Here is a 72089-nt window from a genome sequence, read left to right on the forward strand (position 1 = left end):
TCGGAGCTCTTTAAAATAAACTTTTACAGCGGCGCGCTGGAGTTTTGAGCTCAATTGTCTGCTCTGTAATGTCGGCGCGCCTTTGTCCCGTCACCATAAAAACGACTGGCTGATGGTCTTCCAGGACAGGATTGGGAACCACTGGTCTGGTTGACTTTGGCTCCTCTGACTTCCAAATCTCTTTCCTTTTGGTTGATAGCAGCCATCAGCCATGAGCTACGTAAGTACAATATCACTTTATAACCTCTCTCGGAAAGAAGACCAGTATTACCGTACTTTCAGTAGTGTAGCCAGGCAGATGATTTATGGTGGGCCTAAGACCAAAGTGGATGAGCCAAAAATTTAACCTCCACTCCCCCAAAGCAAACCCAAATTTAATTTCTGCTTCTCTCCTCCCCCCTCCAGTAAATGGCATTCCTGTGCTGACGGGGATCCCCAAACTATACCACCCAAAGACCTCCTCCCTGCTGAAAGAGTGTATGTGTTGAGCAGCTTCCGGCACTGTCCTGGAGCCATCACCACTGTTGCCACAGGCCATCTTCCCTCCCTCCCTCAGGTACATGCTTAGTTTTCTCGCTTGTGCAAAACTTAGCATATGCGCAGGTCGGCTGGCGGCTCTAGGACAATGCCTGCAGCCATGCAACATGTAAACTCTTATGTCAGGGAGGAGGTCTTTGGCTGGCGGAGCTTGGGGTTCCTTAACAAGCACAGCAAAGGAGATGAATTTTGGGTGAGCTTGATCCCAAACTGGGTGTTGCCCTAGTCTACCTGTGGCTACATCACTGCAACCTCTTAGAACAAATAGAGAACATGGGGAACCCTCTATTGCAAATCTGGAAGACTTGTACCGCCTGTCCATCCAGACACTTCTGCAGCTTCTGTAAAGCCAAACGAATGGCCTGAACCTTCACTCTGTTGATGGACTTTCTCTGGGAGGCCGACCACTGCCCTTAGACTAGATGGAGTCTCCAATTCTTACTAAGGCAGGATTCTGGAGACCACGGGAAAATCCTTTGAAGGGAACCCATTTGTGGTGACCACCAAGACGGCAGTGCATTCTGGAGAGAATGCATGTGAGCCTTCGCCCAAGGGACCACATCTATAGTGGCTACCATGGAGATGTCATTTGGAGACAGTGCCATGCAGACGGAGCTGGCTTGGCCATTATGTCCATAATCTGAGTGCAAAGCCTCTGGAAGATAGACCCAGCCATTTGCCATTTTGAAGAGAACATAACATAACCTAAATCTTTATTTATATAAGAACATAAGAACCACCATCTCCGGATCAGATCTTCGGTCCATCAAGTCCTGCGATCCGCACAAATGGAGGCCCAGCCAGGTGTACACCTGACTTAATTTTAGTCACCCATATCCCTCTATGCCTCTCGTAAGGAGATGTGCATCTAGTTTCTTTTGAATCCTAGGATGGTGGATTCCGCAATAACCTCCTCTGGGAGAGCATTCCAGGTGTCCACCACTCGCTACGTGAAGCAGAATTCCTGATATTTGTCCTGAACTTGTCCCTCCCCAGCTTCAGTCCATGTCCTCTTGTCTGTGTCACACTGGACATTGTAAATAACTTATTTTCCTGCTCTATTTTGTTGATTCCTTTCAGTATTTTGAAAGTCTCGATCATATCCCCTCGTAGTCTCCTCTTCCCAAGGGAGAACAATCCCAGTCCCCTAAGTCGTTCCTCGTATTCCAAGTTCTCCATACCTTTAACCAGCTTTGTTGCTCATCTCTGCACCTTCTCCAGCAGTTTTATATCCTTCTTTAGGTGGGGAGACCAAAGTTGGACACAGTATTCCAAGTGTGGTCTGACCATTGCTTTATAAAGCGGCATTATAACTTTCTCCGATCTACTCGTGATTCCTTTCTTTATCATGCCTAACATTCTATTTGCTTTCTTTGCCGCTGTCGCGCATTGTGCCGACGGTTTCAGGGTTCTATCTATCAGTACGCTCTTACCCAGAGTTGCTCCTGATGTTCTATACTCGTGTTCCTTGTTCTTTCTGCCTAAATGCATTACTTTGCACTTTTCCACATTAAACTTCATCTGCCATTTCTCTACCAATTTCACTAACTGACACAAGTCACTCTGGAGTTCCTTGCTATCCTTCTGCGATCTGATTGCCCGGCATAGCTTTGTGTCATCTGCAAACTTGATGATCTCACTGGATGTTCCTTCTTCCAGATCATTGATGAAAATATTAAATAAGATGGGCCCAAGTACCGAGCCCTGAGGCACACCGCTAGTCACCTTCTTTCGGTCAGAGAACTTCCCATTTATGCCCACTCTCTGCTTTCTGTTCTTCAGCCATTTGCCTACCCATCTTAGTATATCTCCCTCTATTCCATGGCTTTGTAGTTTCCTGAGAAGTCTTTTATGTGGAACCTTGTTGAACGCTTTCTGGAAGTCCAAGTATATTATGTCCACCGGTTATCCACTATCAATCTGTTTGTTCACTGTCTGAGAAAATTGAAGTAACTTCGTCAAACATGATTTCCCTTTCCTGAAGCCATGTTGACTGGCTCTCATCAGGTCGTGTGTATCCAAGTGCCGAACTATGCTATCTTTAATCAGTGCTTCAACCATCTTTCCAGGGACAGACGTAAGGCTCACAGGTCTGTAGTTGCCCGGTTCTCCTCTTGATCCATTTTTGAAAATTGGCGTGACATTCGCTATTTTCCAGTCGTGCGGTATCTGTCCAGTTCTAATTGACAAGTTGGCAAATTTTTGCAATAGCTCTCCGATTTCGACTTCAGTTCTTTTAAGACTCTCAGGTGAATTCCATCAGGTTCAGGGGATTTGTCGCTTTTAAGATTGTCGATCTGGTAGTATATCTGGTAGAAGGGTCAGAACTACGGAAGAGTGTGAGGACCTACAAAGGGACCTAAGCAAACTGGAGGAGTGGGCGAATAAATGGCAGATGAAATTCAATGTAGGGAAATGCAAGGTCATGCATATAGGGAGAAAGAACCCGATGTTCAGCTACCAAATGGGGGGATTAGTATTAGAGGGAAGTAATCTTGAAAGAGATTTGGGTGTACTGGTGGATACAACAATGAAGTCAACGGCGCAATGCGCAGCAGCCGCGAAGAAGGCAAACAGAATGTTGGGTATTATTAAAAATGGTATTACGACCAGAACAAAAGAAGTCATCCTGCCGTTGTATCGGGCAATGGTGCGCCCACACCTGGAGTACTGTGTTCAGTATTGGTCACCGCACCTTAAGAAGGATATGGCAATACTTGAGAGGGTCCAGAGGAGAGCGACACGAATGATTAAGGGCATGGAAAACCTTTCATACACAGAAAGACTGGAGAAGCTGGAGCTCTTCTCCCTGGAAAAGCGGAGACTCAGAGGAGACATGATAGAGACCTACAAGATCATGAAGGGCATAGAGAGAGTGGAGAGAGACAGATTCTTCAAACTTTCAAAACATAAAAGAACAAGAGGGCATTCGGAAAAATTGGAAGGGGATAGATTCAAAACAAATGCTAGGAAGTTTTTCTTTACTCAGCGGGTGGTGGACACTTGGAATGCGCTTCCAGAGGATGTAATAGGGCAGAGTACGGTACTGGGGTTTAAGAAAGGATTGGACAATTTCCTGTTGGAAAAGGGGATAGAGGGGTATAGATAGAAGATTATTATGCAGGTCCTGGACCTGTTGGGCCGCCGCGTGAGCGGACTGCTGGGCACGATGGACCTCAGGTCTGACCCGGCAGAGGCATTGCTTATGTATCTTATGTATCTTATGTAAGTCCACTTCCACTGTGGTGAGGCTGTCCTCTTTTACTCCTTTGAACACTTTCACTGCTTCTGGTATTGTTGCGGTGTAAAGACAGACGCAAAGAAGGAGTTTAGTCTGACTGCAATTTTTTTGTCTTCCTTGATGTACCCTTTTCTCCCCTGGTCGTCCAGCGGTCCCACTGCCTCTTTTACGTATCTAAAGAAGGGCTTGAAATTTTTGGCCTCTTGCACTATTTTCTCCTCATAGTCGTTTTTGGCATCCCTCACCACCTTGTGACATATCTTCTGATCATCTTTGTGTTTGTTCCAAGCTTCAGTTATTTTCGTGCGTTTCCATTTTTTAAAAGAGTCCTTCTTTTCTTTTATGGCTTCCTTCACCTCTCTAGTAAGCCATGCCAGTTCTCCTTTGCCTTTAGTTTTCCTTTCTTTGGAAATCCGCGGAATGTAGAGATTTTGTGCTTCCGTGATAGTATTTTTCAGTAGGGACCATGACTGATCTACCGTTTTAACTTTGCCCATCTTTTTCTTGATCCGTTGTTTCACCATGGCTCTCATACTATCGTATCTTCCCTTCTTAAAGTTTAAGGTCGTGGTTAAGGTTTTGGTACGTTTCCCTTTCCCGATGTCAAACTTAAAGTTGATCATGTTGTGATCGCTCATCCCCAGTGGGACTGTGACTTCTACTTCTTTCATCAGTCCCGTATTGGCGTTTCCTCTCGTCAATTCTCCCACCATTTGTTCCAGGAAGCAGTCCCCTAGCGCTTCCAGGAACATGGCCTCCTTGCCGCAGTTCGAGGTTCCCAGGTTCCAGTCTATCCTCGGGAAATTGAAGTCTACCATGATTACTACATTACCTGTCTTACATTCTTGTTTAATTTCCTCAATCATTTCTGAGTCTATCTCCTCCGTCTGTCCTGGGGGTCGATAGTAAAGGCCAATTTTTGTGTCTGCACCATTGTGACTAGGAATCTTGATCCAGAGGGACTCCAGCTTCTCCTTCCTTTCCGCAGTAGCCTCTTCAACAGATTCTACTCCTTCCCGAACATATAAGGCAATACCTCCACCTTTCTGCCCTACTCTATCTCTTCTGTATAGTTTGTATCCCTGTAGTATTGTGTCCCATTTGTTTTCATTATTCCACCATGTTTCTGTTATGCCAATGATTTCCAGTTCATCATGTCTTGCTATTGTCTCTAATTCTCCCAATTTGTTTCTCAGACTTCTAGCATTGGCATACATACATTTGAGTTCTCTTTATGTTACCCCCTTGGACTTTCTAAGCTTAGCAGTCTCTACTGTTTTTTTCTGCTCCTTCGTTGTCTCCCTTATTTGCTTTGTGGTCGTCCCCTCCTGTATCTGAGCAGTTGTCCGTAGTTCGTTCTTCGGGGCATCCTGTCGCCCGGGCCATCGACTGGTGTTCGACTGTCGGCTTTCCTCTGTCCTTTAGTTTAAAGTTTGCAAGTTTGCAAGTTGATGCAAGTTTATTAGGATTTTATATACCGCCTATCAAGGTTATCTAAGCGGTTTTACAATCAGGTACTCAAGCATTTTCCCTCTCTGTCCTGGTGGGCTCACAATCTAGCTAACGTACCTGGGGCTATGAAGGACTGAGTGACTTGCCCAGGGTCACAAGGAGCAGTGCGGGGTTTGAACCCACAACCCCAGGGTGCTGAGGCTGTAGATCAAACCACTGCGCCACACACTCCTCCACTGCGCCTTCTTGATGGCCCTCTTCATGTTGCCTGCTAATATTCTTGCTCCTTCCTTGTTTAGGTGTAGTCCATCCTTTCTGTAGTACTTGCTTTTTCCCCAGAATGCCGTCCAGTTGTGCACGAAGTCAAAGCCTTCCTCTTCGCACCATCGTCTTATCCAGGTGTTGATCGCTTGCAATTCCCCTTGTCTCTCTCCATCCGCTCTGGGTACCAGGAGGATCTCAGAGAAGGCCACCTTCAGCTCCGTGATCTTCAGTTTTCTTCCGAGTGAGAGGAGCTGGCCCTTCATCTCTTCCCTGTCATACTTCCATCCGCTCACATCATTGGTTCCCACGTGGATAATCACAGCAGTATCCTCTCCCCCTGCGCTGTCTATGATCCTGGAGATCCTGTTGGCCGCATCCTTCACTCTTGCTCCAGGCAGGCAGATGACGATTCTATCCTCTCTACCTCCTGCAGTGTGGCTGTCCACATGAGGTATAATAGAGTCTCCTACGATGATTCCCATCTTCTTTATTTGGGGGTTCTTTGGGGGTCGTAAATCAACGTCCATGGTGTAGGACCAATCTTCTTCCTCATGCAATATGCTAGGAGTTGTTTTCGGCTCTTTGTGTGGGGGGACGTGTTAATGCGTTCTCTCTCTTTCTCCTGGTGTGCGGTCGTCCCCTATCTCAGCTTCACTCTCTTCTGAATTTGTAGGAAGTGTCTTCTCTCCTCTCGTTTAGGCCCTCTTGCTGGGTCGCTCGGATATGGTTCTCCAGCCCTGTGATCTCTACATGTTGCTGGTGAGTTTCTTCGATGAATCTTTCTAGCTCCTTGACCTCTTCGTTTGCACTGAACTCCACTAGAAACTTCTTCTGTTCGTGGATTCTATCGTCAAAGGTGAGGAGTTCTTTTAGTTCCATCACTGTCTCCTCTAGTAGCCGAACTTGCCGTTTCAAGCTATCCAGCTCCATGCACCGACTGCAAATGTATGCCCGAATCCCCGAGGGGAGGTAGTCATACATATCGCAGCCGGTACAGAAGACTGGAAAGCTCATCTTCTGACTTCCTTGGGCTTCCATATCTTGCTTCCCTTCTGAGTTGTCTGAGTGATTTGTTGTGAACCTTCTGTCTCTGTCGACTGGATGTTTTCAGACTTCCTGTCTGCTGTCTTCCTGAATGTTGTGAGTCTGCTGGTGCTACTGAGTTGGTACCTGTGAGTGCTTGTTTCCCCTCTAGGTGTGTGGTATGTGAAAATGTGTGCCCTATTGTGTAGCTAGCTAAAACTAGGACTAGTAGTTTTTGTTCTAAGTTGCTCTGCTGGGCGACCAAGTTTCCTGGCTCCTTCTTAAGGCTTCTTCGCAAAGGCGAACTTGCTAAGGCGAGCGCCTTTGCCGCATGGCTGCGCGTCATTGGCTCCTCCCCTTTTAAGGGGGAGCTCGGGTGATGACTCCTCCGACACGGTGGGGGTGGGCGGAGCTTACTCTCACCGCTGCCCCTCGATCTCTCCCTGCTCTTACTCTCTTTTTCCCCTCTGCTTCTCTCTCTTTGCTCCTTCCTCCTTCCCTGCTTGTTTCTTCCTTCTGCTGCTCCTGCTCGTGCTTCCGAGCTTTAGGTCGGCCGTTGGCTCCTCCCCTTTTAAGGGGGAGCTCGAGTGATGACTCCTCCGACACGGTGGGGGTAGGCGGAGCTTACTCTCGCCGCTGCCCCTCGATCTCTCCCTGCTCTTACTCTCTTTTTCCCCTCTGTTTCTCTCTCTCTGCTCCTTCCTCCTTCCCTGCTTGTTTTTTACTACTGCTGCTCCTGCTCGTGCTTCCAAGCCTTAGGTCGGCCGTTGGCTCCTCCCATTTTAAGGGGGAGCTCGGGTGATGACTCCTCCGATGCGGTGGGAGTGGGCGGAGCTTACTCTCGCCGCTGCCCCTCGATCTCTCCCTGCTCTTACTCTCTTTCTCCCCTCTGTTTCTCTCTCTCTGCTCCTTCCTCCTTCCCTGCTTGTTTCTTCCTGCTGCTGGCTCCTGCTCGTGCTTCTGAGCTGCGAAAGCCTTTTGGGCCGAGGTGGCTTACAGGAAAAATGGCTGAGGAGAATCAGCGAGCTACAGCAATGGAGAGAGGACTGAAAATTGTATAGATTGCATAGAGGGAAATTAAGCAGGGTTTTATAAGGAGGAGATAAATAAGTAGGTAGGAATGTTCATAGTCTTAGACTACTTTCCACTGTATTGTGCCTAAGGAATGGAATAATCTCTCTGGGTATATTCGTCAACAACAAAATATACAAAATTTTAAGAGATTGCTTAAACGGCACCTCTTTTGCCTGATGAAATACAGGGTATGTGATTCAATTAAGAATAGAGATCACATACAGTTAGGTGCTGGTCACCTATGTTTTATTGTCTGGTATTTTCTTTGTTTGGCATTTTAGATGTAACTTTGTAGTTTGTTACCCGCCCTGGATAAGGGCGGGATATAAATAAATAAACCAAACCAAACAATGTGGAATAGAGAGTCGGTGGGTCGGGAGTCTAGAACTCACAGGAATTCCTGGGATTAGGACAGAACCAGTTGGCGCTATCAAACATTCACGATCCAGCCCAGGCTTTGCGAGACCTGGACCACTTGAGCCACTTCCTGTTCCTCTTCGGAAAAGGACAGAGCTCTCTGATCAGCCACTCATCCAGACATGGATGCACTTGCAATCCTGCCCTGCGGAGATGCGCTGCTACCACCGCCATCGCCTTGGTAAAAGCCGCAGGGTGTTGCTACTAACCCAAACGGGAGCGGTGAGAACTGATAATGTTGTGACCTGCCTACGGTACTTAGTTTGCAAAGAAGCAACTTATATTCTTACAGAAACACGTTCAAAGATGTGTGGCGCAGTGGTTAGAGCTACAGTCTCAGCACCCTGAGGTTGTGGGTTGAAACCCTCGCTGCTCCTTGTGACCCTGGGCCCCAGGTACATTAGATAGATTGTGAGCCCACCAGGACAGATAGGATCTGAATGCAAACCACTTAGGCTATAAGCTGTTTATAAATACTGTACTTTACTCAGCGGTTAGTTACTATCACTGAATGCTGCTTCTAAACTGGTTCCGTTGACCTACTACGCTGCGCATGCGCTATAAACCCTCTATTCACCTCTGCGTGCTGGAGATACTGCATTCTAATAAATAGATTCTAACGTCACTTCTCAACTTTGTACATATACACTGCGACTTGGCATTTAAATTCTCGCCCGAGACTGAATTACACTCCATGAACACGAACTGTCAAGAAAAAAGCTACAAACCTTCTGCCCTACGAAGCTAACGAAGCTAAAAGAACAGCTTCCAATCCAGAGTCGCATTCAATCCCTGTGGGTTTAACCCTTTAATTGGCAGATGGTAAAACGGCCGCTTTACGTTACTTGAAGTTGAACGAGAGCAACGGTGCCAAGTAACAGCCCTCTGGAGACGCAGTTCTCCCATAAGAGCCAGGGAAGACACATGTTGCTTCTCAGCAACAATGCCAAATAAAGGGTTAAAGATCACAGTCTGTTTATCCAGAGAGTGGTGGAGGTCTGGGACGCTCTTCCAGAGGCTGTTATAGGGGAAAGCACCCTGCAGGGATTCAAGACAAGGTTGGATAAATTCCTACTGGAACAGAACATACACAAGTAAGGCTAGAATCAAATAAGGTACTGGTCTTTGACGTAAGGGCCACCGCGTGAGAGGACTGCTGGGCACAATTGACCACTGGTCTGACCTAGCAGCGGCAAATCTTATGTTCTTATGTTCATCTAATACATTTGAGTAGTAGAAGATCCCATTGTTCATCAGATATTTCCACATTTAACTCATGGGCCCATATATCTTTTAGTCCATTATTCTTTGCTGGTGTTGTTCCTTAAGGACTATAACTTTATACCAATTATGTCCTAGGCCCGTAATTCTTTTGCATTGTGACAGAATATTTGGCTCAGATGGTGTCAATGAGATCTTGATGGAATCAATTGCATGTCGACGTTGTAACCATTTAAAAATATGTGTGAATTTAATTTGCCACATCGTAGAGAAGGCTTCTGGTTCAGGGGAGGACGCACGTAGGAGCCGCTGCCCGTGGCTTTGTGCACTGCGGCACTGAGGAAGTGGGAGCCGGCCCGAAGATAATGCCGCATCGATCACATCGCAGACTGGCGGCTGAAGAACACTATCTCGGGCCCTGCGGACCGGCAGTAAATTTCTGCGGATTGGCGGTTGAAGAACACTGGTCTAGACAAGAGGTGATAAAGATGTGGATAAGCTTTTTGGCACTGTGCTCAGAAAGGAGGGATTTTGGAGATATTATAGAGGAAGAAACAGGTTTTGGCGGTCTCTTGGATCGGTGCAGAGAAAGAGAGAAAGTCTAAAATGACACCAAAGTTGCGAGCTGAGAAGACAAGGAGGATGAGGGTGTTATCCACTGAGATAGAGAGTGGGGGGAGAGGAGAGGAGGGTTTAGGCAGAAGGATAAGTAGCTCCATCTTAGCCCATGTTCAGTTTTAAGGGGGGGGGGGAATTGGGACTTGTATAACGCCTTTTTTTTGTTTTATAACCACACTCAAAGTGGTTTACTTACAGGTACTTCAAGCATTTTCCCCATCTGACCTGGTGGAATCACAATCAATCTAATGTACCTGGGGCAATGGGGGGATGAAGTGACTTGTCCAGGGTCACAAGAAGCAGCATGGGTTTGAACCCACAACCTCGGGGTGCTGAGACTGTAGCTCTAACCATTTCACCACTCTAGAAATCAAAATGCAGCAAAAGTGAGCCAAGTATAGGACAATCAAGCCATTGTGACATCACTGATGAGGTTGGTTCTTATTGGTGGAATGAGGCATTATGACGTCACAATACCAGCTCTGCTTATCAGAGGCTAAAATTTTTCACACTATTTATTCAGTTTTCTATATTGTTCTCCCAGGGGAGCTCAGAACGGTTCACATCAATTTATTGAAGTACTCAAGCATTTTACTCTGTCTCAGCAGGGTCACAATCTATCTCACGGTGCCGGTCCACAAAAAAATCTTGCAGGTCCGTGAAGGATTTGGTCCCCGCCGCAACGAAAGGTCGGCGTCAGCTGACTTGCAACTTTCTGTTGCAGTCGTGGTGCCAGAACTCCTGCCTTCGCCGGGACTCCTGCCTTCCACCGCGTTTGCCTCCTGCCTTGTCTCCGCACCTTCAGACCACCAGCGGCAGCTCTGTGTATTTTTAACTTCGGCACAGAGCTGCCCCTAATCAATAGTTTAGCGCAGTTTCATAAGGCAGCTTTGGGGCCTTTGCTAGGCCGGCCCACATCGCATCATTGAAGTGGGCCGGCCTAGCAAAGGCCCCGAGGCTGCCTCATGAAACCGCGCTAAACTATTGATTAGGGGCAGCTCTGTGCCGAAGTTAAAAATACACAGAGTTGCCGCTGTTGGTCTGGACTCTTGGGCCGCTGAAGGAAGGCAAAGAGCAGCTTCCTGGAGGTCACCCTTCCTCTCGCCTTTGCAGGTTCCTTTTTTTTTTTTTTCTTCTTGAAACGGCAACGGGCCCCAGCATTGACATCAATCAAGTAAGTTCCACTGTTCCTTTCAAGCGGTTCTGCTCGGCCAAAGCTTCCCCTCTGATATGAGCCACCTCAGGGGAAAGAAAGTGACCCGCAAAGGTGAGGGGAAGGGGGGCAGATAATGGAAGTTGGAGGGGGGGGAGAGAAGGGGCAGATGATGGAATGGAGGAAATGAGAGAGAGAAGGGGACAGATGATGGAAGTGAGAAGAAGGGAGAGAGAGCAGAAGGCAGATGGATGTCAGTTGAGAGGGGAGAGCAGATGCTGAATGGAAGTGGGGAAAGAACACATACTGGATGGAAGGAGATAAATAAAGGGGGAAGAAAATAGTAAGATAATGGAGGGGTGAGGGAAAGGAGTGACAAGCTGTGGTAGACACAGTGAAAAGAGGGACTAAATAGTAAGAAAGAATTTAATTTAGATGGAGGCAGAAAATAGAGAAGGAAGACCAGAGAATAAAAGGGAAGAGAGAGCAGAGAACGATATCAGATCTGAGTGGAGGAAATGAGAAGAGAGAGATGCTAAAAACCACAGGGGGGAGGGAAGGACAGAGATGCCAGACCATGAGGGGAACAGAAGGAAGATGATGGATGCCAGACCAAATTGGGGGGGGGGGGGCAGGAGGAGAGATGGAAGGGGTAGATGCTGGACTGAAGAGACAGAGAAGGTTATCATGCCACTGTACCGGGCCATGGTACCCCCTCATCTGGAGTACTGTGTCCAGCACTGGTCACCGAACATGAAGAAGGACACGGTACTACTCGAAAGGGTCCAGAGAAGAGCGACTAAGATGGTTAAGGGGTTGGAGGAGCTGCCGTACAGCGAAAGATTAGAGAAACTGGGCCTCTTCTCCCTCGAACAGAGGAGATTAAGAGGGGACATGATCGAAACATTCAAGATACTGAAGGGAATAGACTTAGTAGAGAAAAACACTATTCACCCTCTCCAAGGTAGGGAGAACGAGAGGGCACTTTCTAAAGTTGAAAGGGGGTAGATTCCGTACAAACGTAAGGAAGTTCTTCTTCACCCAGAGAGTGGTAGAAAGCTGGAACGCTCTTCCAGAGGCTGTTATAGAGAAAAACACCATCCAAGGATTCAAGACAAAGTTAGATAAGTTCCTGCTGAACAAGAATGTGCGCTGGTAGGGCTAGTCTCAGTTAGGGTGCTGGCCTTAGACCAGAAGGCCACCGCGTGAACAGACTGCTGGGCATGATGGACCACTGGTCTGACCCAGCAGTGGCAATTCTTATGTTCTTAGGGCAGACGCTGGATGGAAGAGAGTGAAAAGGCAATGAAAGCAGAAACCAGAGACGACAAAAGGTAGAAAAAAATAATTTTATTTCTATCTTGTGATTCAAATATATCAGATTTGAAGTATGTATCTTGCTAGACATAACTGGGGAGTGCAAAGCCCAGGCACTACTTCTTTAGCTTCCAGCTGGCTTAGGGCTCTCTCTGACCAGGGGGCAGTTGCCCTAGTTCTACTCCCCTAACACCATTCCTGTCATGTGTGACTGTGGTATTCTATTACATGATATTTGTGTAGCATTCTGTAATAATTTAGGTTATTCAGTTTTCTTGATAGTAGAGGGGATATATGTGAAGGGGAGGGGAGACAGGGTTTTTGTTGATCTTTGCCCTGTATTATTTGTATTTATAAAATGACAATTGTATAGAATATTGTTTCTTTTTATACTTTAATAAAATATGTTCAATATAAAATCATAACTATTTGAGGCTTGTGCGGATGGGATCAGATGGTTTGTGGGACCGAGCTCGCAGGGATGGGGCGGCGATGGTTTTTAAAAAAAATTTCAGTCTTAGTAGTTTGCCGGTCCACGAAATAATTATTTTATTTCCGCCGGTCCACAGGTGTAAAAAGGATGAAGAACACTGATCTATCTAATGTACCTGGGGCAATGAGGGGATTAAGTGACTTGACCAGTGGGGTTTGAACCTGTGATCTTAGGTATGTCACTTAACCTTTCTATTTCCTCAGATGCATACATAGATTATGCTCACTCCAGTGACAAAAAAAAACACCTACTGTGCCTGAATGTATATCTTTTGGCTATTTTCCAGCTGGCATATAATAAATTATGCAAATATTAAACATATAGAAAAGAGCTGCTTAAAGATCCAGCCTGCAAAGTAGACGCAGATTTTTTTCAAAGCCACAGGGGCTGTTTGTATTCTCCCCTCAAGCACTCCTCCAAAACGCAAGGTACCACGTGCCATTTGTGAATGCCATAACAGGAAAAATTACATTGTTAAGAAGAAAAACTTTCAGGAGATTTTCTTGTACCAAAGCAAAAGAATCTTAATGCATGGTAATGTAATCCTATTACCATGCAGAAAAGTAATGATTCATGTGGGTTGTAGCCACGGCACCACAAGAAATATGGTTTCATTTTGAAGTAATGTTTATGCCACTTAGAAATTTGTAGAAATGCAGTTTCATCCTTGCAAAAAATATTGCCTCTATAAGCATGCCAAGATCAATCGGAGCTGCCTTTCCACTGCATAAATCTATAAGAAAAATTAAACATTTTTCTTCATTGCTTTTTAAACAGTATTCAGAGTTCTGTGGAAGTAGAGCTGCATAATTTGGTCTTTTTTTCCCCACTTATTTTTCATCAATTTCTTCAATGCGTTTCTAATTAAAAATGAGCAAATATTTAATCCTTAATGCAGGGGTAGGGAACTCCGGTCCTCGAGAGCCATATTCCAGTCAGGTTTTCAGGATTTCCCCAATGAATATGCCTGAGATCTATTTGCATGCACTGCTTTCAATGCATAGTCATTGGGGAAATCCTGAAAACCCGACTGGAATACGGCTCTCGAGGACCGGAGTTCCCTACCCCTGCCTTAATGGAACTGATAGGCATAGCACAGCACAATGTCAGTTGGTGCCATTTTGCCGTTTAGCGGAGGGAATTCTGCGTTTCCCTTTCTTGATCTTCTTGGAAAAGACATTGGGAGGGTAGAAAGATGGGGCAGTTCTGTGGAGGGTGGGTTGACACAAATGCGGGAGGCAGTGGTTCCCAAACCTGTCCTGGGGGACCCCTCAACCAGTCAGGTTTTCAAGATATCCCTAATGAATATGCATGAGAGAGATTTGCATATAATGGAAGTGACAGGTATGCAAATCTCTCTCATGCATATTCATTAGGGATAGCTTGAAAACCTGACTGGCTAGGGGTCCCCCAGAACAGGTTTGGGAACCTCTGGCGGGAGGCAAGCTGAGTAAATGTGCGTGCATGACAGGGGTAGGCAATTCCGGTCCTCGAGAGCCGGAGACAGATCAGGTTTTCAGGATCTCCACAATGAATATGTATGAGGTGGATTTGCATGCACTGCCTCCTTGAGATGCAAATCTTTCTCATGCATATTTATTGTGGATATCCTGAAAACCTGACCTGGCTCCGGCTCTCGAGGACCGGAATTGCCTACCCCTGGTGTATGCAAAAGGTTATCTCATCAGAGCACGTTCCACACAGATGGAGCATTAGCTGAGATAGGGTTCAGTGCAGGGGGTTACCTGAGTTGGGGAGAAGATTCTGTTGAGGGAATATGTGCGTGTGGGGGTGGGATGAAGACCACACAGAAGGTTTGTCAAGAAGGACCAGGTACGGTTACCAGATTTTTCCAAACGGAAAATCCAAACCCCTAGACCTGCCCCCAGGCCCCCCCCCCCTCCCCAGTCCTGCCCTAGCCCCACCTCCGCTGCCTGCTCTCAGCAGGGGCGGGGCATGGGCGGATGTCCTCCTGCCAGACGGCGATTTGTTGGAAGCTTTTCAAAACCTGAACAAAGTGCCGGGTTTTGAAAAGCCGTCCGGACATCGGACATGTCCTTTAAAGAAGGGCATGCCTGGGGAAATCCGGACATCTCGTAACCTTAGGACAAGGGCCCACTGGCCCATTATTTGATGCATTGGGACAGTAGTAAAATATTTTGAGGAATCATCAGAGCTTGCTTCAGCTCCATTAGATTAATGAGAACATCTGTACACCTCAAAGTAGTATCGTTAACTTTTTCAATTGGTTATGTTACATTACATTACATTAGTGATTTCTATTCTGCCTGTGCCTTGCGGTTCTAAGTGGATTACATTAGAAGATATCTGGACATATCCAGGAGAATTACATGACAAAGAGGAAAGAATATTTAAGGTTACAATAGAGAATTACATAACGTTGAAGGAAGCAGGTTTCTGGTTACAAATGGAGGTTACATGTTGTGATTTCTGAAGATTTTGAGATGTTGAGGATATCTATCAGCAGGTTACAATATTTTAAAAGGAAGGTTACAGTACTTTAAAATGGAGCTGGGATCTGGTTTTATATTGGGTGTTTGGTTTGGAGAATTGACTAGAAGTTGCCGTGGTGTATTCGCGAGGAATATGCAGATGGGATAGGAAGGATGTGTTTTTTGAATAGAAGTGTTTTGATTTCTTTTCGGAACACTTTAATGTCTGTTGTTTTGGTCAGCAGCTTGGAGATGGCGGGGTCAAGTTTTGCTGCCTGTGTCGCTAGAAGGTTGTCGTATAATTTCTTGCGTCGAGTGCCATTGAGTGGAGGGTAGGTGAATAGAATCTGAGTTCTTCTTATTCTGGGAGAAAGGTTACGGTATAGGCGGTTATTTAGGTAGATGGGTGCAGTTCCGTGGGTTACTTTAAATAGTCGACAGTATAATTTGAATTGGGTTCCTGCTTGTATCGGTAGCCAGTGAGAGTCTAGGTAGGCATTGGTGATGTAGTCAAATTTACTAAGAGAATAGATGAGTCTGAGAGCTGTGTTCTGAACGGTCTGCAGTTGTTTTATTATGTTGGTTGGACATGGTAGGTAGAGACTGTTGCAGTAGTCTACAATTCCTAGCACAAGGGATTGGACTATGATCCTGTATTGATCTTTGTTAAATAATTTTCTTATTTTTCGTAGGTTGCGCATGGTGAAGAATGCTTTTTGGATAGTTTTGTGGATTTGTGTCTGCATTGTGCAGCATCCGTCTATCAGTACTCCCAGAATTTTGAGTGTGCTCTGTATTGGGTATTTGGTTGCATTTACTTCCAGTTCAGTTAAGGATGGTTTTTTGTCCTTTTCTAGCAGAAAGAATTTAGTTTTATCCGAATTCAGTTTCAACTTATGGTTAGTCATCTAATTTTCCACAGTTTCCAGTGTTGTTTCCAGGCGTCCTATTGAGACGGGATCTTGGGTGTCGAAGAGGAGGAGGATGGTTATGTCGTCCGCGTAGCTGAATGATACTATATTTAGGGCGTGTAGAGTTGTACCTAGGGAAGCTATGAAGAGGTTGAATAGTATGGGTGATAGTGGTGACCCTTGTGGCACTCTGCAGGAGTTTGACCATGGGTCGGATATAAGATCTTTTGACTTAACTCTGTATGTTCTTGTTTTAAGGAATCCTCGGAACCAGTTGTAAACCCTACCTGAGATCCCTATGGCGTCTAGTATCTGGAGTAGTATGGGATGGTCTACTAGATCGAATGCTGCTGAAAGATCGAGTTGGATGATTAGCATCCTGTTTCCTTTGCTGAGGTGCTGTCGGGCTATATCCAGTAGAGTTACGAGTAGTGTTTCTGTGCTGTGGTTAGTTCTGAATCCAGATTGAGATGGATGCAGAATGTTGTGGTCTTCTAGGTAATTGGAGAGATATTGTGCTACAAGACCTTCTATTAGTTTGACGTATAAAGGGATCGAAGTGATGGGTCTGTAATTTGCAGGGTTGTCTATTGGACCTTTGAGGTCTTTCAGTATAGGCGTAATTATAATTTCGCCTAGTTCTGATGGAAAATGACCTTCCCTGAGAGTGGTTTGCAACCATTGCATGAGGCTAGCTTTGAATTTAGTGGATGTTGTAGTTAGTAGGTACGGAGGACAGTTATTCAAATCACATGAGGATTTGCTGTATTTTTTGTTTAGCCGGTCCAGGTCTGACCATTGTACCGTTGGGAAATTGGTCCAGGTTCTATCTGCTGCACTAGCTTCATCTAATGTGGGTTTTATTAGTATCTCATCTAGGTTGTTTAGTGAGTTGTTGAAGGTGGTTCTGATTGTGGTGATTTTGCATTTGAAGTGGTCTGCTAATTGGGGAGCTGTTGGAGATTGGTTTCCTTGAGTGGCTAGGAAAGGTTTGGTATCAGTGAGATTTCTTACAAGGTTGAAAAGTTTTTTTGTGTCTGGTTTTTCGGTGCCGATAAGATTGGAGTAGTGGTCTTTTCGTTTTTCCTTCAGTTTGATTTTGTATTGTTTGATTTGGATTCTCCATGCTGTTTTGGTGTGGTCTTGTTTCTGTTTTTTCCATATCCTTTCTAGATGTCTACATTGCCTTTTAAGAAGGAGGAGTTCGGAGTCAAACCATTTGTCTGATGGTCTAGGGTTATATGTAGGGTTGCCACATTTCCTCTATGAAAATAAGAGGACACCTGGTCCCGCCCCATTCCGTTTCCAGCTCCACCCTGTTCCGTCCCCACCCTGCCCCCCAATGAACCCTCCCCCAGATGCCCTCCAGACGTGGCCCTGAGGTCAGGGACTTTCAAAACCCAGACAAATTTCCAGGTTTTAGAAATCCCTCCGGGCACTCAGACAGTCCTCTATAAAGAGGACATGTCCAGCTTTTCCTGGATGTCTGATAACCCTAGCTATATGTAATACAGGGGGTGATTCCATAACTTGGCTCCTTAGATGCCACAATGGTGTCCCATTTAGCATCAATTCCACAATGGGGTGGTTTGGAAGCTGCAAGCTATAGGAAAGTCAGGTCAAGTTAGGTTTTACTCCTTAGCTAGTTCAAACCAGGCCTAAAATGCAATATTATGAGACCTCAACTGTCAGCACTATTGATCCAAATTGGTGAATCAAAGAATATGTTGACATTGAAGTTTTCAATATTTATTTACCCTGGAGTTGAGTGACATGTTTCTATGTTTCTAAAGGTTACCTGAGTACATCAAATATGCCTATCCAATTGGGTGATCAGAAAATAGGTCTGTTGAGTCTCTTCTTTAATGAGTGATGGTTGTGCATGCTTAAGCTAACTAGGCCTTTGCATCTTAGGACCAAACCCCCATGACATCATTCCTCATAATATGGACCAATCATGAAGTGCCAAGTCGGTCTTATACCATATTTTAGCCTGTCTACACTCAATAACGAAAAAAGCATTACAATGCTGGCCTACATTTCAAGCAGATATGGCCACTGAGATTATCATGGCAAGGGATTTTCCTGCCACAATAAGTTTAGCGGCTGCGGCAACCTGTCCCACTCTCACAGAGAGTACCGGCAGGAGGGATGCCCAGTCCTCCTGCCAGAACCCTCCCCCCACAAATATCACCAGTGGAGGGATTCCTAGTCCCTCCTGCTGGAAACCCCCCCCTGAAAAGTAGCCCACTCTGACCCCTCCAAGCACATCCAGACCCCCCCTACCTTATTGAGATGGCCGGCTAGAGGCATCCTTCCTGCCTCCAGCCGGCTGGACTGCCTTCACTAGAATGGCAGGCCTGCCCCTTCCCGGTACATCATGGGATGCATCAGGGAGGGGCCTAAGGCCCTGATTGGCCCAGGGCTTAAGGCCCCTCCAGTAGAGACGGCTGAGGGGAGATATGATTGAAGTCCACAAAATCCTGAGTGGACTAGAATCTGAGCTCTAGAATGTTGCTACTTAGGATTTTAAGGTATTTGAGGCTTGTGCAGATGAGGCCGGAGCTTAGGCATTGGTGGATTGAGGCATTATGACATCACAATCTGAGCTCTAGAATGTTGCTACTTATGATTTTAAAGTGTTTGAGGTTTGTGCAGATGAGGGTGGAGCTTAGGCATTGGTGGAATGAGGCATTATGACGTCACACACAATCTGAGCTCTAGAATGTTTCCACTTATGATTTTAAGGTGTTTGAGGCTTGTGCAGATGAGTACGGAGCTTGCAGGGATGGGGCAGGGACAGGAAAAGAACTCACCGGGACGGGAAAACAAGTTCACACAGGGATGGGGAGAAATTTGTCCCCGTGTCATTCTCTACTCACTGGTGCTCTCTTGCATTGGGAGCCATCACTGTGACGTAGTTTGCTTTCTAGGATTCAGGTGATTTACAATAAAACAAATTTAAAAGCACCTTAAAAAGAGCGGAACGACGTAATATCAAATAGAGAAGGCCTAAACTATCCGCTCAGTGGTACAAATTAATATCTGAATTTTTGAATAAGGAAACCAAAAACTGGTCTTTGTGACATTTGGAGCATTGAGATAAAGCAGCAGATTTCTGCATCTCAATGGCCACAAATTTGGACTTGGAGGATGAGATATGCGGCGTCTGCATCTATAAGACAAACTTGGTTTTTCTTGTTACATAGAGCATTTTGGACCCCAGTTCGGTTATAGAAATTGGCGTGAAAGACAAAGGCGCGTCCGGACAATTGAGCGCAGCGCGGAGGTGCGCGCCGCTCAAAATTACTGTTTTTAGGGGCTCCGACGGGGGTTTTTGTTGGGGAACCACCCCACTTTACTTAATAGACATCGCGCCGGCGTTATGGGGGGTTTGGGGAGTTGTAACCCTCCACATTTTACTGTAAACTGAACTTTTTCCCTAAAAACAAGGAAAAAGTGATGTGGGGGGTTACAATCCCCCAAACCCCCCACAACGCCCCCACAACGCGGCGCGATGTCCTTTAAGTAAAGTGGGGGGAGTTCCCCCCCACGCCCCCCCCACGCCCCCCCATCGGAGCCCTAAAAACAGTCATTTTGAGCGGTGCGCGCCTCCGCGCTGCGTTCAATTGTCTGGGCGCGCCTTTGTCCCGGCGCGCTTTTGACCTGACACCATAGAAATTAGATAGTTCCAAGTCGAATAGATGCTGGCACTGTCATCTTGACGTGGGGACATTGGATCATCTATTGTACTATTGTCCCTTGATACTTAAGTATTGGAGATCCATTTGGGATCAAGTGAATAAAATATTGGAAAATCCAGTGGCATTAACGTACGATAGCGTGCTACTGGTCGCCGTTCCTACAGAAGGATATGGCGATACTCAAGAGGGTCCAGAGAAGAGCAACAAGGATGATAAAGGGCATGGAAAACCTTCCATATGCTGAGAGGCTAGAGAAGCTGGGGTCTTTTCCCTGGAAAAGCGGAGACTTAGAGGGGACATGATAGAAACTTATAAAATCTTAAAAGGGATAGAGAAGGTAGAGAGGGACAGAGTCTTCAGATTATTGGGGGCAACAAAAATAAGAGGGCATTCTGAAAAACTGAAAGGTGACAGATTCAGAACAAATGCTAGGAAGTTCTTCTTCACTCAAAGGGTGGTGGATACCTGGAATGTGTTTCCAGAGGAGGTGGTAGGGCAGAGTACATTTTTGGGTTTCAAAAAGGGACTGGATGATTTCCTAAAGGAAAAGGGGATTGAAGGGTATAGTTAGATGGTTATTATACATTACATTACATTAGTGATTTCTATTCTGCCAATACCTTGCGGTTCAAGGCGGATTACATAAAAGTTTACAGGAATAGCATAAGAGATGTCATAAGAGTTACATAAGAATTGCCAAAGAGTTGTCGAGATCTTAAGGTGGTAAGTGTTGGGTAAATGGAGGCATTTTAGCATTAGTTGGGTAGTTAGAAGCATATTAGAGTGTATTAAGGTGTAGAGTGGGTAGGTGGGGTTTAGGTAGGAACTGGTCGTATTAGATAGGTTTTATGTATTTTTTGAAGAGTAGGGTTTTAGTATCTTTCTTGAAGGTTGGGTAATAAGAATTACCAAAGAGTTGTCGAGATTTTTAGTGTTGGATAAATGGAGGCATTTTAGCATTAGTTGGGTAGTTAGAAGCATATTAGAGTATATTAAGGGTGTAGAGTGGGTAGGTGGTCGTATTAGATAGGTTTTATGTATTTTTTGAAGAGTAGGGTTTTAGTATCTTTCTTGAAGGTTTTGTAGTCTGTGGTCGATGACAACAGTATGGTGATTTGTCTGTCCAGTTTAGCTGCTTTGGTGGCTATTAGGTTGTCATATAGTTTTTTTCATTTGACATTTTTGGATGGTGGGTGTGTGAAAAGTGAGTGGGTTCTCCTGTGCTTGGATGAGGAGGTTGAGTTAGTTGGTTATTCCAGTAGGTTGGGCTTTCTCCGTTAATAGTTTTGTATAGTAGGCAGTAGAATTTGAAGTGTACTCTTGCTTGTATTGGGAGCCAGTGAGAGTCATAGTATGCTTCTGTGATGTGGTCATATTTTGTCAATGAGTAGATGAGCTATCAAGACTCAAGGTGAACAAAGCTATGGGACCGGACAAACTACACCCCAGGATGCTGAGGGAGTTGAGTGACGTCCTAGCGGAACCGTTATCCGAGCTCTTCTATCTTTCCCTAAGTACAGGAAAAGTCCCATTAGATTGGAAGATGGCTAACGGCATTCCACTTCCCAAAAATGGATGCAGTACGGAGGCTGCAAATTATAGACCGGTGAGTCTCACATCAATAGTGAGTAAACTTATGGAAACATTAATCAAACGCCAATTGGATTTGATCCTGAAGGAGGAGAATCTACGAGATCCCCATCAACATGGTTTTACGAAGGGAAGGTCCTGCCAATCAAATCTGATCAGCTTCTTTGACTGGGTAACAAGAAAGCTGGATATGGGGGAGTCCCTGGACGTCGTGTACTTGGATTTCAGCAAAGCGTTTGATAGCGTCCCACACCGCAGGTTATTGAGCAAGATGGGTTTGATGGGACTGGGTGAAACATTAACCGCATGGGTTAGGGACTGGCTTAGAGGTAGACTTCAGAGGGTAGTGGTAAACGGTATCCTCTCCGATATGACGGAGGTGATCAGCGGAGTGCCGCAGGGCTCGGTCTTGGGCCCGATCCTATTTAACATCTTTGTAAGAAACTTGGTTGAGGGGCTTCGAGGTAAAATTACATTATTCGCCGATGACGCCAAACTATGCAACATAGTAGGCAAAAGCACATCAGATGAAAGCACAGTGCCTGACAAAAGCTCAATGCCCGACAGTATGCCGCAGGACCTACTCCTGCCAGAGCACAGGTCAAAGACTTGGCAACTAAGTTTCAATGCCAAAAAGTGCAAGGTCATGAACCTTGGCGGCAAAAATCCATGCAGGACTTACACCCTGAATGGTGAGATCCTAGCAAGGACTGTAGCAGAACGTGACTTGGGAGTGATCATTAGCGAAGACATGAAGACTGCCAATCAAATGGAGAAAGCTTCATCCAGGGCTAGACAAATCATGGGCTGTATCCATAGAAGTTTCGTCAGCCGTAAGCCCGAGGTCATTATGCCGTTGTACAGATCCATGGAGAGACCCCATCTGGAATACTGTGTACAATTCTGGAGGCCGCATTATCAAAAAGATGTGCGGAGAGTTGTCGGTTCAGCGAATGGCCACCAGGATGGTCTCAGGACTCAAGGATCTCTGTATGAGGAACGGTTGGGTAAGTTGCAGCTATACTCACTCGAGGAACGCAGAGAGAGGGGAGACATGATCGAGACGTTCAAATATGTCACGGGCCGTATCGAGGTGGAAGAAGATCTCTTTTGTCTTAAAGGACCCACGTCAACAAGAGGGCATCTGTTGAAAATCAGGGGTGGGAAATTTCATGGCGACACCAGAAAATATTTATTCACCGAAAGGGTGGTTGATCGCTGGAATAATCTTCCACAACAGGTAATTGAGGCCAGCAGCATTCCAGATTTTAAGAAAAGATGGGATTGGCATGTGGGATCTCTTCATGGAGGTAGTTAGGGGGTGGGCCATTAGGGTGGGCAGACTAGATGGGCCGTGGCCCTTTTCTGCCGTCATGTTCTATGTTTCTATGTTTTTCTATGTTTCTATCTTGATATACGAGTGCTTTGGATTACAAGCGTGCTTCTGGAACGAATTATGCTCGCAAACCAAGGTTTTACTGTATTTGTTTTTCTTGATTATTTATTAGGTGGGTGGGAGGGTTAAAATGTTTGCTCGTATAAGATCAATGTGCTTTTCTTGTACTATTATATGTATATATATTTGTTTTGCACAGTTGTTGTTTGAAAATCAATAAATAATTTTTTTTTTTAAAGTTCTAATAATAGTGGACTCCTCAGTGTGCTAATAAAGTTTCCATTCCGTAAAGGACTGATTATTAAACGCCTGTTCCAAGAATTAAGTCTTTCAACAATTTTGATTTTTTTTTTTTAACATCATTTCGGCAGCAGCCATGGTAGAGGTTTCTACCGTGGCCCGGAATGCTAAATGTTCTGACACTGCCCCAACGCGCATAGACATGGCGCCGGGCTACAAGACAACTACACTTCCTCTGTATGTACCGAACCCCCTCTCAAAACGGCCCCTAATCGTGCCCTTCAACTGCAAACCGTCACTTATCCAGTTAGCAGACTAAAAATCACTATTAACTGGGTAAGTCTTTGATCCACCTTGACTTCGCCCCCCCAGACCACCCTGGTGCTAACTGGACAGGGTCGTGGCTGTCACAACTGATTTTCAGTGGCACTATCTGATTAATTTTCCTCCTATAGCATAGGGCATAGGGCTATCAATTAGCACTCACTGAATGCAGTGAAGCCCAAGGCAGTTGAATGGGCTTCGTCATACTCAGCATTCCGCTAATTGGTAGCGCCACTTTCTTAAAGGATCTCTTTTTAGCTCTGGGTCAGACATATCTATCCTTCCCCCCCATGCAGCATCTCTCTCTTCCTCCCCCTCCATCATCATGTGCAACTTTTATCCCTCTCTTCCCATGGACAATCTCTCCCTCTCCTCCAGCCCTACATCCAATATGTCTTCTTCTTCCCTCTCCCCACCCTCCACACCATTTGCAGGAATTATCCCTTTCTCACCCCCCTCCACCTCTTTGCTGCATTTCTCCCTTCCCCTCCTCCATCCCATGTCCAACAATTAGAAACATGATGGCAGATAAAGGCCAAATGGCCCCTCTAGTCTGCCCATCTCTCCAAGAGGTCCCACGTGCCTATTCTTCTTCACACCCCCATCCCCTACCATCCATCATGTGCAGCATTTATCTTTCCTTCTTCCCCTCCCCTCCCTTCCCCTCTCCCAATCACAACTCTCCATAACGCCGCATCGATCGCACTGCGGACCGGCAGATGAAGAACACTGACTCAGGTCCGATGCACGCGCCGGCCCTGAGGACCGGCAGGAAATTTCTGCAGTCGTGGCTTCAACAGTTCCTGGCGGTGGCAGCGATTCCCATACGCTGCCTGCCACTAACCTGAAAGCCTCTCCTCCGCCATGTCCCGCAACCCTTGGCCAGAGGAGGGTGGGACACAGCAGAGGAGAGACTTCCAGGCTAGCAGCCAGAACCCATTGAGACCCCACTTTAGAGGGCATTCGGAAAAGTTGAAAGGGGACAGATTCAAAACAAATGCTAGGAAGTTCTTCTTTACCCAACGTGTGGTGGACACCTGGAATGCGCTTCCAGAGGACGTTATAAGGCAGAGTACGGTACTGGGGTTCAAGAAAGGATTGGACAAATTCCTACTGGAAATGGGAATAGAGGGGTACAGATAGAAGATTACTGCACAGGTCCTGGACCTGTTGGGCTGCCGCGTGAGCGGACTGCTGGGCACGATGGACCTCGGGTCTGACCCAGCAGAGGCATTTCTTATGTTCTTATGACCGAGATGCAGGACTGCGGGAGCCCCGCCTGCTCCCCTCATGCTGGCGCTGTGTAGGTGCATCGCTGCTGGATAGGTCCAGGCCCACCCATGGCTACGCCCACAACCCATAATGCATACTCCTGCTGCCTGAGACCCCTTTTTTCTCTCAGCCGCATGTAGCATGTTACTGGCTCATGCTTATGGCGTCGGCCCAAGCAGGCGAGATTCTGCGCAGAGCCAGGTAAATTCTGCAGCAATTCTGCATGGTGCGGTTTTGCGGAATTTCGCTCGGTGTCCTTCTAATAACCTCCTTGGATTCCGTGTTGATATAGCCAGGATATAAATACAAGAAGAGTGAAAGGAAGATTTCCCATGCCGCCGACCTCGCCGCATTAATTTTTCAGCCAGCTGTAGTGATTTTAGGGGTCTGTGGCAGGATCAACGCATAGAAGTTGAATTCGGGCGAAGCTTAATCAGGTTTTTCCTCCAGCTTCTCATCTAACTCTGGCTTGCAAAATCTGAGTAGAACTCTCCCCCTTCTTTCATCCCACCTTCTAGCTTTAGAGGGGGGTCAAAACCACGTCTGAATCAGTTGTGTACAACCGCACCGTCGTCTAAATACGAAAGCAGCTGACTTGTTTTGCATAAGTCCTGCTGCTGTCGGTGTTACCAGGGAGCAATCGTGTTTGAACTACTCCGTAATATATTGTGCTGTTTAGCGCTGGCCAGTAGCTCGTTTTTTTAATGCTCCAGAGCCAGTTTATAATCATAGCTCATGCCGAAAGTGACAAGAGATCCTTTTAAGCTCTGTTTCAGTTTGCTGCTGCATACATTTGACTTGCATCCTTCACCACGCTAGGCTGCATGGAGTGATCAATTAGCCGACTGCCTGTTCACTTGCAGTTTGGTCTGCAAAACCTCACAGCAGGAAACAGCTTTCAGACAGACTCCCTGCTTGCCCAACCCAATTCAAACTACTACTACTAATTATTTCTATAGCGCTGCCAGACGCACGCAGCGCTGTACAGAGTCACAAAGAAGACAGTCCCTGCTCCAAAGAGCTTACCATCTAAACAGCTAAGTCAGACAAACAGGATGTCATGGATACAGTTAAGGGGAACGGTTAATCTGCTGGCTGGGTTGGAGGGCAGAGGGGAGTCCAGGACAATCAAGCCATTGTGACATCACTGATGAGGTTGGCTCTTATTGGTGGAATGAAGCATTATGACATCACAATCTCAGCTCTGCTTCCCAAAGACTGAAACTCTTCACTCTACTACTATGAATTATTTCTATAGCGCTACCAGACGTACGCAGCGCTGTACAGAGTCACAAAGAAGACAGTCCCTGCTCCAAAGAGCTTACACTCTACACAGGCAAGATAGACAAATAGGATGCCATGAATACAGTTAAGGAGAACGGTTAATCAGCGGGTTGGGTTGGAGGGCAGAGGAGTAGGGTTAAGGATTGAAAGCTATATGAAAAAGCCTGCTTTTAAACAAGGGAAGGTTAGGGGCTTGGCAGACAAACTCAGGTAATTTATTCCAGGCCTAGGGAGCAGCTAGATTAAAGGAACAGAGTCTGAAATTGGCAGTGGAGGAGAAAGGCGCAGGCAAGAGCAGCTGATCTGAGGAACAGAGTTCTCTGGAAGGTGTATAAGGAGAGATATTGAGGGGCAGCAGAATGAACATACTTGTAGGTCAGCAAACTGACATTAAATTTTGCCTTTCCCACTGAGTACCTTAGCAGAATAGACTAGAAGCTCCAAGATACCCGTGAACTTGTTTGATGTTCACTGTTAGAATTACATTTGAAAGCTGTCTTGCAGTCTTAACAGTCTAATCTGTTTGCTATGAAAATGAGCAACCCAACAGGATACAGCCACTAGAGGGCACTAGAACGCTACTGTTTCCCAGCTTCCAAAAGGGGATTTGAACTGCCAGCATCTCTTTTCTATGATACTTTAAGTGATTAATATCATCTTAATGGAGGCTATTTTATGATTTTTATACATGATAAATGTGTCCCATGAAAAATGCAAGGCCGGTTTATCCTAAGGGTCATTATAAAATTAATGTTTCATGACCGGATTCTGCCCTTTTGTAATTAGATAAAAGTTGGAAACAATGGTAAAACTATAAATAAGGCAAGTGAATTTTGAATGATGCTGCCTTGCTTTCCATTTTTTTTTTTTTTTAACGTTAAATCTTATGAAATGAAAATACATTCTAAAACTGAAGCAGGATATTGTTCTGGAATGGGCTTGACTGAGAGCGTGAGAAATCCTATCCTGCCCCCCCTCCCCCCCCCCACACACAGTTTCCCTGTCTGAGATGGTGGAAAAGTTCCAAAGTGGAGGACTTTTCCCTGTTAGGTCACCATTTCAGACTCATACGATAGCTGATACAGTGGTCAAGGTGAGTGGCTTTGGTGGACTTGGGTCCACGCCATTAGAACCACAACTAAAATGTTAATCATAGAAACATAGAAAAATGACGGCAGAAAAGGGCCATAGCCCATCAAGTCTGCCCACACTAAAGATCCACTTCCCTAAATTTATCCTCCCAGATATCCTATATCTCGTCAAGTCTGCCTATTCTGATGACCCTCCCCCCACTTTTACCCTCTTAGAGATCCCGCATGCGCATCCCATTTACTCTTAAAATCTGGCACGCTGCTGGCCTTAATCACCTGTACTGGAAGTTTATTCCAATGATCGACCACTCTTTCGGTGAAGAAATACTTCCTGATGTCGCCATGAAATTTCCCGCCCCTGATTTTTAGCGGATGCCCTCTTGTGGCCGAGGGTCCTTTAAGAAAGAAAATATCCTCTTCCTCCTCAATACGACCGGTGATATACTTAAATGTCTCAATCATGTCTCCCCTCTCCCTACATTCTTCGAGATTTATTCAGCCTCTCCTCGTTTTCACTTTGTCAGGCTCATCAGTATAATCAGCGTTGTAGCAGCCATGTTTTTTTTTTTAACTTTTATTTTTTTTCCGGGAGAACATCTTTGTAGAAGTTGAGATACCTTATAGGAAACCAACCGAAAAGAAACAAAAAAAAAAGTCCAAGATGTAAATAGACTTTTGAGACCTCATAGGTCTGGTTTGGGCATCTGTAGGAGAAACTCTTGCAGTTCTAATGCAGGATTTCGCAGACCTTATGGACAGGGTTAGCGAATTTCCTTTTCAAGGACACGTCCCGGGGTTCGGACGGCTTTTCAAAACCTGTCACTTTGTTCAGCTTTTGAAAAGGTTCGAGCCAAAATCACGTCGGGAAGTGGCATCCGTGCATGCAACGCGATGATGTCATGTATACGTGCAAATGGCATCATTGCATCACGTCTGCGGATGCTGGCTGGGGGCAGGGCTGATAGTGCGACACTGGGCGGACCTGGGGGCGTGGGTCTGGATTTTCCTTCGGGGATAATCTGGTATCCCTGCCTTATGATGATAAAGCTGATTACTCAAAACCAGGAGTCAGACCATATAGTGACCCAGAAGATACAAGACTTGCTTTGTTAAGTATAAGGGAAACAATTTCAAATTAATCTTTACAATACTTTGTCAATGGTTTCCACACATCCTTAAATTTCTTAAAATCTCCCCGTTGTAAAGCAATAAATCTTTCCATTTTATAGATATGGCATAAAGAGTTCCACCAGAAGTTATAATTTAATCTCCTCCAATCCTTCCAATTATATGTAATTTGCTGAATGGCAACACCAGTCATTATAAGTAGTAATTTATTATTTTTCACAGAAATCTGACTCTTTGCTCTCATTTCCATACCAAATATCACAGTATCGTAGGATAATGCCACTGGGTTATCTAATGAATTATTAATTTGGTCCCAAATTGATTTCCAAAAATTCATAATACATGGGCAATGAAACAGTAAATAAAAGTATTGTAAAGATTAATTTGAAATTGTTTCCCTTATACTTATCGATTTAAGGGGTAGGGAGGGGGGAATTTTATTATTACATGTTTTATATGATAATGGAATATAAGGGTGGGTGGGGTGGGAAAAGGGAAGGGATATGTTTTTATGTAATATATCAATGATTGTTTGTAAGTGATGTCGTTAATGTTAATCTGAATGAATATATTTAACACTTAATGTAATTTTGAAAATGAATAAAGAATATTAAAAAAAAAGCAGTTTGTTTAAACCAGTGTGGGTATATCTTCCATTTCATGTGCTCTTAGCCTGGTCTTATTCTCAAGCCCCAAATCAAAATGACCGATACATATATTTTAATGTTTTGTCTATTTATCATTCTAGATGTTTTTTTCAGTACAAGGGGGCTGCTGAAAAGTTTGCAGCCCAACTGACCAACTTCCTCAATTCTGACCATTATTTTGCCACTTTAGTTGAAAAGAGGGTCATCTCTGTTTTGACCTAGCCAGTTCTTCCTCCCCCCTTTTTCTTAAAGTTACCGCTCATCATACTTGAATCCACTTTTTTCCCCTCTCACGGTACTTTGTACTTCGTATTCTCTGACTGCTCAATGGCTTCATCTCCATTTGTATTCTGCTATTCGCTCTTTTTACAACATTTCTATTGTAAAACTTTATTGTGACCTATGTATATCTTTCTTCTTACTAATCTGCACCATGTAATCACAGGCCACTCGGTGACCTCTTCTCCATCTGTATGTTGTAATCGCTGTTTGTACAGCTATTCTTCACTGTGAACCGCCTAGAAGTCGCAAGATTATGGCAGTATAGAAAAATAAAGTTATTATTATTACTATTATTGTTTCAGATCATTGATTGAACCGTATCCACGTTGTTCTCTTGGTTGGGCTGAGAACTTTTCAACACCCCTCGTAGTGTGAAGAGTTTCAGTGCCTGGCAACCAGAGCTGAGATTGTGACGTCATAATGCCTCATTCCACCAATAAGAGCCAACCTCATCAGTGATGTCACAATGGCTTCATTGTCCTAAACTTGGCTCCCTTTTATTATGTAGGAGGGGGTGCTGAAATGTTTGCAGCCCAACTAACCAACTTTCTAAATTCTGAGCATTATTATATTGCCACTGTAGATGAAAAGAGTGTTATTTTATTTCATTAAATACCAATTTGCAGAAACAAAATTCTATGTTTTGACATTGTTTCAGATCATTGAACCAATATCCTTGTCATTCTCTTCTTGGTTGGGCTGAGAACTTTTCAACCCCGCCCCTCCCTTGTTTAAACATTTATTTATTTACTATGAAGCAGGTCCCACTAAAGAAGCATGATGTCTCCTGTCATAGAGTAGAGAAAGGTAACATCATTGCTAAAACTCTCCCTCCCCAAGAGATTAGCAAGACATCCCTATTGAGTGTGTGCACATTTTAGTTGATAGGGGTAGAGCCAAAGCTCTGTGCTCTTATTCAGCTAAATTTGAGAAAGACTTGGGGGAAGCCACTGTTTGCCTTGGATCAGTAGCATGGAATGTTGCTACTCTTTGGGTTTTGGCCAGGTACTAGAGACCTGGACTGGGCACCGTGAGAACGGGCTACTGGGCTTGATGGACCATTGGTTTGACCCAATAAGGCTAATCTTATGTTCTTACATGAGCCAAGTATAGGACAACTAAGCCACTGTAACATCACTGCTGAGGCTGGCTCTGAGGCATTATGACATCACAATCTCAGCTCTGGAATGTTGCTCTCATTGGGGTTCCGGAATCTTGCTATTCTTTGAGATGCTGGAATGTTGCTACTCCTTGATATAGGACAATCAAGCCATTGTGACATCACTGCTGAGGTTGGCTCTGAGGCATTATGACATCACAATCTCAGCTCTGGAATGTTGCTCTCATTGGGGGTTCCGGAATCTTGCTATTCTTTGAGATGCTGGAATGTTGCTACTCTTTGGGTTTTGGCCAGGTACTAGAGACCTGGACTGGGCACCGTGAGAACGGGCTACTGGGCTTGATGGACCATTGGTCTGACCCACTAAGACGATTCTTATGTTCTTATATACTTATTTGAATTTCAAGATGAAACATACGTTTGAGAAAAAGTCACACTGGGTAACTAATGAAAAGCGTTTCCTTTGAGGATATTTTTGAACTGAAGGAATTTTCTATCCACCCCTGTCATCCGAAGAAGAGAAAAGCAAAGCTTATCCACTGTCTCCCACTCTGAGGTACAGTTACCACCAAGATTAAAGAAGAGTTTGGGACTAAAATGTTAAAACAAGCCGAAAGATCCCAGGTATGCAAGAGGAATTCATTAAAGAGTGGCAGTTATCTATTCAAAGACCACAGCTCAAAACCGACAAAATAGAGGAGCATCGGGATTCATAGAAGGATAAGAGAGGAACAGGACTTAGGGAAATGTGATTGGGTCAGAGACAAAGATATTTACTTAGAGATCAATAGTAACATAGTAACATAGTAGATGACGGCAGATAAAGACCCGAATGGTCCATCCAGTCTGCCCAACCTGATTCAATTTAAATTTTTTTTTTTTTTTTTTTTTTCTTCTTAGCTATTTCTGGGCGAGAATCCAAAGCTTTACCCGGTACTGTGCTTGGGTTCCAACTGCCGAAATCTCTGTTAAGACTTACTCCAGCCCATCTACACCCTCCCAGCCATTGAAGCCCTCCCCTGCCCATCCTCCACCAAACAGCCATACACAGACAATAGTCAAAGGAACGTATTCATGTAGAGGCCATCTTTGTACAGCTAAGTAACCAAGCAACCTCATCTACTCTTTATCTCCTCTAGAAATTACCAGATATAAGAACATAAGAACATAAGAAACGCCTTCACCGGATCAGACCTAGGTCCATCTAGTCCGGCGATCCGCACACGCGGAGGCCCATTTAGGTACTCCTTTATGGAGACCCGGATGGAGACCCGGATTTCCCGTATCCCTCAATATGATTTGCAAGAAGGTGTGCATCCAACTTGCGCTTGAAACCCAGAACAGTAGTCTCCGCCACAACCTCCTCTTCTTGTTTTTTGTAATTCTTTTGTAATCCGCCTTGAACCGCAAGGCAATGGCGGAATAGATATCTAATGTAATGTAAGTGGTAGACTGTAAGATCTGAATAGGTATACCATAGAGCAGTGATTCCCAACCCTGTCCTGGAGGACCACCAGGCCAGTCGGGTTTTCAGGATAACCCTCATGAATATGCATGAGAGAGATCTGCATATAATGGAGGTGCCAGGCATGCAAATCTGCTCCATGCATATTCATTAGGGCTATCCTGAAAACCCGACTGGCCTGGTGGTCCTCCAGGACAGGGTTGGGAACCACTGCCATAGAGGACCGGAGGGACAGGGGAGATGTGATACAAAACTTTTCCAGAGAACAGAAAATGGTAAAACTACACAACATGAATTGAGGTTGTGGGGTGGTAGACTTAGGAGTATTTCCAGGAAATTATTTTTCACAGAGAGGGTGGTTGATGCCTGAAATGCCCTCCTGAGGAATAATGTTGCCAGACGATTGGATTTCCCTGGAAAAGTCCTCCCTTTTGAGACCATGTCCGGGGGTCCGGACGGCTTTTCAAAACCCTGCACTTTGCCCAAGTTTTGAAAAGCTTCCTTGAAATCGCTTTTGCAGGAGGGCATCCGTGCATAGGTGGATGCCATGCGTTGATATCACATCTGTGCATGCACAGATGCCCATCTGCCCAACGAGAGCAGGCAGCGGGGCAGAGGGGAGGGCGGGGCTAGGGTAGGATTGGGTGGGACAGGGGTGGGGCTAGGGTGGGGGCGGAACTGAGGTATAACGGGGCAGGGATGGGTGAAACTGGGTGGGTCTGAGAGGCGGGTCTTGGGATCCGGATTTTACTAAAGTAAAATCTAGTAACCCTTCCAAGGGAGGTGGTGGAGATGAATACGTTGACGGAATTCAAAACGATGTGGGATGAACACAGAGAATCTCTAATCAGAAAATGAATAGTATGAACAATTGTGTGTTTTCAATGGGCCGACTGGTGCTTAAATAGCGACTCTGACTGTGAAGAACTAAGACCGGTCCAGGGAAGACTTTTTAGAATAACATTAAAGTATTTTAGTCAGAGCCTCTTAATGCCGAAGAGTATAAGTGGATGGTTTAATCCCCTCCTCTTTACTAAAGGGATGCGTCTAAAACACTTAGGGCTCCTTTCATTAAGCTGCGCTAGTGGGGTCATCACGCGCTAACCCCCACGCTGGCCTAAAAACTACCACCTGCTCAAGAGGAGGTGGTAGCGGCTAGCGAGGCTGGCGGTCTAGCGTGCGGTATTACGTGCGTAAAACCGCTAGTGCGCCTTTGTAAAAGGAGCCCTTAGCCCTAGTACAGCGCTTGTCAATATTTTTGTGGCTGCGACCCCATAACTGTGGCTGAATAAAATCGTGTGACGCCCTAGTAGTGCAGAGTAATGGCGTACCTAAGTCGAGTTGTCATCCCAAAATGTGAGTTTTGTAAGTACTCTTATGGGACTGAACCACACAGTTCAGGAAACTTTGCCCTATTAGTTACTCAAAGGGGCTGATCCAATTTCCTAATTCCCAATTTATTCCTTTGACGCTTGACCACAGTTGGAAACATAGTACTGGAGGACAAATTTCAAAGCCAATTTTAAGGGCCTGACAGAAAATGACTATCTTAATTTGTGGTTGACAGTGCGTGTGACTTCTATGGCCACATTTCTGTGGCCATGTGTTGTTTGCGGATGGGGGAGGAGAAGAATAGTTCACACTTGTCTGATTTGATCATTTGCATTTGTTGTTTTGGCCATCTCTTCAACTCACTGTGAAGTTCCAATGCCAGCCTGCAGAGGGCTCAGCTTCTGGGAAAATATTTTGCACAGTTGAACTATTGACCTCCTACCTGTTGGTGTCAGTACACCTCGCCAGGCAGACTGCCATGTGTGTCCAACATGGCTGCTATTTCCTACCAGAGGCCATCTTGTTCCTGTTGGATTTCTAAACAAACCTAGCTTGATTGCAAAAGATTGGTTTTCATTCCTTGGTGTCATCTTGTGCTTTGGTTGTCCCCGATCTATATATGTCTTATTTACTGTCAAACAACTTGTATTTCTCTTCCCTTTCTTTCCTTTTGTTTTAATATGTTTGTAATATTAGTTTTTAATATGTCTTAAAATATTTAGTTTGCGTCGTCTGCTTTGTTGTCTCCTAAATTTTGTAATTTTACTGATTTGTACATCGCTTAGCATTTTGAATAAGCGATCAGTCAAATTTATATTAAACTTGATATTATTCCTTCTGCATTTTCTGATGGACCTCAGCCTTACTCATGCCTTGCTCCTTGTTCGTAAATATCCTGCATTCATGTCTCCATTGGGGTCCGTCTACTTTCTGGTCCTCTCTTCGGGTTCTGGATACAGCCAACAAACACTTGGCAGCCACCAGTGACAGAGGGCTCAATCTGAAGAGAAGATGGTTGCCACAGGTGGAAGACCCCAACCTAACTTCCCAGACCTAGGGATGGCATCCTGTGGGGGAACCTCTCTGTGGACCTAGCTTCTAACCACTGTTGGATTTCCTCTACTGACGAGAACAACCACGCCCACAACAAAAACAAATGAAAAATGCACAGACATTTTAATGTGCTTTATTTGCAATTGTCCCTTTTCTTTTGTATGGAAACAAGCTGGTGCAGCTTAAGCAAACTAAACCCTCCCACCTTTTATGAAGCCAAGTTAGGGTTTTTTTTATCGCTGGCTGTGGCGGTTAGAGCACCGACGCGCATAGAATTCCAATGAGCGTTGGAGCTTTTACCGCCGCCGCTGGGGATAAAAAAAAAACCTAACGCGACTTCATAAAAAGGGGGGCAAAAGAGTCCATGGGGCTGAAACAGTACACATGCTTGAAAAGAGGCTCCCCTCAGTCCCCGGGTACATGGGCCCCTGGGTTTGAAAAATTCTGTGCTCTGCACATTGCTTTTGGAAATGCCCCTAATAAGCCTATTGTTTTCTAGGGCTAGAATTAATCATAATATACAAGGGTCATTTCATAAATAATGCACACAATTTTTTTTAAATTTACATGTTTTATTTATTTATTTTTTTTCAAGGATTTCTTTACAATCCTTCAATATAGTCTACCTGCTTTGCAATGACCGAGACCCAAGCTTCATTATTCCATCCAAGACACCGTTTTGTTCAGTTGCCGAATGGCTCGGGTACCGGCGGAAGAAAGCTCTTCCAGAGATGCAAAACGATGGCCCGCGCATAGGTTGTTTCAACTATGGAAAAAGGTCGAAGTCTGGTGGACTCATGTCTGGACTGTAGGGAGCATGAGGTAACAGCCGTATTTGCGTAGTTTTTCAATGACGACATTCCCTATGTGCAGGCGAATATTGTAGTGAAGAATGAGTGGCCCAGCCAAGAGCAACTGAGGTCGGATTTTGTGCATTTTTCTGTGCATTCTTTTGCAAAATATCATGTAATACACTGCTGTGACACTTCTTCCACATGGAACGTTGTCTGTGATGATGATACCTTCATGATCATAAGCAAAAATCATCATTTGTTTGTCTTTTGATTGAGCTCATCGAAATTTTTTGGGTCGTGGGGAAGATGGAGCTCTCCGCTCGTCATTGAAAAACGACGCAAATACGGCTGGGAGGTGTTACCTCATGCTCCCTACAGTCCAGACATGAATCTGGACCATCCAAAGTTGAAACAACCTATGCGTGGGACATTGTTTTGCATCTCCGGAAGAGCTTTCTTCCGCCATTACCCGAGCCATTAGGCAACTGAACAACAACAGTGGGCTCCTTCTATCAAGCCGCGCTAGCAGTTTAACACGTGAAATAGCGCACGTTAAACCGCCGGCCGCGCTAGCCGCTAACGCCTCCCTTGAGCAGGCGGGGGGTTTAACGCGTGACGAAACGTCGCGCGCGTTAACCCCACTGGCGCGGCTTTTATAAAAGGAGCTTCCCGGGATTTGGGACTTGGTCATTGCAAAGCAGGGGGACTATATTGAAGGATTGTAAAGAAATCCTTGAAAAAAAAAAAAAAAAAACATGTAAATTTTTTTAAAAAAAATTAGTGTGCATTATTTATGAAATGACTCGTACATAACAAACAGGATATCATCCTCGAGCATTAGAGTTTCAAGGAGTCTATTTGAATTCTAAGTGATAAAAAGTGTGAACTCTTCCCCCCATGCAATCCGCTAAGAAGATCGACTGTCGGCTCCGGGCGGCTTTCCCGCAGAGGAGAGAATCCTGCATTCACCGTGGGCCTCATCTGGGGCAGCCTCCTTGGAGCGACTGGGGCACGGGCAGTGTGTCTGGGAGGGAATGCATGGATGGGAGAACATCTCAGGGGAGGAGACATAGGCATCCTGGGACTGTCGGCCAAGTCTCTTCCCTGAAGAAGCCCTTTCTGGAAACGTCAATCGCTCCTCCTAAACTTACTTGCTCCACTTCATCACTGACGCTGAAACCGTGGATTGAAGACAAAGTTTCATTTTATTTTTCTTTCCAGCTTATGATTTATCTTTAATCTTATCTATTGTTTTGCCTTTTGTCTTTGTTTTGTTCTATTTCTATCATTTAAATTTCTCCAGAATTCTACTGTTCAACGGCTCCCCCTTCTGCTTCTATTCCTTTCTCTCCTCTCTTCTACCTTCCAAAGTATTTAGATCAATGTTTATTTTATTTTTATTTTTCCTCTAACTCTACTTTTCACTTCTCTATTACCCTCCAGGTACTTTAGTTAGATTGTGAGCCTTCGGGACAGTAAGGGAATTTTTCAAGTACCTTTCTTATTTCTAATCTTAATGTATATTTTCTGTAAACCGCTTAGAACCTAACGGATGTAGCGGTATATAAGAAATAAATTACATTACATTACATTACTTTGCAGACGCCTTTCACGCCATTCCAGTTCAGCAGAGCTATGTTTTTCTAGGCAAGCAAGAAATGCCAAGGAGGAAAAGAGAGAAACAGCAGATATGGGAAATGTATTACCCTGAGTACATTCCAGGCTATTCTTCTTTCTAAGCAGCTTGTTGACCCTGGCAGAGTGGTGTTTTTTTATTTTCCATGAGATTTAGAACCGTAGCCCAAAGTAATTTAGGTTGGCAAGAAAACTAAGATAAATGCCCTGTGCTCATTGGATCTTACGTGCAAATCTGTACATCTCCAGACGCCTCGATTGTGTTCTGCATTCCAAATGCGGTTATGGACGTTTCATCTACTGTACTTGAGTTATTTCACCCAGAAGCTTTCCCCCGGCGTGTTTGCAAAAGCCGAACCGGGGGGGCTGTTTTGTGAACCGTTTGATGATCAGGGCAGGCGCTCCTGTCGCGACGTGCCGGCGCGGGGCCCCGAAAGGCACAGCTGCACACACAGTTCAGCTCTGCAAGTCCGCCGAAAACAGCAACCAGAATCTTAGGCGGTTTAATCTTGAAAATGAACGCACGGCAGCTTTTCATATTAGGTTTTCTGGTCAGTGTTGGCTTTTGTCATCAGCACTCATCGGCCATTTTCGTAACCGGGTGATCGTGACAGCTCTCGCCGTTCCATATAATGATTTGAGCAAAATAGGCGTTAGTCCACTTTTTAAGGTCATATACAGAAGTAAAACAAAACGTAAAGGAGATCAGGTGAAACCATTTTATTGAACTAACAAGGCATATTTTGATTGGCTTTCGAAGGTAGCCTTTCCTTTTCAGATCTGAAATAAGCAAATGTTGACAAAAATCAGTATATATAAGTGAAACATGTAACCATCCCAATGACAGTCTCACAGAGAGAGGGAGGGGTGAGGGAGGTGAGCAACACAGAGGGCTGGGTGGTGGCAGAGAAATATGAATTAGAGAATGACAAAGGGACAAATTTTTCCCCATCCCCTCGAGAACTCATTTTTCCGTCACGTCCCAGCAAGTTCTTTTCCTGTTCTTGCCTCATTGCTGCAAACTCTGTCCTCATCTGCACAAGCCTCACTTTAAAATCATAAGTAGCAGCATTCTAGAGCAGTGATTGTGATGTCATAATGCCTCATTCCACCAATACCTGAGCTCCGTCCTCAGGTGCGCAAGCCTCAAACATTTTAAAATCCTAATTAGCAACATTCTAGAGCTCAGATTGTGATGTCATAATGCCTCATTCCACCAATGCCTAAGCTCCATCCTCATCTGCACAAGCCTCAAACACTGAAATCATAAGTAGCAACATTCTAGAGCTCAGATTGTGATGTCATAATGCTTCATTCCACCAATGCCTAAGCTCTGTCCTCATCTGCACAAGCCTCAAACGCTTTAAAATCACAAGTAGCAACATTCTAGAGCTCAGATTGTGATGTCATAATGCTTCATTCCACCAATACCTGAGCTCCGTCCTCACGTGCACAAGCCTCAAACACTTTAAAATCCTAAGTAGCAACATTCTAGAGCTCAGATTGTGATGTCATAATGCCTCATTCCACCAATGCCTAAGCTCCGTCCTCACGTGCACAAGCCTCAAACACTTTAAAATCCTAAGTAGCAACATTCTAGAGCTCAAATTGTGATGTCATAATGCCTCATTCCACCAATGCCTAAGCTCCGTCCTCATCAGTACAAACCTCAAACACTTTAGAATCATAAGTAGCAACATTCTAGAGCTCAGATTGTGATGTCATAATGCCTCATTCCACCAATGCCTAAGCTCTGTCCTCATCTGCACAAGCCTCAAACGCTTTAAAATCACAAGTAGCAACATTCTAGAGCTCAGATTGTGATGTCATAATGCTTCATTCCACCAATACCTGAGCTCCGTCCTCACGTGCACAAGCCTCAAACACTTTAAAATCCTAAGTAGCAACATTCTAGAGCTCAGATTGTGATGTCATAATGCCTCATTCCACCAATGCCTAAGCTCCGTCCTCACGTGCACAAGCCTCAAACACTTTAAAATCCTAAGTAGCAACATTCTAGAGCTCAAATTGTGATGTCATAATGCCTCATTCCACCAATGCCTAAGCTCCGTCCTCATCAGTACAAGCCTCAAACACTTTAGAATCATAAGTAGCAACATTCTAGAGCTCAGATTGTGATGTCATAATGCCTCATTCCACCAATGCCTAAGCTCCGTTCTCATCTGCACATGCCTCAAATGCTTTAAAATCACAAATAGCAACATTCTAGATCTCAGATTGTGATGTCATAATGCCTCATTCCACCAATGCCTAAGCTCCATCCTCATCTGCACAAGCCTCAAACCCTTTAAAATCATAAGTAACAATATTCTAGAGCTCAGATTGTGATGTCATAATGCCTCATTCCACCAATGCCTAAGCTCCGTCCTCATCTGTACAAGCCTCAAACACTTTAGAATCATAAGTAGCAACATTCTAGAGCTCAGATTGTGATGTCATAATGCCTCATTCCACCAATGCCTAAGCTCCGTCCTCATCTGCACATGCCTCAAATGCTTTAAAATCACAAATAGCAACATTCTAGAGCTCAGATTGTGATGTCATAATGCCTCATTCCACCAATGCCTAAGCTCCGTCCTCACGTGCACAAGCCTCAAACACTTTAAAATCCTAAGTAGCAACATTCTAGAGCTCAGATTGTGATGTCAGAATGCCTCATTCCACCAATGCCTAAGCTCCGTCCTCATCTGTACAAGCCTCAAACACTTTAGAATCACAAGTAGCAACATTCTAGAGCTCAGATTGTGATGTCATAATGCCTCATTCCACCAATGCCTAAGCTCCGTCCTCATCTGCACATGCCTCAAACGCTTTAAAATCACAAATAGCAACATTCTAGAGCTCAGATTGTGATGTCATAATGCTTCATTCCACCAATGCCTAAGCTCTGTCCTCATCTGCACAAGCCTCAAACGCTTTAAAATCACAAGTAGCAACATTCTAGAGCTCAGATTGTGATGTCATAATGCTTCATTCCACCAATACCTGAGCTCCGTCCTCACGTGCACAAGCCTCAAACACTTTAAAATCCTAAGTAGCAACATTCTAGAGCTCAGATTGTGATGTCATAATGCCTCATTCCACCAATGCCTAAGCTCCGTCCTCACGTGCACAAGCCTCAAACACTTTAAAATCCTAAGTAGCAACATTCTAGAGCTCAGATTGTGATGTCATAATGCCTCATTCCACCAATGCCTAAGCTCCGTCCTCATCAGTACAAGCCTCAAACACTTTAGAATCATAAGTAGCAACATTCTAGAGCTCAGATTGTGATGTCATAATGCCTCATTCCACCAATGCCTAAGCTCTGTCCTCATCTGCACAAGCCTCAAACGCTTTAAAATCACAAGTAGCAACATTCTAGAGCTCAGATTGTGATGTCATAATGCTTCATTCCACCAATACCTGAGCTCCGTCCTCACGTGCACAAGCCTCAAACACTTTAAAATCCTAAGTAGCAACATTCTAGAGCTCAGATTGTGATGTCATAATGCCTCATTCCACCAATGCCTAAGCTCCGTCCTCACGTGCACAAGCCTCAAACACTTTAAAATCCTAAGTAGCAACATTCTAGAGCTCAAATTGTGATGTCATAATGCCTCATTCCACCAATGCCTAAGCTCCGTCCTCATCAGTACAAGCCTCAAACACTTTAGAATCATAAGTAGCAACATTCTAGAGCTCAGATTGTGATGTCATAATGCCTCATTCCACCAATGCCTAAGCTCCGTTCTCATCTGCACATGCCTCAAATGCTTTAAAATCACAAATAGCAACATTCTAGATCTCAGATTGTGATGTCATAATGCCTCATTCCACCAATGCCTAAGCTCCATCCTCATCTGCACAAGCCTCAAACCCTTTAAAATCATAAGTAACAATATTCTAGAGCTCAGATTGTGATGTCATAATGCCTCATTCCACCAATGCCTAAGCTCCGTCCTCATCTGTACAAGCCTCAAACACTTTAGAATCATAAGTAGCAACATTCTAGAGCTCAGATTGTGATGTCATAATGCCTCATTCCACCAATGCCTAAGCTCCGTCCTCATCTGCACATGCCTCAAACGCTTTAAAATCACAAATAGCAACATTCTAGAGCTCAGATTGTGATGTCATAATGCCTCATTCCACCAATGCCTAAGCTCCGTCCTCACGTGCACAAGCCTCAAACACTTTAAAATCCTAAGTAGCAACATTCTAGAGCTCAGATTGTGATGTCAGAATGCCTCATTCCACCAATGCCTAAGCTCCGTCCTCATCTGTACAAGCCTCAAACACTTTAGAATCACAAGTAGCAACATTCTAGAGCTCAGATTGTGATGTCATAATGCCTCATTCCACCAATGCCTAAGCTCCGTCCTCATCTGCACATGCCTCAAACGCTTTAAAATCACAAATAGCAACATTCTAGAGCTCAGATTGTGATGTCATAATGCCTTATTGCACCAATGCCTATTTATTTATTTAGCGCGCTAAAAAGCTTAGCACACCTTTGTAAAAGAGAGGGGTAAGCTTGTACCGGAGGAAATGGAGGGTCACATGACTTGACTTGCCCAAAATAACAAGCAGCAGCTTCCCCAGTTGTCAGGCCGTTGCTTTTACCACCAGGCTACCGATCTGCGATTATCAGCGTTTCGTGCATAAAAGTAGTTATTTTGTGTAAAGACTGTGTGTGGAAAGGACTTTAATACTTAGTTCCTTTTGTAATCCTTTTGGCAACAGCCTCTTCCACAGCTAATAAGCTATATTTACGAGGGGTGTTTACGCATGGGGAAGTAACATCAAATGTGATAATTACAGCGTCCTACTCAAGCTTGCGTTATTCAGCCTTTTTATCTCAGAAACAAAATTATTGGCCAGTTCACGATTATCCTTCTTCCTGATGAAAGCACAATCCTGAGATGTTGGTTAACAGCAACGCTGCACGATACGTTTATGCTTCTTAAATTTCCATCTACCACCGCAGCGCAGAAGAGATCTCGGCGGTTAACGATAAGCCATACACGAAAATAATTAAATTAAAAGAACGCCATAAAAAAAATAGGATAGACCTAACTAAAAAGAAATACAATAAAATGACGCATTTTTATTTAAAACATTTTTAATCTGCCTTTATCCAAGGCAGCTCACAATATTACATATATATTTCAAGACTTGCCCAATATAAAGATCCCTCTACATCAGCAAAAATTATAAAAAAGTCACCCTAAGAGATCAATACATATGATCATTTTAGGGAATATCACGTCCAAAAGCTTGTTTAAACTCCTCTTGCTGATCTACAAGTGCATTCGCTCTGAAGCCCCCCCCCCCCCGATATCTCTCCTCGCTCTGTCCCACCTATTTTTTCCTAATACTTCTACAGTATATTAGTTCAGAAGGTCATCATTTATTGTCTTAAAGTTTTAGGGAAAATAAGATTGAAATTGCTGTTCTTTCAATGCAGCATTGCAGTGATTTTATGCTCTTTCGCTGATGTCATGCTTTCTCTGGAACTCCATCTAGTCGGCTGCCTTTTTGCTCTTCAAATCCTTGACCTTAATTGAGCTCAATTGATCGGTTGGTCAGGGAAGAAATGGGACTTTTAAGAAGTCTTGTGTTTCTATTGGGATCCACTGCAGCACCACTCTGGCTCCTGAAATTTCCAACAGACGAGTTAAAGAGATAGAAATGCCACTTGTCTTTGAGATATTAATGGTCGGTCTTCGTATAGCCCTAGAATATATGTAATCTTAATGGACTGACAGATGGATAGGAAACGGTGTCTTCCCATAAATGCTGCTGGCAACCTTATCTGCAGCCAGTCAAAACCAGGTGTGCATTGTTAAAATAAATGACTACAAGTCATCACTGAAGCTTATTAATATAAGTAATATGATGTGAGAGAAAATTAGGGGGAATATGCCCATGTGATCTGCTTTACATTGGGTGTACCAACAAAGCAATAAACTCCGCTTCAATGAGCATAAATCTAGAATCACTACGGTAAATCTAAATGCCCCTACGGTACGACTTTGGCGCGTTATTCGAAGGGAGGGAGGGTGGCAATTTAGAAAAGGGTTTAAATATGAAAGAGCAACGTTGGATTTATAAATTAAAAACAGTGGAACCAGGAGGGTTCAATAATGAACTAGAATGGGCGTCTCTATTCTGATCCGGGAGGTTGTGATTGGATGCCAACAGATATCAGAGTAAAGGGAGGAGCTTATAGAAACATGATGGCAGATAAAGACCAAATGGCCCATCCACAGCATCCACTATCTCCTCCTCTCCCTATTGGCTAAGGCTCTTAACATTTGCATCTCCTCTTCCTATAGGCTAAGGCTCTGTGCACCTGCATTGTGAGGTCATCGAGCTGCCCATCCGCAGTAACCATTATCTCTTTCTCTCTCCGAGAGATCCCACGTGCCTATCCCAGGCCCTCTTGAATTCAGACGTGGAGGGGCATAATCAAAACAAAACGTCTAAGTCCCCTTTTGGCCTAAGGTCTTAAAAGTTGAAAGTAGAAGCATGGAAAATGTCCATTATCAAAAAAAACGTCCAAAAGGAGGGTTTTTTTGATAATGGCCTGCCTCTATGTTCAGCTGTTTAAACGCCCAGACCACCACTACATCTAAGCTTACACCATAAAATCAGCCTACAAAAAGCCTAAGTCCCAAACGCCCAAAACAAGGGCTTTTAGGCGAAGGAGGAGCCAGTCCTTCTCCTAAAAGCTGGATTCTGTAACCGGTGTCTGTCAAAAACAACACCGGTTACAGAATCCCCCCACCCCCCTACAACAATTGGGGCAGGAGGGAGCCCAAGCCCTCCTGGCCCCGCCGATTACGAATAGGGAGCCCAAGCCCTCTTGCCTCGGTGATCCTGAACTCCCCCCCCCCCCCGGTGATTACAATGGGGCCAAGAGGGAGCCCATGCTCTCCTGGCCACGCAACCCCCCCTACAAGATCGGGCAGAAGGAAGCCCAACCCCTCCTGTCCAGGCAACCACTCTATCCCCCACCCCCACTAAGATCTGGGAAGGAGGGATCCCAGGCCCTCCTACCTTTGACACACCCCCTCCCACGATTGCCCCCCCCGAACCCCTGATCGTCCCCCCCGCCGACCACTCGACCTCTCACCCCCATTCCCCCTCCCCTTACCTATAAATGATGTCCGGACGGACGGGTGCCAAGCCCGTCCGGCAGGCCAGCCATCCCACGAATGGCTGGCCTTAGGGCCCGATTGGCCCAGGCGGCTCAAACCCCGCCCACAGGTGCCGAGCTCTATCTTTATGGAAATGATGCGGTATACAAACTTAAGGTTTTTAGTTTAGAATAATGCCAGCTCAGTGCTGGCATTAAGGTCTAGCGTGCGTGGCAATTTAGCACGCGCTATTCCGCCCGTTAAGGCCCTAACGCACCTTAGTAAAAGGAGCCTTTAATGTTTTTCAGACTTTTTAAAAATTAGGCTTTAATGACATTTTCAATTAAAATGCCAATTAACCTAGATACCATTTATAGAATTCCTCCTTGTAAGTCTAACTTTTTCACCTTACACATGAGGATATATGGTACTCTTCCTATGGATCTAGTTTTATTAATCCACTGGAACAGCTGGGATGAACCCATGCGACATCGTTTCAAAGAAAAATGAAAAACGTTTCTTTTTACAGATGCTTTCAACCTCTTATGAAACATTAACTTCATTTCTGATTTGGATATCAGATGGGATCTCCCTTCCTTCTGCATTTCCCCTCTATGGCTCCCTTTCCTAAGAACTTAAGAACATAAGAATTGCCACTGCTGGGTCAGACCAGTGGTCCATCGTTCCCGCGGCAGCCCCTAGGTCAAAGACCAGTGCCCCAACCGAGACCAGCCCTAACTGTTCAGCAGGAACTCGTCTAACTTTGTCTTGAATCCCTGGAGGGTGTTTTCCCCTATGACAGCCTCCGGAAGAGCGTTTCAGTTTTCCACCACTCTCTGGGTGAAGAAGAACTTCCTTACGTTCGTACGGAATCTACCCCCTTTTAACTTTAGAGAGTGCCCTCTCGTTCTCTCCACCTTGGAGAGGGTGAACAACCTGTCTTTATCTACAAGTCTATTCCCTTCATTATCTTGAACGTTTCAGTCATGTCCCCTCTCAATCTCCTCTGTTCGAGGGAGAAGATGCCCAGTTTCTCTAATCTCTCACTGTAGGGCAACTCCTCTAACCCCTTAACCATTTTAGTCGCTCTTCTCTGGACCCTTTCGAGTAGTACTGTGTCCTTCTTCAAGTACAGTGACCAGTGCTGGACGCAGTATTCCAAGTGGGGTCGCACCATGGCTCGGTACAGCGGCATGACAACCTTCTCCGATCTGTTCATGATCTCCTCCTTAATTTTTCCTCTTTAATAATGTACTTCTTTACCTTAATCCTATCGTTCTAGCAGTCCTGTATATTTTAATGTATGTTACCCTATTTTGCTATTTTTATTATGAACGAACCGCATAGAAGACTGACAGGCGATATATCAAGTTTTTATTAAACTTGAAACTCGGACGTCAATGCACCGTATTTGAAGAGCTTCAGCTTACCAGGATTCTTTCATAGCACCGAGATATGATGCCGCATCAGATGACTGCATTAACTGAACGCTATTTTTGATTCAGAGCTAACGATGCAATCTGCCTTACAAATATTGCAATTAAGAATTATTACAACATCGCAAGCCTGTTAGGGACTAAATTGGAGAATGCATGTTTTGTTCTCTTTAATGTTTTCCAATTCCTTTTTTTCCCACCTAACCTGAAACATATGAAAAGTGACATAAGCATTTGCAAACACAAGAGCTTTCAGCGCAAAGGTTGACATTTGCTGCTTGGAAACCTATTATTTGAATGTGAATGGATTTGTTTGCTTCTTAATTTGTCAGCATGAGGTGTGCAATTATCTTTTAGAAAACAAAATTTGAAAAGTTGCCGTCTTGTTTCATGTTGTTAGCAGGAATAATAGCTGATATTTTAGCCAGCTGTGCAAGCCTTTGTTTCGCCTTCAATGCACCAAAAATAGAGAATCTGGAAAAGAGCAATGCGAACTTCATTCCACTGATAATGATGCTTGAAGTCTTACATTCAGGCAGTCAGCAAGGGGAATTGCTGAGAACCGCTAGTCCTTTTCCCGTCCTACCCACCCCTCTGCTGTAGTTTACATTTAGGGGAGAGTGTGAGGGAAGAATAAGCCTAAGAACATACGAATCATCATACTGGGTCAAACTAAAAGTTTCCAAGAGTGGCCAATCCAGGTCAAAAGTTCTGGTAGGATCCCTAAGAGTAGCTACATTTCATACTTCTTCTCCTCGGGGATAAGCAGTAGTTTTCCCCAGGTCTACATTGTTAATAATGGTATATGGACTAAGACTTTGTCAAACCTTTTTTTAAACCCGGCTATGCTAACTGCTTTAACCACATCTTCTAACAATGAATTTGAGAGCTTAATTTTTAAGGGAAAATCAATTACTGTATATACTATAAACCAATCCAAATATAAACCAAGAAAGGGGGAGGGAGGAAAAAAGGTTGACTTGAATATAAACTGAGGATAGAAATTTGAGTTATCATGGTGAGCCAATCTATAAAGACTGCTCACCCTCCCTCCCCATCAGCTATCTCCTAAGTCACTAAGCATAATACAAATATTTGTGATGTATAGATCCCAAAGCTCTTTCCAAATATCCTCATCAGATATAAATCTTTACTTCATTAACGGACTTCAGTGGCTAATCTCAGGTAATACAAATAACCGTGAAGATTAAATTAGCCAATCTCTTCATCATTCCAAAATATTTATGTGCATATTCAATGTTTCATTTACAGAATTTCCATTCTATTATTCAACTGCTCATCTCATTGCAATTTCAGTCTCAAGCGGGAACTCCCGACATGATATCATGTTTCTCCAAAGGCTGCCTCAAGGGATATTCCCATATCATGCACACACACCACTTCAGATACACGTTCTTCTCAGAAATGGTCTTGATCCCACCCCATAAAACAGGAAGCAACTTCGGGGGGTTGGGTGGGGGAGAGAGATCAAGACCAGCAGAGCCTATAGCGATTTGGCAAGAGGGAAGACCCCTGGGGCTTCTGGCCTCATTATTGCTGGGACTGAAGGCAGGGATGATTGCAATCAGGATGCACCGCTGACTCCTCACGCCCCCTCCTCCCGGCAAACAGCATGGACGACCGCCGTGGCCGCCGCTGGGACGGATCAGCTGCCTGCCTCGCAAGTTGGGTCTGCCCCCGACTCCATTCCCCACAGCGAGACCCCCCCCAGGTAGGCATAAATTTTAATATTTTTTTAAACCAGTTACAGAAGTACTCATGCATAGACTCAAATATAAACTGAGACCCCCATTTTTGGGCCATTGTTTTGGCCCCAAAACCTTGGTTTCTATTATATTATATACGGTAGTCTAATTTTCATTTCTTTCACAAATTTTTCCTGATTTAAGGGAATATTTTTAGTTTTAGATATTAATTTTAATAGGAAATTGGGTTTTTTTTGGGGGGGAGGTAGGTAATACAAGAGAAGGAGGGGGTAGTTAACACAGTTTGGGAAAAGCTGGGGTTTTTACCACACCTTAATTTCACAAGGAAGTGAGTATTCTGCAGTAGCTCTGTACAGCTGGCTGATCACTTCTGTGATATTAAAAAAAGAGATGCTGTTTCAGATTAACCCAGTGCACTGGGTCACTAAGACATAGCTCATTGCTTCCAGACTGCTTCATGAAGGAGCAGGCCAAACCGCTGACACCCCTCTGAATGCAACACTTCTATAGACCAAGTCCCGCAAAGAGCAAAAGACGGGTGACGTTTTGGCACAGCCATTGGGGACACCAAGGCCGATGGCAAACAGACTTCTATAGACCATGTCCCGCAAATGACGTTCTAGATCACTTTATTGTCTCGTGCTGTATGTCAGGGTTCTATGCAGCTCAAGGGGGAAGGGAGAGAAGACATCTTGACTGGCAAGTTGAAAATTGTCAGCAATACTTGTGCAACCCTGGTCTCGCTCGCACAGTCTCGGGGCACCAGCTAGCTCTTTGGGTCGGGGCATTCAAAAAGAAAATCTAAGTTCGAGCTGGACGCAGGCTGGGGCCAGGCTAATTCCTGATAGGCTAAAGGATTACTTCACTGGGGTTCAATCACTCCATACACGGCCCCTGTGGCCACCCCTCGTTCCGACGCCTATGATATGGACTAAGACTTTGTCAAACCTTTTTTAAACCCGGCTATGCTAACTGCTTTTACCACATCTTCTAACAATTGAAAGAAATCAAGCTGAGACTGAAGGGAAATAGATAACTTGAACTTTACGTGAAATCTTGGTAACAGTTCCAAACGCTCAACTACCGTATTTGCATCTAGGCCTTTCAGAGTACAGATGCTGGTCGCGGTTCTCATTGTAAGGTCAATTCAGACATTCCATCACAGCGTTGTCCAATCTCTTCATAGAATTCCTTCAATCCCTGTAGTGAGCCACTCTGGGTCACGCCATCTTCCCTCAACCCAGGATTATGCTATCTTTCCGCAAAGCCGAAACACTCCACAGGGTTCTGCTGTGAGCGGAGTTACTCGCTCTCACATTAATCCGCAGTGGTGCAGCGAGATTGAGTGGTTCCCTCTTCTCCTTTCCGACCCCCTTCTCTGTACCTTTTAAATTTTTCAGGCAGGCTATCCCTCTGGAGTCACTTCATAGGCCCGGGGCCCGGAAGTGACGTCAGAGAGTAGGCGACACTGACATGGGCAGCAAGTTCATCATGCCACACGCTCAGGGGAAATGAAAAGTACGAGGGGTGGGAAAGGATGCACGTGCGCAGTGGGGGGGGGGGGGAGGGAGGGCAGACAGGAGGACGGGTACCTACGCCCCTTACAAAGGCCGCGCCCAGGGCGGACCGCCCCACCCGCGCCCTATATTTTATGACACCAGCAGGAAAAAAAAAATCTTCTCAGTTCCAGCACCTACAGCCTGCAACTCCCTGCCTTCACATCTCCGGGAAGACATCCCGTTCGATAAATTTAAATCCAACTTAAAAACTTTCCTTTTTAAAGACGCCTACGATCAGTAACAATCAGATCGCAAGTCAAAGGAAGAGCAACCCCCTCCCTCAAGTGTTGACCAGGAGTGTGTGGCGCAGTGGTTGGATCTACAGCCTCAGCACCCTGGGGTTGTGGGTTCAAACCCCACGCTGCTCCCTGTGACCCTGGGCAAGTCACTTAATCCTCCATAACCCCAGGTACGTTAGATAGATTGTGAGCCCACCGGGACAGAGAGGGAAAATGCTTGAGTACCTGATTGTAAAACCGCTTAGATAACCTTGATAGGCGGTATATAAAAATACCTAATAAACTTTATGGTCTCCTTTTCCTTTAACAAAGTGTATTTCACCCTTAATCCTTTTGTTCCCTAAATGACAATTTACTCCCTCTTCTAGTAGTTTTAAGCGCGATGAGCCGCGTTGAATGGCCCACGCTGCTCCTGACGCTCATAGTCTTATTCCTGTCCTCTCTGGATGACAATTTCTCAGGCGCTGAATCCCAATTTTTACTCTTGGTGAGCCAGTCCGGGTTATACCCTCGCTCTTCATCCTATCGTCCTGGCAAACCCCCACGGGCTCTTGCCCCCGCAGGCGGTCAGGGCTTCCAGGAGTTCAAGTTTCAAGTTTATTTAGATTTGATAAATCGCTTATCTATAATTTACTAAGCGAGTTACAATAAAATATAAAATAGACATACAATTCAACGTAGTGCTTGAAATGGGTTAGACGGACAGACATATGGACGAACTTGAATACATAAGGAAAAGAGGGAGAAAGTTACAAAGTTAATGTTTTATAAAAAAAAGAAAAGAAAGAGCCATGAATGGAAGGAACATGAGGAAAGGTAAAAAAAAAAAATTATTATTAAAAATTTTTTTTAAAAAAAAATTAATAGTGTTTGCTGCGCTGTATGTATGTCATTTAAGGATTAAAAGCGTCCCTCAGTACCTGGGCGCAGGCGGGAGATCAGGATAACCAAAAGCCCCGCATCCGTTCCTCTACTCCGGCCACCTTGCTGGTTACTACGGCGACGCGCCAAAACTGTGCGAGACAATCACACGTGCAGACAAAGCCGGGCTGACAATTGTGTGCAGGACATCAGCGCACTGGATTTAAACTCAATTTTAAAGCGCTCCGAGGGTGCTCTGAGGGGGGGTGGGGGAACACCCTCACTTAACTTAGTAGTATTGGCACTTCCATTGGGGGGAGGGTGTTTTTTTGGGGGGAAACCCCCACACATTACAGAGGAAAATGAACTTTTTCCCTAAAATTAGGGGAAAAGCCTGTTTCCTCTATAATGGGGGGTCCCCCCCCCCAAAACCCCTCGGAGCGCTTTCAAATTGAGTTTAAATCCGGCGCTGCGCTGATGTCCTGCGCACGATTGTAACTATGAACTGGTTACTACTACTATTTACCACTTCACTTCCCCCTCCGTATTCGTGGTGAGAGGGGAACAGCGTAGCAGCGAATACAGAAAAACCGCAAACAACTTTTCTTATGTTATTCGTGGGTTTTCTCTTTAAAAAAAAAAACCTAGAAAAAAGACACAAAACTGCGAATAACCAGACCCGTTCCTGTGAAGAAAGTGCCACGATTTTCTCTGTGCAACGCTGGGAGCAGCGATTTCCTGTGACACAAATTTGGGGGCGGAGCCTGTGAAGGAAGTGTACTATTAATCGCTTCCCTGAATTTTTGGTCTCTTCTCTTTGTTCTCTCTCTTTTATCTATGTACTACTATACTTATTGTTAACTGAGTCGAGCTCCTATTGCTGATGACCCAGTCTACAAATCCAAGTTTTAGTCTAGTTTGTTTATATAGTGCTAAGAGGCGTACGCAGCGCTGTACATTTTGACAATTAATAGACGGTCCCTACTCGGGAAGAGCTTACAATCTAACTTGGACAGACAGACATGACATATAGGATTGGGGATGCAGAATCCAAGGTGAGAGGAGTTAGGAGTCGAAAGCTCTCTCAAAGAGGTGGGCTGACATTTATAGATGGTCCCTGCTCTGAAGAGCTTACAATCTAACTTGGACAGACAGACACGACATATAGGATTGGGGATGTAGAATTCGAGGTGAGAGGAATTAGGAGTCGAAAGCACTCTCGAAGAGGTGGGCTGACATTTATAGACGGTCCCTGCTCTGAAGAGCTTACAATCTAAATTGGACAGACAGACATGACATAATCCAGCTTTTTTTCTCTATGCTCTCTTTCTTATGTACTCTAGTCTTAATTACAGGTGAACCAAGTCAAGCTCTGTTGGAAGATGACCCGGTATATAAATTGAAGACTAGATTAGATTAGATTGGACATAGAGGGTAGGGGATGCAGAACCCAAGGTGAGAGGAGTTAGGAGTTGAAAGCACTCTCAAAGAGGTGGGCTGACATTTATAGACGGTCCCTGCTCTGAAGAGCTTACAATCTAACTTGGACAGACAGACATGACATATAGGGTTGGGAATGCAGAACCCGAGGTGAGAGGAATTAGGAGTCGAAAGCGCTCTCAAAGAGGTGGGCTGACATTTATAGACGGTCCCTGCTCAGAAGAGCTTACAATCTAACTTGGACAGACAGACATGACATATAGGGTTGGGGATGCAGAACCCAAGGTGAGAGGAGTTAGGAGTCGAAAGCACTCTCGAAGAGGTGGGGTTTTAACTGGAGCCTGCCGTAGGGATTCTGGAAGCAGTATGGAGTTGGCAGAGGAAGAGAAGGGCACAGATAGGAGGGTTTTACCAGATGAGCGGAGCTCGCTGGGGGGGTGGGGTCATGGAGGGAGATAAGTGAAGAGAATGAAGAGCAGCTGAGTGAGTACATTTGTAGGTCAGTAAGAGGAATTTGAATTGTATTCAGAAGTGGATGGGAAGCCCCTTAAGTGACATTAGAAGAGGGGTAACGTGAGTATAGCAGCTCTCCTGGAATATGAGTTGTGCAGCCAAATTCTGGACGGATTGGAGAAGAGCGAGATGGCTAAGCGGAAGACCTGAGAATAGTGAGTTGCAGTGGTCTAAGTTCGAGGTGATGAGAGCATGAGTAAGGGTTTTGGTTAGACTAGATCAGGGATCTTAAAGTCCCTCCTTGAGGGCCGCAATCCAGTCGGGTTTTCAGGATTTTCCCAATGAATATGCATGAGATCTATTTGCATGCATTGCTTTCAATGCATATTCATTGGGGAAATCCTGAAAACCCGACTGGATTCCAGCCCTCGAGGACCGGAGTTGCCCACCCCTGGTCTAAACCAGGGGTAGTGAACTCCGGTCCGCGAGAGCCGTATTCCAGTCGGGTTTTCAGGATTTCCCCAATGAATATGCATGAGATCTATTTGCATGCACTGCTTTCATTGTAGGCTAATAGATCTCATGCATATTCAAGGAGGGACTTTGAGATCTCTGGACTAGATAGACTGTGTGGATCTTTATCTGCTATCATTTACTGTGTTACTGTGTGACTATGATCTCGGTGTGATCATTGATGATCCATTGGAACGCTCAACTCAGTGTGCAGCGGTGGCTAAGAAAGCAAATAGAATGTTAGGAAATTACCAGGAAAGGAACGGAAAGCAAAGGCGTTCTAATGCCTTTGTACTGCTGCACCTCAAATACTTTGTACTACTGGTCACATCATCTCAAAAAAGATATTGTGGAATTAGAAAAGGTACTGAGAAGGGCGTCAAAAATGATAAAGGAGATGGGACGACTTCCCTATGAAGAAAGGTTAAACCAGCTACAGTTTTTCAGCTTAGAGAAGAGATGGCTCAGAGGAGATATAATGGAGATCTATAAAATACTGAGTGGAGTGGAAAGGGTAGACGTGAATCACTTGTTTACTCCTTCCAAAAATACTAGGACTAGGGGGCATGCAATGAAGTTATTAAGTAGCAGATTTAAAACAAACCATGTAATTAAACTCTGGAATTCGTTGCCAGAGAATGTAGTGAAAGTAGTTAGCTTGACAGGGTTTAAAAAAAAAAAGGTTTGGATAATTTCCTATGAGAAAAGTCCAAAAGCCATTATTAAGATGGACTCGGGAAAATTCATTGCTTATTTCTAGGTGACCTGGTGGCCACTGTTGGAAACAGGATGCTTTGGTCTGTTCCAGTATGACAACTCTTATATATAGTAGCCAAGAATCTATATAGAAACAAATAACCTATGTAACATAAAAAAATAGAAGATATTGAACTAGTCTGATTGGTAAAAGCTGAAATTTAATTGTTTGTTGCAGATTAGGTTTTAAAAAAAAGCAGAAAATAATGGCAGAGATTATTCTATCCATCAACAGTTTCCCTAAAAATATGATTTAATTTAACTCTTGACATGACATAAGGCAATTAAAAATTGAAAATGATCATAGTCTAATAGCGTAGTCAAAGCTGTTTCATTTGATTTCTTAAACGATCTTGTAAGTCTTTAATATTCTTGCGGTTCCTGGCAATTTTTCTACTTAGCTTTTGCGCTATAAAACATTTCATTTGGAAAAAAAAAAAACCAAAACCCAAAGGCGCATCATTAACTGTTATAATCATCAAGCAGTCTATGCAAATCATAGCTGAGATGAGATAACAGATTTATACAAGCATATTATATGAAGCATTGTAACATAACATCTGTAATAATGTCAGGCTTTGGCAAGGAATTCACCAAACAGTAAAAGCAGCCACCATAAAAAAAAAATCTCTTTCTTGTCAAATATTGACATCCTTTTATTTCATATGGCAAGAAAAAAAACTCAGAATGAAAGGCACATGTAAATTATACGCTTTAACAAGATACACTTAGGGCTAGATTCACTAAGCAAACCGATTGTGTATCGATCGGTTTGCGAGCCCTTTACGACACGATTTCCCTCCGACCCGATTCACTAACCTCTCCTCCGATCCAATCACAATCCCTGTATGCAAATGATGGAAATTGGCATGCAAAGCAGGAAGGACGTGATTCACTAAACTTACCGACTGGCTGGCCGATCAAAAAAACCTGCTCTCTGCCCTGATTCTCCTGCTCTGGCTGCCCTGCTCTACTCTCTGCCCCAACTCTCCAGCCCTGCTCAGCCCCGACTTGCCTGTCCTTCCCCGAAAAAAAACAGGCACGAAGGACCACCATTACATGTGCAGACCATCTACAGCAGAGCTGCCCAAGTCCGGTCCCCGAGATCTACTGACAGGCCAGGTTTTCAGGATATCCACAATGAATATGCATAAGAGAGATTTGCATACCAAGAAGGCAGTGCAGGCAAATCTCTCTCATGTATGAGATGGATTTGCATGCACTGCCTCCTTGAGATGCAAATCTATCTCATGCATATTTATCGTGGATATCCTGAAAACCCGACTGGATTCCGGCCCTCGAGGACCAGAGTTGTCCACCCCTGATCTAGCCCTTAGAGGGGAATTCTATATAAAGCGCCAAAAAATCAGCTCTGAGCTCCTATTCTACAAGGGACCTTCAAAATGTTTCTGCACTTGTATTGTTTTAAGCACTATTTATTAAATATCTCAAAAGCAAATTATATCACTTTTCCATAAAGGGAGGAATGGGCCGAAGGAAAAAGGAAGTGACGACAGCTTTGTATAAGTCTCGGAGACCTCGTTTAGAGCACTGTGCACACATCTGGAGATCACACCTTCGAAAGGATATAAACAAAATGGAGTCAATCAAAGGCATGTCTAATATGGTCAGTGGTCTTTATCAAGGGGACAGACTTATAAATCTCTACTGCTTCATCCCATGCACTAAACCATTTCTCCCTGTGAGCCACTTAATGTGAGTGAAGATGAGCTATTTGGATTTTCCAAAGCCTCATGAAAAACTCCCAAAGCAATTAAAAAGCCATAGGATTGGAGGCATTGCATTAACGTGGATTAAGACCCGGTTAAAAGGAGAGAAAACAAATCAGGGTTAAATGGTCAATATTCTTAACTGAGAGCCTGAAATAGTGAGGAACCCAAGGGGACTGCTACTGCTACTTCTTGTTAGGTGCCATTGACTCGTGCTCGAGTCCTAGCGACGTAATGAGTTGCAGATTAGATCAGGGATCTCAAAGTCCCTCCTTGAGGGCCGCAATCCAGTCGGGTTTTCAGGATTTCCCCAATGAATATGCATTGAAAGCAGTGTATGCACATAGATCTCATGCATATTCATTGGGGAAATCCTGAAAACCCGACTGGATTCCGGCCCTCGCGGACTGGAGTTGCCCACCCCTGGTATATCCCCTGTCAGGGGAATGGAACTCTGGTCCTCAAGATCTGTATTCCAGTTGGGTTTTCAGGATTTCCCCAATGAATATGCATTGAAAGCAGTGCATGCTCATAGATCTCATGCATATTCATTGGGGAAATCCTGAAAACCCGACTGGATTGCGGCCCTCAAGGAGGGACTTTGAGATCCCTGGATTAGATAATGACACGGGGACATATTTGTCCCTGTCCCTGCAGGAACTCAATTTTCCCATTCCATTCCCGTGAGTTTTGTCGCTGTTCCTGTCCCATTCCTGTAAGCTCTGCCTTAACCGCACAAGCCTCAAACGCTTATGATTTTAAAGGGTTTGAGGCTTGTGCAGATGAGGTCGAAGCTTAGGCATTGGTAGAATGAGGCATTATGACATCACAATCTGAGCTCTAGAATGTTGCTACTTAGGATTTGAAAGGGTTTGAGGCTTGTGCAGATGAGGTCGAAGCTTAGGCATTGGTGGAATGATGCATTATGACATCACAATCTGAGCTCTAGATTGTTGCTACTTGTGATTTTAAGGTGTTTGAGGCTTGCGCAGATGAGGACGGAGCTTGCAGGAATGGGGCAGGGACAGGAAAATGACTTCCCTCGGGGCCGGGGATACATTTGTCCCCGTGTCATTCTCTATTACACATCTAAAAAGAGATTGGTTTTGTAGTAGTCTGATAAAGTCCTTCAGGGTCATCGTAATTAGTGGTGTAGTATGGGGAATGCGGGGGGGGGGGGGGTGGTCTGTCCTTGGTGCGGTCTTCCTAAGGGCACGTCACCCTCTACCTCTCTGCCCCCCCCTCCCCCAATGCTGGAAACCTCTTGTGCGGTTTTATTAAAGGAGGGCTTATTGTTTTATTCTTATTGAAGAAATAAGCTGAGTTATAAAATGAATTGTTCACAACTGTTTGTCTTTGAAAGTGACATCAAATATTCTTCAAGTATTTCAAACTCCACTTCACAGGGAGGATGATTCTAGAATATTCTGCCTTAACTTGTCCAATATAGCTGCATAATATTGCCCAGCTTTAAAAAGAAAGTGTACATATATTTCCCTTAGAAAACTGCTCTGTAGAAAGTGCACACAGATATTTACATACCTTGTACATCTGCTCTTTCATATGTAGAAAATTTCTACTTTGTTTTACATAAGAACATAACATAAGACTTGCCGCTGCTGGGTCAGACCAGTGGTCCACCGTGCCCAACGGTCCGCTCATGCGGTGGCCCTTAGGTCAAAGACCAGTGCGCTAACTGAGACAAGCCTTACCTGAGTACGTTCTGGTTCAGCAGGACCTTGTCTAACTTTGTCTTGAATCCCTGAAGGGTGTTTTCCCCTATAACAGACTCCGGAAGAGCGTTCCAGTTTTCATCGGACCTGCTCGGATCGGGCCCGATCGGACTGGTTCGTGAATCTAGCCCCTTTATCTCAAAGCGCAATCATTTGTCTTGACATGTTTTCAATTGATTGAACACCTTGTTAAATGTTTCCCAGAAGTTTGGAGCGGGTGACATGTCTCTTAGGGACACCGATCGTGTCCCGACCACTTTGCAACCCGATTTTCCTCCGTCCCGATTCACTAACCTCCTGGCCAATCATCCTCCGATCCGATCCGCACATGCAAATGAGGGGAAACGGCATGCAAAGTAGGAAGGACACGATTCACTAAACAAATGCAGACACACCGACTGGGCTGGCCGACCCAAAAACAAGCGACGGGGGAGGACCAGTCGCTTGAGCAAAAAGCCTGCTTTCTGCCCCAATCTCCTGTTCTCTGCCCCGATTCTGCTAATCAAAGCCTTAACCCCGCCGGTGAACTTCAGGTGACCAGCTGCGACTTTGACATACGGGCCCCTGAGACAGCCCTCAATTGATCCGCCGGCCGTGACTCGCCACGGGCTCGCAAAGTAAAGTAAAGTAAAAAAGTAATGCTTCCAGCTCTGCCGGGCATGGAGGACCAGCCTGAAGATGGTCTGCGCATGTGTCAGGATCGCTGGAGAACAATCCATGCGGTTGGTTGGGGGCGTGATTCCGATCGCCCACATTTGAACGAGGGCGCTTCGTAAATCATTCCCCCCGGCCACGGATCGGATCAGATCGCTCACGGATCGGATCGGATCGCTCACGGATCCGATCCGATCCGTGCCCTTAGTGAATATAGCCCTTTGACCATAATGACTCCCAGTACTCCAGAGGTCCAATTTAGGTCAATCTAAGCAATCAAAGCCTTTCAATCAAGTTCATAAGCATTTAGGAATATTTGGGGGAAACAATGGAAAGATCATTAGCTTTAATAAAATTCATGCCCTTTGAGGATGTTGCATTCTTCTGGTGGGACAAAATCAGGCATGGATGAAGAGGAGAATGTGCAAAAGAAGAGGTGGACAAGAGAAGAGGTTTGGACAATTTCTTGGAGGAAAAGTCCATACTCTGTTATTAAGACATGGGGGAAGCCACTGCTTGCCCTGGATCAGTAGCATGGAATGTTGATACTCTTTGGGATTCCAGAATCTTGTTACTCTCTGGGATATCGGAATCTTGCTATTCCTTGAGATTCTGTATGGAATGTTGCTACTCTTTGGGATTCTAGAATCTTGTTACTCTGGGATTCTGGAATCTTTCTATTCTTTGGGATTCTGTATGGAATGTTGCTACTCTCTGGGATTCCGGAATCTTGCTATTCTTTGGGATTCTGTATGGAATGTTGCTACTCCTTGGGTTTTGGCCAGGTACTAGGGACCTGGATTGGCCACCGTGAGAATGGGCTACTGGGCTTGATGGACCATTGGTCCCAGTAAGGATATTCTTATGTTCTCCTCTATTGCTTTCTTCTAGGTACAACATCCCTTTATATTATATACTGGATTAACTTTTCTTTCTTATTTCATATAGAATGTTGTCCAGAGTAGAGCATCAAATGCAAACTAAGTAAATAAAAATGAGTTATTTCTAAAAAAAATGTTGGCAAGTGTTTACCGAATGAACTTTATAAAATGTTGCTTTTGTCAATACATTTTCCATTAATGCTTATCTTAGAAGGGTCCAGATTTTGTTTTGTTTTTTATCAGTTCTAACCTTTAAAAACAATTTTGGTTTTATTTTTGACTTTATATATCTCTTATAATCTCTCTGGCAGATGGCCTACAAAATTTTCCAAAAAGAGACAATCTGTAGTCCGTCCACTTCTTAGTTTCTTATAAGTATATATTTTGGCCCTGATTCTTTATAGAATGCTTATATTAGGCACCGCTTGGCATCCTAATTGCGTCCGCCTAGCGATGCCTAAGTATGGAATCTGCGCCGATCATTTTGTTAATTGGCATAATTGGCATGGTAATTGACCATGCTGGATTTCAGCCAATCAAAAAAAAAAAGCATCATTAATCAAGTTAAGAGTTTGAAGGAACTCTTAGGACGCCTAGTGGAGGTGCCGTCCCATGCCTATCTACAAAAGCAAACATGGTTAGGGGCTGAGAATAGGTATGGTTGAGTTAAGTGTCATTAGGAATCTGACATAGGCGCTGTCAACTTAGGCAAGGAAAAAGCTGGTCTAATGGAGTGGCACCTTTATCTAGGATCTAGGATCTAGGATGTTAGGGTCCAACTTGGGGGTTAGCGCCCAAGAAAAGGATCTGGGTATCATTGTAGACAATACGATGAAACCTTCTGCCCAATGTGTGGCGGCGGCCAAGAAAGCAAACAGGATACTGGGAATTATTAAAAAATGGATGGTTAACGAGACTAAGAATGTTATAACGCCTCTGTATCGCTCAATGGTGCAACCTCACCTGGAGTATTGCCTTCAATTCTGGTCTCCTTATGTCAAGGAAGATATAGCAGCGTTAGAAAAGGTTCAAAGAAGAGCGACCAAGATGGTCAAGGGGATGGAACTCCTCTTGTATGAGGAAAGACTTAAAAGGTTACGGCTCTTCAGCCTGGAAAAGAGACGGCTGAGGGGAGATATGATTGAAGTTTGTAAAATCCTGAGTGGAGTAGGATGGGTACAAGTGGATCGATTTTTCACTCCGTCAAAAATTACAAAGACTAGGGGACACTCGATGAAGTTACAGGGAAGTGCTCTTAAAACCAATAGGAGGACATTTTTTTTTCACTCAGAGACTAGTTAAGCTCTGGAATGAATTGCCAGAGGATGTGGTAAGAGCGTACAGCGTAGCTGGTTTTAAGAAAGGTTTGGACAAATTCCTGGAGGAAAAGTCCATAGTCTGTTATTGAGAAAGACACGGGGGAAGCCACTGCTTGCCCTGGATCGGTAGCATGGAATGTTGCTACTCCTTGGGTTTTAGCCAGGTACTAGTGACCCGGATTGGCCACTGTGAGAATAGGCTACTGGGCTTGATGGACCATTGGTCTGACCCAGTAAGGCTAGTCTTATGTTGTTACGTGAGCCAAGTATAGGACAATTAAGCCATTGTAATATCGCTGATGAGGATGGCTCTGAGGCATTATGACATCACAATCTCAGCTCTGGAATGTTGCTCTGATTGGGGTTCCGGAATCTTGGTATTCTTTGAGATGTTGGAATATTGCTACTCCTTGGGTTTTGGCCAGGTACTAGTGACCTTGACTGGCCACCGTGAGAATGGGCTACTGGGCTAGACGGACCATTGGTCTGAGCCACTATGGCTATTCTTATGTTCTTATGCCTATCAAAGCCTTTTACTAAGCTGCGATAGTGGTTTTAGTGCGCACTAGACCTGAATGCCAGCATTGAGCTGGCGTTAGTTCTAGCCGCATAGCACGGGTTTAGTGCGCGCTAAAATCCTGCGTGCGCTAAAAACGCTATCACAGCTTAGTAAAAAGATCCCTAAGTCTGCTCGGGCATCTCTAGGCGTAATTCAATCTTAAGAGTAGACTAAGGGTGAGGATGAATGATTTAAATTTATGATACTGTACTTTGGTAACTATGGGGACCTTTATACTAAGGCTCGTTAATCATTTTAACGTGTGTTACATATTACCGCACACTTAAATGGCTAGTGCACCTTAGTAAAAGGGCTCCTAAGTGTTATTGTGTTGTTTGATTTCACAATTATGTATGTTTAATATGTACACTGCTTAGTCTTAAGCGATTTATACATTTTAAAAATAAATAAATAAATCCTATAAATGACGCCTAGGGGTGCCTAAAATGTAAGAACATAAGAGTTGCCATACTAGGACAGACCGAAGGTCCATCAAACCCAGAATCTTGTTTCCAACGGTGGCCAACACAGGTCCCAAGTACTTGACAGAAACCCAAAGAGTAGCAACATTCCAGCATCTCAAAGAATGGCAAGATTCCGGAACCCCAATCAGAGCAACATTCCAGAGCTGAGACTGTGATGTCATAATGCCTCATTCCACCAATGCCTAAGAGTCAAACTCATCAGTGATGTCACAATGGCTTGATTGTTCTTTACTTGGCTCACGTAAGAACATAAGAATTGGCATACTGGGACCAACCAAAAGTCCATCAAGCCCAGTTTCCTGTTTCCAAGTTCCTAGTTAGATCCCAAGTAGTAAAACAGATTCCATGCTGCTTATCCTAGAAATAAGCAGTGATTTTCCCCAAGTCCATCTCACTAATGACCTATAGACTTCTCTTTTCAAAAATTATCCAAACTTTTTTTAAAACCCCACTAAGCTAACTGATGTTACCACATTTTCTGGCAATGAATTACAGGGTTTAATTATCGGTACATGTTGTGTGAAGAAAAATTTTCTCCGGTTTGTTTTAAATCTACTACTTATTGGCTTCGTCGCATGTCCCCTAGTCCTAGTAGTTTTGGGAAAGAATGAACAATCGATTCACATCTACCTTTTCCACTTCACTTATTATTTTATAGACCTCTATCATATCACCCCTGAGCCATCTTTTCTTCAAGCTGAAGAGCCCTAGCCGCTTTATCCTTTCCTCAGGGGGATGTCGTCCTATCCTTTTAATCATTTTTGTCGCCCTTCTCTGTACTTTTTCTAATTCCACTGTATCTTTTTTGAGGTATGGTGGCCAGAACAGCACACAGTATTCGAGGTGTGGCCATACCATAGACCGATACAAGGGCATTATAACATTTTCATCTTTATTTTCCATTCCTTTCCTGTAGGCGCCATTATGTACTGTTTATAGAATCCAGCACCTTTGTGGGTTCATATATTTGTATTATTAAATTCACAAGAATTTTTATATACCATTTCATTTAATGAATAGAACATTAATTCATCAGGTGTCATAATACTACCATATTGAACAAAAAAGCTTATCTGATGAAATAACAATAAAAAAGTTATACTTACAGCACCTGAAATACATGGAGGGGCATTTCTGAAAGGAATTTTGTGTCAGAATAGAAAGGTCTAGCTCATCAGATCCACAACAGATGCCCATCTCACATGCATTTTCCTACAGGAAATAAGTCGGGATGTGAGATGGACATCCATGTACTGAGGATGTTGTGAATAACATGAGGAATGACCTGGCGAAGCTTGAAAATGGTCTGAAATTTGGCAGCTAAAATTTAATGCTAAGAAATGCAAGGTTATGCATTTCGGGTGCAAAACCCGATGGAACAGTACAGTGTAGGGGGTGAAGAACTTATTAGTTTAGGGGGTGAAGAGTGGGACTTGAGTGTGATTATATGTGATTATCTTAAGGTGGCCAAACAGGTTGAAAACTAGAAGGATGCTAAGTTGCATAGGGAGGGGTATGGCCAGTAGGAAAAAGGAGGTATTTGTATAAGACTCTGGTGAGACCTCATTTAGAATATTGTATACAATTCTGAAGGCCGCACCTTCAAAAAGATATAAAAAGGATGGAGTCGGTCCAGAGGAAGGCTACTATAATGGTGGGTGGTCTTCATCATAAGACGTATGGGGACAGACTTAAAGATCTCAATCTGTATACTTTGGAGGAAAGAAGGGAGAGGGGAGATATGATAGAGATGTTCAAATACCTACGTAATATAAATGTGCATGAGTCGAGTCTCTTTCATTTGAAAGGAAACTCTGCAATGAGAGGGCATAGGATGAAGTTAAGAGGCTCCGGAGTAATCTGAGGAAATACTTTTTTACGGAAAGGGTGGTAGATGCTTGGAATAGTCTCCCGGAAGAGGTGGTGGAGACAGAGACTGGGTTAGGCACGTGGGATCTCTCAGAAAGAGATAATGGTTACTGCGGATGGGCAGACTGGATGGGCCATTTGGCTTTTGTCTGCAATCATGTTTCTATATTTTAATGCCATTTCATTTCCATTTTATTTTAAATTATTCAGAAGAGACCAGGAATAGCATGACAAGAGGCATATAGCTTTGTTATGGTGTCTTTTGGGGTTAAAAATGTTTCGAGTGCTGAAAAGATAAACTGGGAAAGCTAAAAGATGTAAAAACAAATAATCTGAAACAAGTTAATTAAATTAGATATACAAAGCCACAAACTAGTCTAAATCATTTGACATCAAAGTGATCCCTAGGCACAAAGCAAGAAGTGATTGAAATTTAGTAGGTAACTATAGTCATAATGTCTTGAGAGCTAACCTCTAAGACTCGATGTAACAAACAATCATTATTACAGAATTAAAAGAATAATTAAAACAGCAATGTTAATTTTCTTTTCTACTTCAGAAATTGCATTAAATTATCAGAAAACCACTAGGAAATCAAAGCATATCAGATGGCTGAAAAACAAATTAGGCTTCTGAGAGTAATCCTTGTTGTACAGGCTGGGCCACGTCAAGTGGGCCATGAAATTGGTAGAGAAGATGGAGACGGAAGATGAAAATGAGTTGAAGGAAGTCTCTGGTGTGGACTATCAAGAAATCTGTATTTCTTAACTCCCTGCTACTTTCTTATAGATCCTGTTTCTACCACAGTAAAAGGACTGATTTCCCATTGAAAAAAAATAAAAAAATTAAGGGCCACACGCTATTTGGGCATGCCCATTAAAACAAATTAGCGTTAAGGTTTTTCTTGTTGCATAGGATTTTTTGGGACCTCCCAGTTCATTTACAAAAGATAGACAGTTCTAAATCTAATAGGGACTTTGAATTATTGGTTGTATTATTGTCCATTGATACTTAATTTTTGGAAGTCAATTTGGGGACAAATCAATGTTGTACTTGGGTCATCGATACCAATGACTTATGAAGCCATAATTTGTGGTACTCTATTACATATTAAACCTTTTTTGGATTGACATAAAAGCCAGCTTTTCTTGATAATGACGGGAATAGCCATCCAGATGGTTACACATAACGGAAAGAGTTATGATCGACCGAATTACACTTTTTGGTGGGCAAACCGATGTTCCAGTTACAAGTATGAAAGAATGAACGCGGAATATTTGGGATATAGTAACGCATTCAAAATGGTGTGGAGCCCATTGACTGCATTTATTGAGTCACAAGAACTGTCATGTACCTTTCCTTTTATTTGACTTCCTTACACATCCACGGTGGGTGGGTGGGGGGAGGGGAATCTATTATTGTTTGCTATACGTAATTATCTATATTATTGAAATTAAATATGTACTTCTTCTATTAATTATGACATCACAATCTGAGCTCTAGAATGTTGCTACTTATGATTTGAAAGTGTTTGAGGCTTGTGCAGATGAGGACGGAGCTTAGGCATTGGTGGAATGAGGCATTATGCCATCACAATCTGAGCTCTAGAATGTTGCTACTTATGATTTGAAAGTGTTTGAGGCTTATACAGACGAGGACAGAGCTTACAGAAATGGAGTAGGGACAGGAAAAGAACTTGCCAGGACAGGATGGGAGAATCTATGGGACAAACATTGCTAAAACTTGCCAACCTGACAATTAGAACTGGACAGATACCGGACGACTGGAAGATAGCGAATGTCACGCCAATTTTCAAAAATGGATCGAGAGGAGAACCAGGCAACTACAGACCTGTGAGCCTTACGTCTGTCCCTGGAAAGATGATTGAAGCACTGATTAAAGATAGCATAGTCCGGCACTTGGATACACACAACCTGATGAAAGCCAGTCAATATGGCTTCAGGAAAGGGAAATCATGTGTAACAAATTTACTTCAATTTTTTGAGACCGTGAACGAACAAATTGATAGTGGAGAACCGGTGGACATAATATACTTAGACTTCCAGAAAGCGTTCGACAAAGTTCCACACGAAAGACTTCTCAGGAAACTACAAAGCCATGGAATAGAGGGGGATGTACAAAGATGGATAGGCAAATGGCTGGAAAACAGAATTCAGAGAGTGAGCATAAATGGGAAGTTCTCCTACTGGGAGAAAGTGACTAGTGGTATACCCCAGGGCTAGGGGTTCACGGAAGTTTCGCCCCCCACATTTTGCCCCCAGCAATTCGCCCCTCACATTTCGCCCCCGCACATTTCGCCCCCCGGATGTTTCGCCCCCACACATTTCGCCCCCACACATTTCGCCCCCCGGATGTTTCGCCCCCACACATTTCGCCCCCACACATTTCGCCCCCACATTTCGCCCCCCCACATTTCGCCCCCACATTTCGCCCCCACACATTTCGCCCCCGTCTCGGAGCGCAAATCCTTACCTCGGAGCGCAAATCAGTCCAGCTACTGTTGTGAGCGCGAGAGAAGCCAAGGGGGATCGAGGCTTCTGGAGAGATGCAATCAACTGCAGCATTAGACAGCTGTATTAGAGAAGGGTGGGATGTGTGTGCTGAACACGGCTACTTTCCCCTCCCCCCATACACGCCAGTGATTATCCAAGCAGGAGCACCTGGCCAAAGCGAGACAGCGTCCCGCGAGAGCTGTGCGCGAGCGAAGCCTAGGGGGGGTAGGTCAGTCCAGCTACTGTTGTGAGCGCGAGAGAAGCCAAGGGGGGGTAGGGAGTCGAAGTCTGGGGATGAAGGGGGATCGGGGCTTGGGCCGAAAGGGAACATGAGCTGTGCGCGAGCGAAGCCAAGGGGGGGTAGGGAGTCGAAGCCTGGGGATGAAGGGGGATCGGGGCTTGGGCCGAAAGGGAACATGAGCTGTGCGCGAGCGAAGCCAAGGGGGGGTAGGTCAGTCCAGCTACTGTTGTGAGCGCGAGAGAAGCCAAGGGGGGGTAGGGAGTCGAAGTTTGGGGATGAAGGGGGATCGGGGCTTGGGCCAGAGCTCCGTGCTATGTGTGTCATGCACACATGGAACGTTAAACATTGTGTGGCAAGCATGGCATGAGGGATTGTAGCAAGGCAGGAAACTAACTGCAACAACTCCAAATCTAGCCTCAAAACCTTTCTCTTTAAAGATCTATACCTAGGTTTAATTACTCATGAGACTCAGGCAATGGCCACATATCAGACATTCCATTTCTCCCTCTTCTTTTCCCCATGCCCCTTTCTTTTTATGCAATGTGTCCCAACCATTTTCCCCTTTTAGCGTGTTTTGTCTTTAATACCATGCAGTCTGTCTTTTTACTACCCCATTTTTACTTATATTTTAAATTTTGTACAATGTAAACCTCTTTGGTAATTAACGCAGTATATCAAAGCTAAATAAACTTGAAATTTGTATACATTTTGGCTTCTTTTATGCACCATGAAGAATATGCGCTCCCTGTGAAGAGTGCACACCATTTGCAGAGAGCATATATTGGGCATGACCTGGATTGGCCACTGTTGGAAACAAGAGGCTGGGCTAAAACAGGATTTTTCTGAATTTGAGAGGACCAAAATACATAATTAACTTTTTTTGCTTCTTTTTATCATGTTAAAATGGTGATTTGTTTCAAAAATCGAAAATTTGGTGGAGATGTCTCCTTTATCCCCAGAGCGAAGTCATTGATTTCTGTGATGTTTATGATTTAATTTTTTTTATTTTTTACTGTGCTAAACAAAACAGTCAAATAACATTCAAATAACAAGTAAAATGAAATACAGTGATAAAGTGAACAAAAACTAACCTGTCAAATGAAATAACAGTCCAAACACAACACAGTCAAATAACAAGTAAAATGAAGTGATAAAGTGAACAAAAACTAACATGTCAAATGAAATAACAGTCCAAACACAACACAGTCAAATAACAAGTAAAATGAAATACAGTGAACGTCAATCAAAATTCAAAATTGTATGCTATTCCTCTGAGATAGTCGATCAAATTTCGATTGTCCAAGTCCTCCACAATACGCCGAATTCTTGCAGAAATAGCCGCGTATTTCTTGTTTCGCGCATTGACAGGATTGCCTGCTATAATCTGCGTGATTTCAAAATTGTGAAGGCCTTGCTGTCTTTTCAAGCAGTTGATGAAGCGGTATATATTGGGGAAAAGTGAGCCGCAGGTTTCTTGAAAGCTGCGATGCCAGCCCTCGACGTCATTGTTCGTCCGATGTTGGCCTTTCAACGTTCGTTGATGAACATTCCAAAACACAACTGGAAACAATGGATTCTGGTGTCCTCTTCGGTTCATTCGACCAATGTAGGTGTCCTCGAAATAGTTGGCAATGGGTAGTGCTTCTTCTGGAAATTTGGGATCTTCCAGCAGCTCTTCAAATGATTGCACAACAATGGCCGGAGGCAGAAAAGCAAGAGCTGGTATCATGCGGATCCACTGGGCAAATTCGTGGTCATTTTGGTAGCGCACTTTCAATCCTTCATTCTGAACTCTTCGCCATATTGACTGCGACAAGTGGAAGAAGCAGCCTGTTTTCTCCATGTTAGGAAACTCGATTTCAAACGCTTGAATTGCAGCTTGTTCAAAATCGGTCATCAACTGCTGCGGTTGGAGACCTGGCTGCATATTCTTAAGCTGCTGCAGCATCTGTCGATAGGTTGTTCGGGTCTTGTTCGGCAACAGCGCGTACAATGCTGGAATGATGACACCACCGTGAACTGCATGAATCGTATAAAGCTGCTCGAACAAAGCTGGTGCAGTAGAAAACGTGCCATCAGCGAACCATTCACTGCTCTGTGCCAACGAGTGGAGATTATCCCTCGTTCCAAATATCAATATTCGGCTGGTTCCAGTCCCTGAATAAAAATAAAAATAATTTAGGCATAAATTTAGGCGGTGGATGGAGGAAACCCCTCAGTTGGGACGGGATATACATGGGCTTTTCAAAGTCCAAAAAAGGGTCAGAAATAGTCAGGGGTGCAGAAAAAACACCATTTTTCGACGAGCTCTATTCGCTGGCATCAAAAAATTCCGAAAGACAAAAAAAATATTTTTTCTTCATTTTTTTGAGCTATTACGTTAATGGAATGTTTCACAAATTCTACTAAAATTCTACCAAAAATTGTACCAAGTAATTTAGTAAAATTAAATGTGGAAGATTATATAGCAACAATAATTCAAGATAACGCTTAAAACGGCTTAGAAGACTCAGACATACTTGTTTGACCAATTCTAATAAATTAAGAAATTTTGGGCCATTTTATGTGCCACAAAGTGATATAAAATGCGAGCAAATAACGCCTACATGTACGAGTACATAATGCTAATAGCTTGAAAAGAAAAGTTTACCCGAGTCCCACAAAAGAAATTGCTGTTGGACGCCATTGATAATGATCTCCTGAAATTCTGGCGGGATGACGAGTTGATCAATGGTTTGAGGCAGCCGCGGCATACCCTCGACTTGTCTTGACGATCGAATTGATCTCTTTAGCGAATCTTTTCTAGGCAGAAGCGCTCCAACGTTTGCATGGCTGCCTGAAATGACCTCACTAAGGATCTGCTGTGGCGTCTCCTGTGTCGACCTTGCCCTGGAAGTAACTTCATTGATTAATCGAACTACTTCAGGCCTTGCTGCCTGTGCTGCATGATTATGTATATTTACGATTTTCACAACTTCGCCATCAATTCCTTCAGTCCAAACGCGTCCTTTACACCTTGACCGCTTTTCGCATACCCAAATAGCATGTCTGTCATCTGCTGTTCGTTTAGAGAATACATAAATATGATTTTCGTAAACTAGCTTCTTCTTGCCACGCTTTGAAAGAACTGATTCCATAACTAAATAAATCACTACACAGATCAGTTAATCAGGAAATCGAAAGGACTAAATGACCAAGAGGCAAGAACATGTCATATTTATAGAAGCTCTGGTGAATTTTGCAAAGTCATTGGCGCCAGATTGGCCGAATTTAGCACTGGCGACTATACATACATTTCGCCCACGCACCTTTCGCCCCTGAGCGTTTTCCCCTACTTCAGGCCTTGCTGCACTTATCAGCGCGCTCCAGCGGGATAAGCTCATGTTCCCTTTCGGCGGACCTGGGACGTGGGACGCTGTCTCGCTCTGGCCCAAGCCCCGATCCCCCTTCATCCCCAGGCTTCGACTCCCTACCCCCCCTTGGCTTCGCTCGCGCACAGCTCATGTTCCCTTTCGGGCCAAGCCCCGATCCCCCTTCATCCCTTTCCGCTGTCTCGCTCTGGCCTTGGGCCCGATCCCCCTTCATCCCCAGGCTTCGACTCCCTACCCCCCCCTTGGCTTCGCTCGCGCACAGCTCATGTTCCCTTTCGGCCCAAGCCCCGATCCCCCTTCATCCCCAGGCTTCGACTCCCTACCCCCCCATTGGCTTCGCTCGCGCACAGCTCTCGCGGGACGCTGTCTCGCTTTGGCCAAGCCTCGATCCCCCTTGGCTTCTCTCGCGCTCACAACTCCCTCCCCCCCTTGGCTTCGCTCGCGCACAGCTCTCGCGGGACGCTGTCTCGCTTTGGCCAAGCCTCGATCCCCCTTGGCTTCTCTCGCGCTCACAACAGTAGCTGGACTGATTTGCGCTCCGAGGTAAGGATTTGCGCTCCGAGACGGGGGCGAAATGTGTGGGGGCGAAATGTGGGGGCGAAATGTGTGGGGGCGAAATGTGTGGGGGCGAAACATCCGGAGGGCGAAATGTGTGGGGGCGAAATGTGTGGGGGCGAAATGTGTCTGGGGGCGAAATGTGGGGGGCGAAATGTGAGGGGCGAATTGCTGGGGGCGAAATGTGGGGGGCGAACCTTCCGGATCCCGGGCTAGGTACTTGGGCCGATCTTATTTAATATTTATATCAATGACCTAGAAGAAGGAACATCCAGTGAGATCATCAAGTTTGCAGATGATACAAAGCTATGCCGGGCAATCAGATCGCAGAAGGATAGCGAGGAACTCCAGAGCGACTTGTGTCAGTTAGAGAAATGGGCGGAGAAATGGCAGATGAAGTTTAATGTGGAGAAATGCAAAGTAATGCATTTAGGTAGTAAGAATAATGAACACGAATATAGAATGTCAGGTGCAATTCTGGGTAAGAGCGAACAAGAAAAGGACCTGGGGGTACTGATAGATAGGACCTTGAAACCGTCAGCACAATGTGCGGCGGCGGCGAAGAAAGCAAATAGAATGTTGGGCATGATAAAGAAGGGAATCACGAGTAGATCGGAGAGGGTCATAATGCCGCTTTATAGAGCAATGGTCAGACCCCACTTGGAATACTGCGTCCAACATTGGTCTCCCAACTTAAAGAAGGATATAAAACTGCTGGAGAGGGTGCAGAGACGAGCAATGAAACTAGTAAAAGGGATGGAGAAACTGGAATACGAGGATCGACTTAAGAGACTGGGATTGTTCAAACTTGAGAAAAGGAGACTGCGAGGGGATATGATCGAGACTTTCAAAATACTGAAAGGAATCGACAAAATAGAGCAGAAAAAATTATTTACATTGTCCAATGTGACACGGACAAGAGGACACGGAATGAAGCTAGGGGGGGACAAGTTCAGGACAAATATCAGGAAGTTCTGCTTCACGCAGAGAGTGGTGGACACCTGGAATGCTCTCCCAGAGGAGGTTATTGCGGAATCGACCGTCCTAGGATTCAAAAGCAAACTAGATGCACATCTCCTGACGAGAGGCATAGAAGGATATGGGTGACTAAAAATTACGTCAGGCGTACACCTGGCAGGGCCTCCGCATTTGCGGATCGCCGGACTTGATGGACCGAAGGTCTGATCTGAAGATGGCGCTTCTTATGTTCTTATGTTTTTTTCTTATTACATAGAGCATTTTGGACCCCAGTTCATTTACAGAAATTAGATAGTTCAAAGTTTAATAGATGCTAGCATTGTCATCTCGAAGTTGGGACGTTGGATCATCTATTGTACTATTGTCCCTTGATACTTACATTTTGGATATCTATCTGGGATCAAGTGAACAATATATTGGAAAATCCAGTGGCACTGACGTACGATACCATTCTATTTGGTACGTTAATGAGGGCTATAAGCCAAACATCTGCTCAAAATAATAAACTTCTCTTTATAATGACAGGGGTTGCCATACAACTCATTTTGAGGAATTGGAAGAATTGGGATAGGTTAAATTACACATTTTGGTAGGAATCTCTCTGTTATGCCTTTAAAATGGAACGTTCGATGGCCATACAACAGGGACGGTATAAGAAATTTATGGATGTTTGGGAACCATTGACTAAGTTCTGTAAGGAATGATAATTGATTTTATTTTATCGACCCTTAAGCATACACATCCAGGGTGGGTGGGAGGGGGGAGGGTTTTGCATTGGAATTTCATTCGGGGAATATATGGAGGTTTCCTGTAGGTATGTACTTTTTCTGATTATTTGATGGCGGGGTGGGGGGAAATGGTTGTACATTAATGTCTGTAAGTTAATGTGCATTTCGTTTAAACTTATATATACTGAAATTGTTTGTTTGCATTATGGTAGTTTGGAAATTTAATAAAGATTTAGAAAAAAAAAAAAGAAAATTTCAAAGTTCCAAAAGTATAATTGAGCAATCCACATAAGAAACCAAATAATCCACATGAAAATCATGAAGGACCTAGTCTGCTGAAAGCGTAGGACCCAATACGGTCTGTGTTTCGACAAGATAGTCTTCTTCAGAGGACAAGATGGCGGTGCAGTGAGGACGCTCAGAAGTTACCTCCTGCGAATATTACATTTCCTGCCTGTTTTATCCATTGTTCTTCGGGGTAAAATCAGGAATTAAGATGCCAAAAAGAAGAGGAAGAGTCGCTGCTTCAGCCCGGCAGATGGAGCCCTCCCTACTATGGCAGGAGGTGGTAACGGGCTTCCTAACTTCTTCCAGGGACGAACCAGCTGTGCCAAATCAGAGAGAGATTTCGGCTCTCGGGAGTGAAGCTTCGCTCAGTCCCGCGGGAGTTGCCCCTCCTCTACAGCCACGAGATTGGGGAGTATCAGGAGCCAAAGTATCCAAAGATGGATAGGCAAATGGCTGGAAAACCGAAAGCAGAGAGTGGGCATAAATGGGAAGTTCTCCGACTGGGAGAAAGTGACTAGTGGTGTACCCCAGGGTTCGGTACTTGGGCCGATCCTTTTTAATATTTATATCAATGACCTGGAAGAAGGAACATCCAGTGAGATCATCAAGTTTGCAGACGATACAAAACTATGCCGGGCGATCAGATCGCAGGAGGATAGAGAGGAACTCCAGAGCGACTTGTGTCGGTTAGAAACATGGGTGGAGAAATGGCAGATGAAGTTCAATGTGGAGAAATGCAAGGTAATGCATTTAGGCAATAAGAATAAGGAATACGAGTATACAATGTCAGGTGCAACTCTGGGGAAGAGTGAACAAGAAAAGGACCTGGGTGTACTGATAGATAGGACCCTGAAGCCGTCGGCACAATGCGCGGCAGCGGCAAAGAAGGCAAATAGAATGTTGGGCATGATAAAGAAAGGAATCTCGAGTAGATCGGAGAAAGTTATAATGCCGCTTTATAGGGCAATGGTCAGACCACACTTGGAATACTGCGTCCAACATTGGTCTCCCTACCTAAAGAAGGATATAAAACTGCTGGAGAGGGTGCAGAGACGAGCAACAAAACTGGTGAAGGGTATGGAGAAACTGGAATACGAGGATAGACTTATAACACTAGGATTGTTCTCCCTTGAGAAAAGGAGACTGCGTGGGGATATGATCGAGACCTTCAAAATACTGAAAGGAATCGACAAAATAGAGCAGAGAAGATTATTTACATTGTCCAATTTGACACGGACTAGAGGACATGTAATGAAGCTAAGGGGGGACAGGTTCAGGACTAATGTCAGGAAGTTCTGCTTCACTCAGAGAGTGGTTGATGCCTGGAATGCCCTCCCAGAGGAGATTATTGCGGAATCGACCGTCCTAGGCTTCAAGAGCAAACTAGATGCATATCTCCTTAAGAGAGGCATATAAAGATATGGTGGACTATAAATTACAAAAAATTGCACCCTCCAAAATACAGGACAAAAAAGTCACCTTTCTTTACAAAAAGGGAGAAAAGACCTCAGTGTCTAATAGGGGC

Source organism: Geotrypetes seraphini, chromosome 3, assembly GCF_902459505.1.
Source record: "Geotrypetes seraphini chromosome 3, aGeoSer1.1, whole genome shotgun sequence".
Classification (NCBI taxonomy): Eukaryota; Metazoa; Chordata; class Amphibia; order Gymnophiona; family Dermophiidae; genus Geotrypetes; species Geotrypetes seraphini.